Source organism: Clupea harengus, chromosome 10, assembly GCF_900700415.2.
Source record: "Clupea harengus chromosome 10, Ch_v2.0.2, whole genome shotgun sequence".
Taxonomy (NCBI): Eukaryota; Metazoa; Chordata; class Actinopteri; order Clupeiformes; family Clupeidae; genus Clupea; species Clupea harengus.
Window position 1 is genome coordinate 20,868,549 of NC_045161.1, and position 68,534 is coordinate 20,937,082.

At 43.5% G+C, this 68,534-nt stretch overlaps 7 protein-coding genes across 9 annotated transcripts in view; 4 read left to right on the forward strand and 3 right to left on the reverse strand.

Moving 5' to 3' along the window:
- Positions 1-2,276: 2,276 nt before the first annotated feature.
- On the forward strand, positions 2,277-5,196 carry magoh (mago homolog, exon junction complex subunit). The gene is made up of 5 exons (XM_012828269.3): positions 2,277-2,483; positions 3,090-3,148; positions 3,261-3,371; positions 4,721-4,803; positions 4,941-5,196. Exons 1-5 carry the CDS (start codon positions 2,393-2,395, stop codon positions 5,038-5,040), a joined length of 444 nt encoding a protein of 147 aa, XP_012683723.1. The 5' UTR covers positions 2,277-2,392; the 3' UTR covers positions 5,041-5,196.
- A 52-nt stretch (positions 5,197-5,248) lies between these two features.
- cpt2 (carnitine palmitoyltransferase 2) lies at positions 5,249-9,824 on the reverse strand. The gene is made up of 5 exons (XM_012828268.3): positions 9,246-9,824; positions 8,843-8,923; positions 8,648-8,754; positions 7,002-8,306; positions 5,249-6,713 (listed from the first exon to the last, which is right to left on the reverse strand). Exons 1-5 carry the CDS (start codon positions 9,422-9,424, stop codon positions 6,385-6,387), a joined length of 2,001 nt encoding a protein of 666 aa, XP_012683722.1. The 5' UTR covers positions 9,425-9,824; the 3' UTR covers positions 5,249-6,384.
- Positions 9,825-10,570: 746 nt separating this feature from the next.
- Positions 10,571-25,083, forward strand: pfas (phosphoribosylformylglycinamidine synthase). 2 transcript variants are annotated; one of them, XM_031574349.2, is made up of 29 exons: positions 10,571-10,740; positions 11,698-11,822; positions 12,002-12,134; positions 12,333-12,438; positions 12,657-12,849; positions 14,127-14,232; positions 14,489-14,629; positions 14,821-14,945; positions 15,221-15,349; positions 15,453-15,584; positions 15,787-15,915; positions 16,253-16,326; positions 16,616-16,772; positions 16,927-16,988; positions 17,161-17,322; positions 17,877-17,978; positions 18,357-18,488; positions 18,830-19,060; positions 19,405-19,585; positions 19,770-19,853; positions 20,597-20,752; positions 21,336-21,455; positions 21,793-21,938; positions 22,178-22,385; positions 22,678-22,769; positions 23,021-23,135; positions 23,509-23,655; positions 23,964-24,104; positions 24,447-25,083. In XM_031574349.2, the coding sequence occupies exons 2-29, from the start codon at positions 11,702-11,704 to the stop codon at positions 24,755-24,757; spliced, it is 3,936 nt and encodes a 1,311-aa protein (XP_031430209.1). In that variant the 5' UTR covers positions 10,571-10,740; positions 11,698-11,701; the 3' UTR covers positions 24,758-25,083. The 2 variants fall into 2 exon arrangements, with proteins under 2 accessions (XP_031430209.1, XP_012683728.2); XM_012828274.3 differs by having other exon boundaries at positions 10,572-10,740; positions 12,005-12,134.
- A 47-nt stretch (positions 25,084-25,130) lies between these two features.
- si:dkey-183n20.15 (RING-HC_RNF170 domain-containing protein) lies at positions 25,131-30,340 on the reverse strand. Its single transcript, XM_012828230.3, has 6 exons — positions 29,952-30,340; positions 29,235-29,337; positions 28,992-29,091; positions 27,121-27,194; positions 26,705-26,815; positions 25,131-26,160 (listed from the first exon to the last, which is right to left on the reverse strand). The coding sequence occupies exons 1-6, from the start codon at positions 30,077-30,079 to the stop codon at positions 25,852-25,854; spliced, it is 825 nt and encodes a 274-aa protein (XP_012683684.2). The 5' UTR covers positions 30,080-30,340; the 3' UTR covers positions 25,131-25,851.
- Positions 30,341-35,004: 4,664 nt separating this feature from the next.
- Positions 35,005-49,033, forward strand: hook1 (hook microtubule-tethering protein 1). The gene is made up of 22 exons (XM_031574350.2): positions 35,005-35,305; positions 37,198-37,283; positions 37,720-37,792; positions 38,310-38,360; positions 38,492-38,624; positions 39,291-39,358; positions 39,521-39,583; positions 40,381-40,464; positions 42,546-42,709; positions 43,346-43,486; positions 43,617-43,818; positions 44,030-44,140; positions 44,790-44,877; positions 45,055-45,121; positions 45,397-45,537; positions 45,831-45,918; positions 46,548-46,579; positions 46,707-46,789; positions 47,135-47,235; positions 47,619-47,720; positions 48,102-48,170; positions 48,636-49,033. Exons 1-22 carry the CDS (start codon positions 35,261-35,263, stop codon positions 48,789-48,791), a joined length of 2,148 nt encoding a protein of 715 aa, XP_031430210.1. The 5' UTR covers positions 35,005-35,260; the 3' UTR covers positions 48,792-49,033.
- Positions 49,034-57,573: 8,540 nt separating this feature from the next.
- Positions 57,574-65,888, reverse strand: LOC105900861 (cytochrome P450 2J4-like). 2 transcript variants are annotated; one of them, XM_031574351.2, is made up of 10 exons: positions 65,724-65,888; positions 64,898-65,413; positions 61,312-61,474; positions 60,931-61,080; positions 60,507-60,667; positions 60,223-60,399; positions 59,706-59,847; positions 59,388-59,575; positions 58,562-58,703; positions 57,574-58,320 (listed from the first exon to the last, which is right to left on the reverse strand). In XM_031574351.2, exons 2-10 carry the CDS (start codon positions 65,090-65,092, stop codon positions 58,145-58,147), a joined length of 1,494 nt encoding a protein of 497 aa, XP_031430211.1. In that variant the 5' UTR covers positions 65,093-65,413; positions 65,724-65,888; the 3' UTR covers positions 57,574-58,144. The 2 variants fall into 2 exon arrangements, with proteins under 2 accessions (XP_031430211.1, XP_042564842.1); XM_042708908.1 differs by lacking the exon at positions 65,724-65,888 and having other exon boundaries at positions 64,898-65,437.
- A 950-nt stretch (positions 65,889-66,838) lies between these two features.
- LOC105900877 (cytochrome P450 2J2-like) overlaps positions 66,839-68,534 on the forward strand; it is a 4,692-nt gene continuing 2,996 nt past the window's right edge. Inside the window, exons 1-3 of the mRNA XM_012828247.3 lie at positions 66,839-67,132; positions 67,553-67,715; positions 67,835-67,984. Coding sequence (XP_012683701.1) covers positions 66,950-67,132; positions 67,553-67,715; positions 67,835-67,984 — 496 coding nt within the window. The 5' untranslated portion in view covers positions 66,839-66,949. The remainder of the gene's footprint in view (positions 67,133-67,552; positions 67,716-67,834; positions 67,985-68,534) is intronic.

Consider the following 68,534-nt stretch of genomic DNA (forward strand, 5'->3'; position numbering starts at 1 on the left):
GATAAGGTCATCCCGAGAGTTAAATTGGCCACGTTGTTGTGCAGTGTCATTGGTTTACAGGATGTCCACCATGATTTCTACAGCTGTGGCTCTTTGCTTAACCAAACATGAACCGTATACAATGACAAAAACAAATATGTTGAATAAACTTTCCCAGCAAGGCAACAGAAGATAGAAGTCACCAAAGTAGTCTCTCAGTATTGTCTGTTATGTCTAGCAGGACACAGGGAAGCCAACTCCTTTTTTTCCCCTTACCTCTCTCAGGACCCCAGCTGTATTCTTGCTTTCTTCTCTCCACGTTCTTCGGTTGTGTGTGCTAAAGGAACTTTCTATTGAAACGTCCATGCCTCTCTGACGTTCAATACAAAGACCTCGAACACTGTTGCAATGTTCAAAAGGATGGCTATGAAACAGGGTAGTTAATTAGTGTACTCATTTAATCTGACTTCTCTGCACTTTCCTCAGAAAAGAGTTGATTATATTGATGTATAAATCTCATGAATATAGTGTTCACATGAGATGGACACCTGAAATCAGGGCCAGGTTTCCCTAAAGCTAAAAGCAATGATAAATAATGAGTTTGGAAAGTGATGTATGCTGACATTATGGTGCCAACCCGTGTTCTTGGAGCTGGACCGACATAAATGAAACAACTGTGGACATAATAGAGAAATGTGTTTGTATGACCTAATATCAAGTACTGTATGCCTTTCTTTTGGGCTTGAAATGGGTTGCACCACTGTTCTAGAAAGATCAATTGGGACAACATTTATAATGGCAGGCCTCTCTGGTATGTGAACTTTGTTCTTGCAAATAATTTGATCATATTCTGTCAACAAAACAGATATGCAACAGGTCTTTTTGAGCTTCATTTCAAACGGCTACTATAAACACAAACCCTGCAAATGTCATTGTTGTTGTTCCAGAGGGTCACGTCGGCACAAATAAACGAAAACACTTGTTTGGCTCCAAGTACATGGAGTTCAATGAAAGCAGATAGCAAAACTGATAGCAGCATTACTTAAAGCTAGTTCTGTTTTTTTTCTCCATAAACAGCACTACTCGTGTCCATTAACTGGGGCTGTGCAGCAATGATTCAAGCACCAGCTTGGGCACCAGATACAGTCTGCCTTATTGACGTAGGCCTTCACTACCTTCACTACAAGAAGCTCAGCCAAATCACAAAATGTACACATAGACAGGCCTGCTTTGCTATTCTTGTGGACATTACGTTCTCACTGGATTGCTATTGAAAGTGTTTATACATTGGCTGATGACTACTGCATTTTGAATTAATCTTCAATTACCAGTCAAGCCCATCAAAAATGACATTATTGTAAGTTCTATAGGCTTGCTGACACTCTGTATGTACATAATAATTGTGAGTATGTATCCAATCAACGTCTGTGATTATGTGTGTACATTTTCTTTTGTTTGAGGGCAAAGCTTAACTTGAACCTTGTTTGTATTGTTCCCACATAAAACGTAATCAAAATTGGTAAAGGTTCCTGGCCTCAAGTACTGTATTGAACACTGAAGAAATAACTGTTTGGAGGTGGTGCAGTGGCTAATGATACTAAAAAGCTTTGTCACAAGCGTAACTCTGTAATTCAATGGGGCCTTTAATATGGAGTTCGTTTGGACGATTTAATAAGAAGAGGATCGATCTTGCTAAGACAACTTAGAGTTCTACATCTATCCACTCTAGGGTAGCACCTGTAGACAGAACAGTGGGACAGATCCTCTACAACATGTAGGGCATTCAAAGATAGCCTGTGCTTGACCTCACTCAAGTTTATGTCACTAGCACTACTAAAGCAGTGCCACCTCAAAAATCTTTTTTTTCAGGATAGTACACACCCTTCATTGTATCATTTTGTAAATGTGTACATGAATGCAACATGTGTAATCAAATCCACAAAAAAAAGCTACTGAAAATGCAATGAATCTAATAAAAATTTTATACTATGCATTTGTGCATTTACTTGCCATTTATATGAAAGTATTCAAAAGCTGAACTATATAATAAGCATTATAGGTCTGAAAGACTAACAAGTTTACAACAGCCATGCATGGTCTTCATGCGCAATAAAATACTCCAAAGGAAAAGGAATTCATTCAAATGTTTTATCATCAGGACTACATATTGCCATAAACAGACACTCACGTTGGCAAAGTGTTGTCTTCTACATGCATAATGTATTTACACTCCACATCCATAGAGAGCAGTGTGTTGAATTCCTTGTATGACGTCAAAATCAAGCGCCAAAATACGCATGCGTGAAGCACAACAGGAACAGAGCGGACGATTCATTGAGCATAGCGCCTGACCACTAAGCTAACCAGCAAGTACACCGAAACTGTGAAAGTACTCAGTTTTGGATTATTCAGTATGTCCACAAGTGACTTTTACTTGCGATATTATGTCGGGCATAAAGGAAAATTCGGGCACGAATTTTTGGAATTTGAATTTCGACCGGATGGTGAGTGAAAAGCGCCAAGTATCAACGGCATTAGCAAATTAGCTAGCTCGCATGCTTTGGGCCTTTGAGGTAAACTGGCTAGCTAGCTAGTTAGTTAGTTCGGTAAAGCACGCGTGGGTTGATATTAATGTGCTTTCATTGGTTTCAATCAAATTTAAACTTAGCTTAAGAACAAAGTTAATAGTCCTAGCTAGTAGTGAATCATTCGACTAAGTCTCAGCTCATTTTAAATCGCTTGCCGTGAGACTGGCTAGGTGTAGCAACCCGTGTGAATCTAGCGCAAGTTCCCGAACGCAAGACAAACTTGGGTTCCACTCTTGACTAATAAAATTGTTGTTTCAGGAAGTGCTCTGCTCCAGGTTATGTAGAAATGTGTGCATCAATAAAATGTTTGCCGTTTCATTACTTTATGTGAATATTATACTCATATTATCTTTAAGATGCAGCTTGTAGGTCTTTTTTTTATGTTGAGTTGTTTTTTTGCTGTTAGGATGTATGTTGTTTGCGACCCAAGCTCCCGCCACAAACACCATTTAAAGGAGATGTAATGTTACTGTGTTGCACTGTACTGAAATTGTATTAAGTACTTTCTCTCCTGCTGCGCAGGGAAGCTGAGGTACGCCAACAACAGTAACTACAAAAATGATGTGATGATCAGGAAAGAGGTATGGTGCATGAAATGCAAATTCTTGTTGATTGGGCAGAGAGTTTATTACTCCGATCAAAACAATAATGTGTCTAGCATTAACCGTCATTTGTTCCCTTATTTACCTAAAGGCATACGTCCACAAGAGCGTCATGGAGGAACTCAAAAGAATCATTGATGACAGCGAGATCACCAAAGAAGACGATGCGCTATGGCCTCCTCCGGACAGAGTCGGCAGACAGGTATAGTGTTAACCTTTCTGTAGTGATCATAGTCATTAAATTGTTCTGTTTTTAATTGCACTTGCTGCTTTGGTAGGAGATGAAAACACTTCAGACCTGTAGGTGGCTCTGGGGGCATCCTTCCCCGTGAAAATTGTTTAAATTCTGGCAGATAAATGCACCATTTTCACAGTTTGAGACAGAAATGGTAAACCTAAATACAGCTCATGGCATGGAGACCCCATTGCTTCAGTCCTGGCCACTTTTGGCTTTTTTTGTGACGAAAATCTCTCACATACATACACACTCACACTGTTAAAGACTTAACTCCGGTAATTTTGATACAGGAGCTGTATGAAGGATGAGTAGCTTATGATCATCTCAGCGTTTTAGCGATGCAGTATAGAGAAAGTGCTGCTCGCTTTGTGGCTTCTACGCAAGTCTGTATTAAGTCTGTGTTGGTGGAGGGCTATGTGTGGGTGTGGATGGGGTGGAGCCTTGGCGGGGGTCCCTTATTTCTCCACATAGAAGGTGACAACCTACTTGGAGATTTCCAGTTGTAGGCTGACTATCAATCTAGACAAACACGTTGATAGTTTAGAATATTTGAGTCTTGTACTGTATCATATCCGTCATCCACATAATATTTTATTATTGCTGACAACACATAGGAATACCTTGTCTATGTGCCAAACAGCAATGATGCTGATCCATGTCTGTTACATTAGTGTCAGGCCACATTGTATTACATCTATCTGCTACATTTGCATCAAACATTTACATTAAGTCATTTAACAGACGCTTTTGTCCAAAGCAACGTACAAGGGAGAGAACAGTCAAGCTACGAGCAATAGAGACCTAGTGTAACAATAAATACTATTTTACATACGAAATAGAAAAAAAGTGCAGGAATGTAACGGCTGTAAGTGCAAGTTAAGTACTAGTAGAAGTGTAAGTTAGGAAGGGAGGTGCTCTCTGAAGAGTTGGGTCTTCAAGAGCACTAGCATTAACACATCTAACCACAAACGAGCCAAGTGAAAAGCAGTGTTTTCCTACAGCATGTCTGGCTCGGTCCATTCAAAAAGACAGTGCTTCAGTGCTTTTTTGTTATACTTATTGGAGAAAAAGTGAAAAAAATAAACTAGAGATCCGGGTCCATTCATAAAGCATTCAGGGCTGTAGCTCCTGTTGCCCAGGCCTAACTACGCCCATGAATTTACGCCGATTCAGTTAGATTTAATGAAACGCCAGAATACTCAACAAAATACTACTGTTCGTGTCTTGTTGAGGACTCCGTATAACGAAGTACAATGAAGAACTGTTCGATTTCTACAGAATCATATTAATCGTGGCTACTTTTCTTTCCAAAGGAGCTTGAGATCGTCATTGGGGATGAGCACATCTCGTTTACGACCTCCAAGATTGGGTCTTTGATTGATGTCAACCAGTCCAAGTAAGTAGGAATATGTTGGTAACACAATATACAGCATTCATAGCTCATTCATAGTGTAATTAGGAGACTTTCTTTTCTTACTGAATGTCATGGTTTTACTGAATGAGAACTAATTTTTCCCCCATTTTGTTCATCAGGGATCCAGAGGGGCTCAGGGTGTTCTACTACTTGGTTCAGGATCTGAAATGTCTGGTTTTCAGTTTAATTGGCCTTCACTTCAAAATCAAGCCCATTTAAATGCATCATATTTTCTTTTTTTCTTTTCATTTCGTTAATTACCTTGTTTTTACTTTAACTGAATATGCTGTTTTAGGGGGTTTGTCTGCTCAGAACATTTGTACATTTGCTTCTTGTGGATATGTTTTTCTCTTTTTAATAAATGATTGGAGATGATTTTTTGAATGCCTTTCTCAGCAAGTTGACAAACTTTATGCCAGTGACGATGTTTATTGAATATATTATAAATGTATTTTGTCAACACTTTCAATGATTGCAGAGTAATGACACAGAGGATGTTTGTATTTGTCAACATGCTGGATTAGTGAAACAGTCATGGCAAATGGAAAGATTTGACAAACAAAATTGATATGAAAACTTCTCAATCTGGGGAGTTTACAGTCAAAGTTAATGCAAGTATACGAGGCAAATGTGGTGATTTACCAAGGTACAGATTGTAAACCAACTAACCTTTTGAATTTAATTTGAGTTGTCAAATGTACATACTTCCATTTCAGATACTTCAAAATAAATGTTTGTTTACCAATTGGACACTGAAGCATGGAAATCAAAGCTGCACAAATATGGTTAAGGCTGACTGGCCTAGTCTAGAAAGTTTCCTGAACATCGAACAAGTACATTGTAGCTTTGTAATAGCAACAGCATTCCGTAAACATGGGGTGTGTGTGAAGCTGCAGAAAATGACTTGAGCTATGGTCAAATATTCCTCAGATCCAGGTTAAAACGTTTTTACTTATAGTTTTTCACAGAGGTCTCTTCCTGAGTCCTGCAGCTCATTTCTTAACTGCTAAGTGCTTATCATCCCAGTAGTACACTCACTATATTTCCCCTGTAGAACATAGATATCTATACAACAGGCCTTTTACTTTCTTTATTCAGTAAGTTCCCCCTTCAAAACCAATACCACAATTTGGTTGCCAGTGGCAGTGTGGGGTTCACATTGCATTAGTTCATAGTTCATGTAGTTAGTACTGCTTTACAAAGCACTGAGGGACCACTTCTGAGAGGTACTAAACTACATTTTTGCAACTGCAATACAATTTCAGACTTTGCCTCAAATATATAAACCATGTTTAATTATATCAATGCCCAAGAACCACATCCTGGTTTACAATGTGTGCTCAAACAAATTAAATACTACTATGCAGACTAGAGAAATGGAGGAAGTTGAACGCATCGCAGAAAGAGAAGGCACCTCAGATGTGAATGGAAGCACATTCATATCAAGAAGGCAATGTGATAGCATGAATTACTCAAGTCAGTCATAATAGTTGCATTCTTTCTATAAATCTTTTAAGTCCACTTAACAGCTGGTCATTCCTCTATGATTGCAATCTCAGGACTTTAACCAATAGGTTTGCCTTCAAGGACGGTAAAGATGTCCTCTAAGGACTTGTCGACGCACTGCAGGAACTCGTGCACATTTCTGGCAGGGTAGGAGGAAACATTGCACCCAATCCAGTCATCATGGACACCGTAGCCCACCCCAAAACCATCTGGCACAACCGGGGCAAACCCTCCAAGGTTCACAGCAGGACTGGTGAGGGTGCTGGTGGACAGGACGTTGTGGTTGATGGCAGCGTAGGCAGGGTCCTGGTAGAGGTCAGGCAAGGCCATGCCCTTGGTGTTACATAAGTAACGCATAGCAAACAGATGCCGATCAAATCCTTGGCCTGAGAAGGAATGGACAACACTGGTTAACCAAGATACTCTGCATTATAGAATGCATTAGAATGCATTAGAATGCTTCATAGGATGCACAAAATGTAACACTTGTGACAATTAAAGTCCCATCCTGAGTTAATATGCTGCAAGTGAAAACGTCTAACAATAACTGCCAACAAGTATACTGAACTGGGACTGAACCAAAGCATTTGATAAACACTGTAACTGGTAAAGTAAAGGTTATGATGAAAGGTTACTGTATACAGTCAGCCCAGGGAAATGCGACCTGTGCTCACCCATAGCTGCCTCTTTGGTGAGTTGCCCATGGTATTTGGAGCATTCACTCAGCATGCCCTGCAGCTGATCCACGCTGTGTTTGCCAGGCTGCTGGACGAACGCCTCTGCACACTGTTTGGTGTGAATGGTGGCCGGCCGGATGGTTTCCGTGCGCCCATGCTTGAAGGCAGCAGTGCTGCAGGATTCGTACGTGGCCACGGTCTGCCCGTACTGCCGCAGGAAACCCATCTGGAAGGAGAGCTGGGCGACGGCGTCCGGACTGATCTTCTTCTTCTTCAGTTGGTTCTTGCCTCCTTTCATGAACTGCAAGGCATCGATCTTGAGCTTGGACACAGCCTCATTGAAGTTCTCCTTGGCCTTGGCGATGCCATTCTCCAGAGCGGCGTCCAGTTTGAACTCCAGCCTTCGCACGGCGGATGCCGAGTCCACTGCTGCGGGCTGGGAGCCAGGCCCCACTATGGGCCTCTCTGTGCTGTCCTTGAACACCTCGTTCTGGAACCGCAGAACGGCCACCCCGTCACCCCAGGAGTGCTCGAAGTTGATGGCCGCCTGCCCGTCCTTGGCGAGGATGATGCTGAAGGACTTGTCATACCAGCGGTTGCAGCCGTCCCCGTGCAGCATGTTGTGGGAAATGTGGATGTGGTCGCGCATCACTTCCTCATCGAGACACAGGCAGAAGATGGCGCTGTCCACCAGGCCCAGGGCCTCTGCGTTCCCGGCGGCCTGCAGCTTCTCCCGCAGTCCCGCCCAGACATCTCTGTTCTCGCTGGTGAGTACGCCTAAGGGGAACGCCGGGGCCGGGGCTGTGTCCGACAGGATGTACTTCAGATGGGCCTGGATCTCTGCGGGCTTCACCAGATTGCCATCGCGGTCCACTGCGTCGAACACATACATGTTGCCGTTCTTCATCACTAGCAGGTGCCGCCCTTTGTCGTTTGTGTACAGCTCGTCGCGCTTCGCCTTAGGGATGCGCGTGGCGTTGAAGAGGCGGAAGTACTGGGACATGTCCAGCGGGTAGGCATTGACCATGTAGGCCCCGAACCAGGAGATGGAGGATGGCACCCAGCGGATCAGCTTTTTGAAGCTGTCTGTGTCGCTCTTGGCCGGGTTGAGGTGGAAAACCTCTGGTTCCAGCACACCAGCTCGCAGGGTCTTCATGAACCTCACAGCAGAGCACACCATGTTGGTGGCCCGGAGGAGCTGGTCATTGTACTCCGGTTTTGGGTCCGGGTTGAAGGACATGAACGGGTTAAAGTTCAGCACCACAGAATCCCGGGCTGAGAGGTACATGTCAAACCATGGTGCTGTAGGATAACACGGACATGTTAGTGGTGTGTGGGCAGGTACAGTACCAGTCAAAAGTTTGGACAAGTTAATTATTTTCTTTACTTTTATTATTTTCTACATTGTAGATTAATACTGAAGACATTTAAACTACAAAATAACACACAAAAGCGCGTGATGTACTAAACAAAAAAATTGTTATCTATCATGTAGAAAATAATAAAAGTAAAGAAAAAAACTTCTCAAAAAATGAAAGGTGTGTCTAAACTTTTGACTGGAACTGTATACTGATTAAAAGTTGATATGAAATGATGTATCTCATAACATTAAGTACACACTATATAAATGACTGAAATCTCACCAGAGATGTAACTGGTATGCTTGTTTTTCTTGTCTTGAGCTACAAGCTCCTCGTGCAGATGTTTTCCCACACCGTTCTGAAAGCTCTCAGTCAGTTTTGCTGTGGTGCTATTAGGTGGAACAGGACAGTCTTTGCTCATCATACTGAACTGACGGAAAACACAATAACGTTACATTGAAACGGAGTCTACATTACCTATACTGGTCGTCGTTTAGGAGGGGCCTCTGGGCTGCCAGGTATTTTCGTATGGTTTCCTCCAGCTTAGGGACAGGTAACCTGAAAGAGAGTAGTTCCTTCAGTACAACAATAAAACAAGCGCAGTACATAACAGTCAAACCAACACAGTAAAACTAAGGCAATACATGACAGCAACGTATGAAAAGCCAATAACTGCCCCCAGTGGCCGGACATCAAACATGTATGAACCTTTCACCTACATTCTTACCATGACTGTAAGGTAAGAGGTGAACAAGTCTGTAATTTTAATTTATGTTATGTTTAATTTAGACCATCATAACAAACAATGACCCGAATCAAGAAAATAATGTTTGTACTACTGATCATTTTTAAGTTGAGTTGAAGCGGAGTTGCTACTAACCTCGGCAAGCTCTTCTGATAGTGCATTGTAGGAACAATACTTTTCTGCAAGTACTCCGTCCCATCGTTAATGCTGTATTCACGTAAAGCAATCCTCAAGGCCGTTGAAGCAGTTGGATTTAATAAACTCCCTTGTTTACTAAGTGATATCCTTGTTTGCACTGCCAGCAAGTTTGCCATATCAAAACTGAGTTGGTCGTGAGGTAGCTAGATAGCGAGCTAATGTTAGCTAATGTTATGTTAACTTTCCAGTTAGTGAGTAACTCACTTTACAACAGCAAGTGTTAGCTGACGTTAGTTTAGGATCGTTTTACAAGCCTTATTGCCAGGAATTACCTAGCAAGCGCACACACTATCAGTACACAAAGTATCTCAACTGGCAAACATAGCCTCCAAACTAACTCCCAAATGACACTGATGGACCTGTCAAGTTAAACCGGCCGGATAACCAGCCGCCTGTTGTTCCTTTGAATCCCTGAATCTTCCGTGTGTCTACTGTAACCTCCCCCTTCAGTCATTTAGCTGGCAGCTAGATTAGCCCGTGTGAAATAGCCATCAAAACTCAAACAACGGATTGTGAAGCCAGCGACAGATTTTCTATATCCGGTCTTTCAACTTTAGCGAATTATTGCCTCCTAGTGGACTAATTGAACACCTCCATGCCATGTTGCCTCAACGATTTCAGTGAAGTCTACCTGATTAGAAAATCTCTGCTGTTCTGTCCACTCACATATATCCTTTTTTTACGACTATAATACAGTGACCATGGACAAACCATCCCATAGTACTGTCTTTTCAAGGAAGAAACCCCTAAGACAAAGCACGAACTTCTTACATTTTTCCTCTTCAGAATACAAAACGACATGGTGCATATGCTGGATAGCTAGTTGGAAAGACAGTTGTGTTTACCTGTCCTTCACGTGACCTTATACCATAATGAGGTGAAGATGGTACCTAGTTGCCCATAAAAAAACACCTATAGTGCTTTTAGGTAAAAGAAATCCTCTAGATCAATGGTAATGATGTCGCCTAATTCTGGTGGAACTCTGAAGGCAAAAATAACATTCCTCCTGTGCATTCTATGCATTTCTAACCTTAGTTTCAGGACTTCAAAAAATCTAGACAAATGCAATAAAACACATGAAAAAGGCACACAGATGCAGTGCAAGCACATAATTCACTAGGTTCGGGTCAACCAAGAAGAGAAGAGTTTGTATTTATTTATTAAGAATCAGTAACATTGGCTCAAACAAAAGTGTTTGTAATACATTACGTCTAACGCGGGGGGGGGGGGGGGGATGACTAAAAGAAAATCTTGCTTTGAGGATTTCTATTGGAATTGCGCAGGCGCAGAACTGGTGCTGCTGCGCGAAAGATTCGCGTACACGAAAGTGCACACGTGGGTTTGTGTGGCTGTGCAGTTTGTGGTCTACTCAACACATTCTGCAAGGGTCATCTGTCAGCAGACGGAGAGCTGTGGCCGGAGGATCGCAGAGGTAAAAACATGATAGATCAGACTGTCTTTGAAAAGCTTTGAAGTTCCCTGGTCTGTATTCTTCTCGATTTCTGTTCTGCTTGGATGTGCTAATTTAGCTAGCGAACTTTTTAAACCCATCACAAGTTATGTTCTTCCCCCCACTATCTCTTCTCTTGTATTACTGCGTTTAGTTCTGCTTTCTACGTGATGCTGGATATGTGTATCTATTTATTTTGTTAATGGGTTCGTTGTGTTTTGCTTGTGTCTCTGCTGTGTCACTTGTGTTGGAGTCCTCTGGCTGGACTCATTCATCCCTCCATCCAAGTCCAGTCCCTAGTCCTTAACTTCTCACTTTGCTGTAGCTGCACGCGATTTGTTATAGATTAAATCCTTGCACAGGACTTCAACAAAGGACTCCTTTGAACGTCAACATTTCCCGGTATCACTTAACTGGCTAGATAGCGCATTTCATTTGGGATAGACATCCCAGTGCATGCGGTATGTGCCTTGTGATGCAACAGGCAAATAATCAATTTGACCTTAGCCTTGAGTTTATCCTCGTGCACTCAGTAGCCTGCAATGTTTAGGTACTTTTCAAGACTTAAGTTTACGTTAACGTTTAGTTTTACTATCTGTTTGAATGTAGACTTTGAACAGATTGCTTACGCGTTGTCCTTTTGATTAGGTTTTGGTGAGGTGAGTGATCATTTGATTTTCCTCCTGATTCAACTCATTTCTACAGAGCGAGGTGGAGATGCTATCGATGTCTACCCCAATCGACTAATCGACTGTGCCCTGCATTGTGATTAATTATAGACAATAGGCAACTTTTCTCCTTTGCTCAGAAAAAAGATCACTTTTATCATCCAGATTTTTTTTGTGGGGAGTAAATAGGATAATTTTGATACAGCATGCAGCCAAGGGACTGGCACTCTGGCCTTTTATTTGACCGAATCTGACTTATCTTTCTCTCCAGGATCATGTCTGTGTTGAGGTTCTACAGGAGAGAGGCAGAGGTCGGGAGAACCCTTCAGAGGGTAGCAGTGTTGTACCCAGGGGTTTCCATAGAAACTGAACTCTGCTACAATGTGGAACTGAATGGTGAGTGAAGATAGCAGATAAATGATGGTATAGAAGTAGTTGGCCCACAAAAATGTTCAAATAACTTCTTTTGTTTGGAGTGCAGAAGTGTGGAGATGAAGAAGAGTGGATATGTGCAAGTCAGATATTGTAACTAGTTCATCATGTAACTTTGGACAATTGCCATCTGTTTCTCTGAGGAGCTGGATCACTCAGTGCTGAGCAGAAGGATGTCCTTCGCTGGCTGTTTAGTCCTCCCCAGCACGGTGGTTTGTCTGAGGAACCATCCCTTAAGGCTGGAGATGGAGAGAGGCTGGTGGAGATTGGACCCAGGTAACACAGACAGGAACTATCCTTTTATCCAACCAAATAACCCTCAGTCCGATTCTGAAGCTTACAGTGCATTGCTAAATTACTCAACTAACTGTATCTGTTAATCCCATCCGGGATTGTGTTTGAATTGCTATTGATCTATTCATTTTATGATTATGGAATGTATTATTATTTTTGTATGTCTTAACTCCATGGCAGACTGAACTTCTCCACCGCCTGGTCCACCAATGCTGTGTCCATCTGTCAGAGTGCAGGCCTCAGCCAAGTGTCCCGAGTCGAACTGTCCCGCAGACATCTCATCAAGGTTGGCAACGCATTTTACACCTCTGAAGAGGAAGTGTGGTTTGGTTTTCTCTAAGATTCCCTCCTCCAGGAGTGTGGGGCATCATGAGTGGGGTTGAACATGTGAAATCAGGGTCATGAAGGCTGGGGTGGGGGGTTATTATGCGTATCAGGTGCTCTATACAGACATACTTTGTCTACGAAAGCCACAGTTTGAAAATTATCCTCTTTTACTTTCAGCCCAAGGATGGACATAATGGAATGAAATCAGACATGGAGAAACTGATTGGATGCCTGTATGACAACATGACTGAATGTGTTTACTTGCACCCCATCAACTCCTTCACTGTGGAGACGCGTTCACAGGAAGTGTTTGAGGTGGATATTCTTGGCAAAGGCCGCGCAGCCTTGGAAGTGGCCAATGATGAGCTAGGTAGGAGACGGCTCTGGTAACAAAGTTTCTTCTCCCTATGAATGGACTCTCAAGAATGAAGTCTTTTTTTTTTTCCCTGTCCTGCTGTCCCTATCACTTGTTCCCACCAGTCTGTCTGTAAGTGCGGTGGTTTCATTTCTCTTCCATTGCACTTTTCTGGTCCCTTGTTGTCTCTGCACTCTCGGGGGAAGATGGGAATTGGGCAGCTTATCACGTGTTTGTGGCCAATGTGATTAGACTGATTGTGGAAGTCACCTGACTGGGGGTGTTTTTAATTTCATCCTCATTCTGCTGTGTGTGTGTGTGTGTGTGTGTGTGTGTGTGTGTGTGTGTGTGTGTGTGTGTGTGTGTGTGTGTGTGTGTGTGTGTGTGTGTGTGTGTGTGTGTGTGTGTGTGTGCGTGCGCGTCCATGTGTGTTAGTAGGTCAGTGGGTCATTTGTTGCCCCCTAAATGTCCCATCGCCTACGAATTCTGACATTAAAGAACCCTACTTGCTATGGGATAACTTTGCTAATCCTCTATAAATACAGCCACATTAATTTACCTTAATAACATTAATGTCATCCGTAAACGTCAGTCAAATGTTAGTCAGTTTTCACATTTACATTCCTAGTTCTTTATTCACCACAACACCCCTCATATTGTAGGTATGATCCCATTTCTAAAAGTTGCATTAGCTTCATTGGACTCATGACTCCAAAGCAGCCAGTGTGTGTTTTTCATGAGTAACCTATCGATTGGAGGCATCTGATACTGCTGTGCAGAGGATTGCATCCATGGGTCATTTTTATTGACATACGTAAACACATTCAACCATTTGAAGTTCTCAAAAGCACACAGCACTGCAAGCCAGTGCAGTGTAATGTAACTCGGGGCTATAGCATATCTAGACCGTGTGAACTGCATTGAATGCGTAACCTGTATTGCTATCTTCTTTTCACCCGGTAGCTTTATGGCTGTCCTTCACGTCTGAACCAGACTGTGCTCTCTTTTATGTTTATCTTACTAATAGCTGTCAGGTCTGGTCACATGTAAACAATCTGTTGTCATCAGATTATCTCGCTTTAAGTGGATTTGCAGTGGGGCAAAAACTTATTTAGTCAGCCACCAATTGTGCAAGTTCTCCCACTTAAAAAGATGAGAGATGCCTGTAATTTTCATCATAGGTACACTTCAACTATGAGAGACAGAATGGGGGGAAAGAATCCAGGAAATCACATTGTAGGATTTTTAATGAATTCATTGTCTTTGTGTGTGTGTGTGTGTGTGTGACACAGGTCTTGCATTTGACTCCTGGGATCTAGACTATTACACAGGACTATTTCAGAGGGTGAAGAGGAACCCCACCAGCGTGGAGTGCTTTGACTTGGCACAGTCTAACAGGTGTGTGTGTGTGTGTGTGTGTGTGTGTGTGTGTGTGTGTGTACGTGGCCTTGTTTGTGTGTCTCACCAATAGTCAGTCACCAATAGCCAGTCACTTTATTTATATAGGACATTTTAAAACAACAGGACTGCTCTCCAGTCGAGGTCAATACATTGACAATACATATGAACTAACTAACAAGTGAATGAAAGAAGTTCTCAACATTCCCATGCAGAGTTGTCCAACATGTACCATGCTCTTCTCGTGTGTCTCCAGTGAACACAGTCGCCACTGGTTCTTTCGTGGGCGTATGATCATTGATGGACAGGAGCAGAAGGAGACTCTGTTCAGTCTCATTATGGGCACCCAACGCCATAGCAACCAGAACAATGTCATCCAATTCTGTGACAACAGCAGGTACAATGCAGACTGGTTTTTTTTTTCTCACATATTATATGTGAGATCTTCTGTCAGTCTCTTCTGTCTATCTATCCGTTTTTTCTGTCTGTCTGTCTGTCTGTTCATTACATCTGACTTCAGTGTCATTTGTAAATTGTTACTTTGTTTGTGTGTGTGTGTGTGTGTGTGTGTGTGTGTGTGTTGTACAGTGGTATAACGGGGATGGAGCTGGAGTTCATGTATCCTCGGGACCCTGCTCAGGCCAGCGCCTATGACACGAGGCGCTCCACCCGACACGTCATCTTCACTGCAGAGACTCACAACTTCCCCACAGGTGAAACACAGCGCCGTGGCAAACACACCTGTTCAGAATTAGACCTGAATGAACCGTCAGAATTCACCATATTGCCTTGTGATCATAACGGCAGTGTGAGGTATGCTGTCCTAGTGGCAAACAAAAGTGAATCATTTTTTTAAGAAGTAGGCCTGTCTCTTCTCACCGTGTTTCATGAAGTAGGCCTGTCTCTTCTAACTCTGTTTCATGAAGTAGGCCTGTCTCTTCTCACCGTGTTTCATGAAGTAGGCCTGTCTTCTCTAACTGTGTTGCAGGTGTGGCTCCTTTCAGTGGTGCGACCACAGGCACAGGGGGGCGCATCAGAGACGTGCAGAGCGCCGGACAGGGAGGTCATGTGATCGCCGGCACCGCTGGATACTGTTTTGGTAATCTGCATATTCCAGGTGAGACAGACTGCCCATGAACAAAGACCGTTCCTGTTCCACGTTGAAGAGCTCTAAATGATCATTTTTAAAAATGATAATTGAATGACATTTCCCACTTCAGGGTTCTCTCTCCCCTGGGAGGAGGAAGGGTGGGAGTACCCCCCCAGTTTCGCCCCGCCGCTGCAGGTGGCTGTCGAGGCCAGCAACGGAGCCTCGGACTATGGCAACAAGTTTGGAGAGCCAGTTCTGGCAGGTGAGAAGCACGTGGTTTTACTCAACCTTACCTCTGAAAAAAGCGGCATCATAGTAAATACATTTGAAGTTCTTGCAGGTGAGGTGGTGTGACCTTTGAGTGATAAAAACAAACACAGATGGCCTCAGATACTTTCCATTCTGGCTATTAATTGCGTCCCACCTTTCCCTTCATCCTTCTAATCGTCACGCCTGAATTTAAGGATTTGCCCGTTCCTTTGGCATGCGACTGACCAATGGGGAGCGGCGAGAGTGGATCAAGCCAATCATGTTCAGCGCTGGTTTGGGCTCGATCGAGGATCAGCATGTGAAGAAGGCGGCGGCAGAGCCAGGTTGGGTGAATGTAAACATCATGCAAGCTTAATGTAAATGTCATTCAAGCTTAATGTAAACGTCATGCAAGCTTAATTTAAACATCATGCAAGCTTAATTTAAACGTCATGCAAGCTTAATGTAAACATCATGCAAGCTTAATGTAAACGTCATGCAAGCTTAATGTAAACGTCATGCAAGCTTAATGTAAACGTCATGCAAGCTTAATGTAAACATCATCCAAGCTTAATGTAAACGTCATGCAAGCTTAATGTAACCGTCATGCAAGCCTATATGTGATGTATCAGAAATGAGGCATAAAAGGGTGACCCCTCGTTGTTTCCCCGCTGTCATCAGGCATGGAGGTGGTGAAGATCGGGGGCCCCGTATACAGGATTGGAGTCGGGGGAGGTGCTGCCTCTTCTGTCCAGGTGTGATGCAGCACAGAGCTGGTGTCTGACTGTTTCATGTCTCGTGTGTGATTAGGAGATTTTCTAAACCTCTAAAGTAAAATGCTACTTTACTGGATGATTTTGTTTAATTACTTTTGTTTAATTGCAACAGCGTGACTAACATTAAAGTACACAGACAAGTTTAAAACCTGCAAGCATGCAACTACTGAAATCAAGTATATTCTTTGACCTTTGTGGTATAGAAGACGTTTACCCAACATGTCATTTTGTGTGTGTTTTTTGTGTGTGTGTCTGTGTGTATGTTTAGGTTCAGGGTGATAACTCGAGTGCCCGTGACCTGGATGCGGTGCAGAGAGGAGACGCTGAGATGGAGCAGAAGATGAACCGAGCGCTGAGAGCCTGTCTGGAGAGAGCGGCGGGAAACCCCATCTGCAGCATCCACGACCAGGGCGCCGGGGGCAACGGTACCCTAACACGAACACCACATAAATAAAAAAACAGGGCAGATGCACTGGACAGATTTATTTATTGATTGATTGATTGATTGATTGATTGATGATATTTGTGAATACAAGTAATATTTGCTTTTCCCATTTTCCCATTTGACATATTTGACAGGCAATGTTCTGAAGGAACTGAGTGAGCCAGCTGGAGCCGTGATCTACACCAGCAAGTTTAAGGTAAATATCAGTGAGGATATTCATTCAAAGAACCTCTGATATGTAGGTCTATATTTGTATTTGTAACAAATTTTCTTCTTTTTGTATAAAGTGTCAGAAAAGTCTTAATTTCTATAATGGTATGAGATGGGATTTTCGTAAAAGTTTTGAAGTCTCCCTTCTCTCATGTCAGACAGGTGACCCGACCCTGAGTGTTCTGGAACTCTGGGGGGCCGAGTATCAGGAGAGCAACGCCCTCCTGCTCCACCCTGCCGATCGGAACTTTCTGGAACAAGTGTGCCAGCGTGAAAAGTGCCCAGTTGACTTTGTGGGCAAAATCACAGGAGATGGCAAGGTGTGATTGAATGACATAGAGTGCTTTTGAATCCTTGATGCACATGAATGTATAGGCATGCTTTGCCAACCCATGGATACTCTACTCTACAGATACGTTCACTGGTTTTGGTCTCTTCTAGGGCTGAACGATTTGGGGAAATAATCGAATTGCGATTTTCCCCCCCCCCCCCCAATATTGCGATTGCGATTTAATATGCGATTTTTTTTATTTTATCTGAATTTTTTCCCCAACAAATCGTAATGAATGATTTTAATATGACCAACACAATATTAGATACATTTAGTGTAAAATATTATTTCCCACAATTTAAATTTGTATTTAACTGCTCATTACAGAATCAAGAACAACAAATCGGTGGCTTTGCCACTGTGCATTTAAGTAATTTAAACAAAGTGATTGTAAGAATAAACACAAGGCATGCACTTTTTAAATAACGTTTTTAATCGCGAACGTTGCGGTTAGAAAATCGCGTTCTATCATATCGCGATTGAATCGCAAATGCAAATAATCGTTCAGCCCTAGTCTCTTCCCTCGTGAACCTTTCTCTTTAGATTGTTCTGGTGGATGATTTGCGTAGCAGTGGTGACACCTCAAATGGGCGTCGGCCTGTGGATCTGGATCTGGAGTGGGTCCTGGGCAAGATGCCCCAGAAGGTGGGTGGAGCCGCTCAAAACTCTTCCCATTGGCTGGTTGTGCAACAGCAACCGTCAACTCAGAACATGACTCCACAAGCCACTTTCAACCAAAATGAGTCAGACCCTCATCCATGAGAACTTGTTGAAGAGTGCCCCCTTCTGGCATGTATGTGCATCGGTTTGAAACTCTATGAAGGAGCAGAAAAGATGAGTTCATTAGGATCTGTAGTTCTGTAGTTCTGTAGGATCACATGTAAATGAAGCTAGTATCTCCAGTGATTTGTGTTTTGTTTGCATATTGTTTCTTGTGTGATCTCCTCTCATCCTTCAATTTTCTCTCTCAACCTTGCTCTTTCTCTCTCTCCCTCTCTCTCTCTCTCTCCCTCCCCCATTCAGGAGTTTGTGATGGAGCGTATATCCCCCTCTCTCCAGCCTCTCTCTCTGCCCTCCCCCCTCTCTGTGCTCGCTGCCCTGGAGAGAGTCTTAAGACTGCCGTCGGTGGCAAGCAAGCGCTACCTCACCAACAAGGTCAGTCTGCACCATAAAACACCAGGGCAGGTTTTCTCTGATTACCTGTTCTAATCTGACACAGCCTTGATCACTGATCCCACCTTGAAAATGTCATAGCGTATACTAGATACATCAGATCAGTTTTGTTGGTTTCAGCTGTTTCAACACCACACTGTAAAAAGAATAGAGCCAGTTGAGCCAGCGTAATGCACCCGCTCATAAAATGACTTCCAGTATAGGAAAGAGAGTCAAAGCCCTACTCAAAAGTTCTAGTAAAATCCCAAATATTCTTGTGAGCTGTTGCATATAAACAGGGCGGTTGCGTGTGATGACTTAACTCGGCCCCTCGTCCCCCACAGGTGGATCGTTCTGTGACGGGCCTGGTGGCTCAGCAGCAGTGTGTCGGACCCCTCCACACCCCGCTGGCTGACGTCGCCGTGGTCGCGCTGTCGCCCTTCAGCCTCCAGGGTGCTGCCACGGCGATCGGAGAGCAGCCAATCAAAGGCCTGGTCTCTCCAGCGGCAGGGGCACGCATGGCTGTGGGCGAGGCCCTCACTAACCTGGTGTTTGCCAGGGTCACCGCTCTCAAAGTGAGAAGCTGCTAGAATGTTCTCTCCACCCACGTAACCTTTTGGCAGCCTTCGGATAACTGGAATGATTTACTGTCATCACATGGTTCTTATGTTTGATGATAATAATTATTTTTGTCTGCACCGTCACGCTTAATATGTGACTCATGTCTTTAAGTACTTTAAGCATCTTCATTTCTCTATCCTCCACTCCTCCATCCGTGGTACAGTCTGTCCTCGTTTCCTTCAGGTTTTTAATCAAAGGGAGGGGCTAGGACATAGCGAAAGGAAGGGAAAAGGTTAAAGGTTGCTGTGTAGGTCTTCATGCCTCATGTCTTCATGCCTCATGTTTGTGCCCTGCTCAGGATGTGAAGTGCAGCGGGAACTGGATGTGGGCGGCCAAGCTGCCCGGGGAGGGAGCCAGCCTGTGGGACGCCTGCCAGGCTATGTGCCAGGTCATGGGCCAGCTGGGCGTGGCCGTAGACGGGGGCAAGGACTCCCTCAGCATGGCCGCTCGCGTGAGCAAGGAAACTGTCAAAGCACCAGGTATAGTGTGCGTTTGTGTGTGTGATAGCTTGCATGTTTGAGAAACGCTGTGTCTCCTTGTCCGTAATCGTAAGCCCCCTTCCTCTCTGAGATATTACATCTTTTCCCCCATATGAATCTGTGATGTCCTGACCTAGTCAAAGCTGTGTGTGTTTCTCTAGTGTTGATTTGTTCTCTCCTGCAGGCTCTCTGGTGATCTCTGTATATGCCGTGTGCCCTGACATCACTGCAACTGTGACCCCTGACCTGGAGAATCCCGATGGCCAAGGTGAGTCTACTGGATAACCCGGCCTTGAACGACGGGCTACTGCTATGGACATAGACGCTCTCACTCATTTGAGCTCATGATCCTCAGCTCTCTCTCGCGTCTGCAGTAGCATGGCTGTTGAGTTAGCTCTCTCTTGCGTAGCATGGCTGTTGAGTTAGCTCTCTCTCTTGCGTCTGCGGTAGCATGGCTGTTGAGTTAGCTCTTGCTTCTGCGGTAGCATGGCTGTTGAGTTAGCTCTCTCTTGTGTCTGCGGTAGCATGGCTGTTAAGTTAGCCCTCTCTTGCGTAGCATGGCTGTTGAGTTAGCTCTCTCTCTTGTGTCTGCGGAAGCATGGCTGTTGAGTTAGCTCTCTCTTGCGTCTGCGGTAGCATGGCTGTTGAGTTAGCTCTCTCTTGCGTCTGCGGTAGCATGGCTGTTGAGTTAGCTCTCTCTTGCGTAGCATGGCTGTTGAGTTAGCTCTCTCTCTCTTGTGTCTGCGGTAGCATGGCTGTTGAGTTAGCGCTCTCTTGTGTCTGCGGTAGCATGACGCAGTTAGCTCTCTCTTGTGTCTGCGGTAGCATGGCTGTTGAGTTTGTCAGCATCGATATACACTGTAAATTGCTGCAGATTTCAGAAAGGTTTCAGAAGATTATAAGAATGTCCCATAGGCAGTCCGGAATATTCTTTATTCTGTTTAGATGTAGCTCTAAAGGCTTCTGTGTATTAATGACACATCTGTCCTGCTCCTCTGCCTGCTCCTGTAGGTGTCCTGCTGTATGTTCCTGTGAGCCCAGGGAAACACAGACTGGGCGGCTCGGCTCTGGCTCAGTGCTTCGGCCAGCTGGGAGACTGCAGCCCCGACCTGGACCACCCAGACAAGCTGTCAGCCTGTTTCAACACCACCCAGGCACTCATACAGGGTTCGTAACACCACCCAGGCACTCATACGGGGGTCGTAAAACCACATAGGCACTCATACAGGGTTCGTAACACCACCCAGGCACTCATACAGGGTTCGTAACACCACCCAGGCACTCATACAGGGTTCGTAACACAACCCAGGCACTCATACAGGGTTCGTAACGCAACCCAGGCACTCATACAGGGGTCGTAACACCACATAGGCACTCATACAGGGTTCGTAGCACCACATAGGCACTCATACAGGGGTCGTAACACCCATACCTAACTAATACAAAGCACCAGGACTACCTCAACATTCTGCATTAGGTCATCGTTAGCAACAACACACACTGCTTGAAGTCATCAGATAGAGGTCATCAGCATCAGTAGCACCTAGTGACTCATCATCCTAATACTCAATTGGAGTTACAGGAGCACCACACGGCCACCCATTTAGGGTTGTCTTTAATAAAAGACATTGATTGATTGGTATTCATATTGATTGATTGGTATTCATATTGATTGATATCTGTTATTTGTCCATGGAGACAGAAATGTGGCCAGAGTATTGAAAGTGAGAGTATTTTTGGTCGGTGTCAGATGGAGTGCTAAGTGCAGGACATGATGTCAGTGATGGAGGACTTGTGTCCTGCTTACTGGAGATGGCCTTTGCTGGCAATCGGGGGATTGAGGTGGACCTGCTCTCTCAAGGCTCCGGAGGTTCGTATGACTGCGATGTGTGTTTTTTCATCTCTCTGGTATGCAGGAGATTTTTTAACCCAAGTTTACGCACACTCACACTGACTGATACATTCTCTCTCTCTGTCTCCCTCTCCCTCTCCCTCTCCCTTTCCTTCTCTCTCCCTCTCTCTCTCTCTCTCCCTCCCCCTCTCCCTCTCTCTCTCTCTCCCTCTCTCTCTCTCTCCCTCTCCCTCTCTCTCGCTCTCCCTCTCTCTCTTTCCCTCTCTCTCTCCCTCTCTCTCTCTCTCTCTCTCTCTCTCTCTCTCTGTCTGTCGCTCTCCCTCTCTCTCTCTCTCTCTCTCTCTCTTCCTCTCAGTGCTGGAGGTGCTGTTCTCTGAGGAGCTGGGCCTGGTGCTGGAGGTGTCGGAGCGTGACGTGACGCGTGTGTGTCAGAGCTACACAGACGCAGGGCTGCTCTGTCACCTCGTGGGCAGAACCGCTGGCTTTGGACCCGAGTCCACGGTCAGTCAGCACCCATCCACTTCACATTTCACACACTCTTGAAGCATTAGGGCTAATGGATACTATTTTCACTCATATCTCCTCAGGTCTCATTCATTTACTCATTTATATTGTCTAGAATTCCACTCACTGTTTTGCTCCACTTCATGGCAATTTCATTCACATCTGTTAATTTGGCCTGGTTCATTTCTGGTTCATTGTATTTTTACAATAAACAATTGTATATTCCTGTCTCTTAGGTCCGGATGAGAGTGGATGGACAGGAGGTGTTGAACGAGCCTCTGCCCAAGCTCAGGGCATTGTGGGAAAGCACCAGCTTCCAGCTGGAGCGGCTGCAGGCCAACCCACTGTGTGTCCAGCAGGAAGAGGAGGGCCTCGCCCGTCGCACACAGCCCTATTTCAATCTGACCTTCGACCCCGCCACCACACCCAACATTGAGAACCTGAGTGAGTTTGAGTTTAGTTTCTACTGTAAGATCTGAGTAGATTTGAACTGTATTTGAATGATGGTTATTATAAAGATCTCGGGGGGAGGGGGGAGAAAAAAATGGAAAAACAAGAGGTTCCGCAATCGTCAGAAACAGATGAGGTATTGGTGTGGCACGAGCCTTAGTATTAAACAGCAGAATGAGAATACTGAGTCACGTTTCTCCTATCCCTACTTCTCTGTTGTCTTGCAGTGATCTGAACAGCTGAACGCTTGTGTGTATTTCAGTGATTGTATTTGTAATGCTTTCAGGTACTGGGAAGCCTCGAGTGGCTGTGGTTCGTGAAGAAGGCAGCAACGGAGATCGAGAGATGTCTGTATCTCTCTTCATGGCTGGATTCGAGGTACAATTCAAAAGCTTTCGTCAGTTCCCAGAAGAAGTCATGAACAACTTCTCAGTATTCCACAGTGGCCTTGACCGAAGCCTTATCTTCCAGGCCAAGCTGTAGAGGGTGAAGCTGTGTCATGGGTGAAGCTGTGTCATGGGTGAAGCTGTGTCATGGGTGAAGCTGTGTCATGGGTGAAGCTGTGTCATGGGTGAAGCCGTGTCGAGGGTGATGTGGAGAGGTGACCTTTCCTCTGTCCTTGTCTGTAGGTGTGGGATGTCACGATGCAGGACCTCTGCAGCGGCTCCGCCACCCTGGACCCTTTTAAGGCCGTGGTGTTTGTGGGTGGCTTCAGCTATGCAGACGTGCTGGGTTCAGCGAAAGGTAAAAAACAAAACAAAGGTCACCAACCTACAAACTGAAACCCGCAGGAGCTGACAAACGTTCACTGATTTGACCCGGTTTGTGAATTACGCAATAGTAAATTGCAATTCTTTCTTTCTTTCTTTAAATCCCCTTGGAAACTCAGGGCAGACGGTGGTATTTAGTGCTAAGATTGATTACGCCTGAGGGGAGGTTTTTATTCAAATGTTTCCTAGGATTTTCCAAGTCAAATGTTGCAAATTATATTTTCTTTCAGGATCTACCATGTTTACATTATCTCATTATTTTGTGTCTAGTGTCCCAGTCTCTGACTAAGAAACCGTGTTTAGTTCTTTGACGTAATGTAGAAACCTGTGCGTGTCCTCGCCCTCAGGGTGGGCGGCCACCGTGACCTATAACCGGCGCGCGCAGGAGGAGTTTGAGCGTTTCCGGCGGCGCAAGGACACACTCAGCCTGGGCGTGTGTAACGGCTGCCAGCTGCTGGCACTGCTGGGCTGGGTGGGCACCGGACCCAGCGCTGGTGAGGAGGGGACTGGTACAGGGGGCACATGGGCTCAGCTGAGGGAAATATGCTCATTAGGCATTATTATTATTATTATTATTATTATTATTATTATTATTATTATTATTTTATAGTATAAGTTACTTTTAAATATTATTTTACTGTTATTCATTTTGTATTATTGTTTGAAAGTAATGTCATATACATAAATATCGTATTAGCTATTATTATTTGATGCTAATGATATAATATATAAATAATATATTAATAAATAAAAAGTGTCTTATAGTAGATTCTTGCCTTTCTAATCTCATCTCTCTCTCCAGAGTCTGATGTGACTCTGACCCATAATAAATCGGGCCGCTTTGAGTCTCGTTTCGTGAGTGTGGGCATCCTGCCATCTCCAGCTATTATGCTGAAGGGGATGGAAGGATCTTCACTGGGTGTGTGGGTAGCTCACGGAGAAGGTAATGAACCTCTGCCACGCACACACATACACACACACACACTCGCATACATACACACACACACAGCAAAACAAGACTGATATCGTCATGTTGTGCTTCTAGGCATCACCATATACTTGATTGAGGCTACATATGGCTTCATGCAGTGAGAATACTTGTGATCTTGTTGCCATTATGCGTCTTCAATGAGATCAGTGCAGTAATATTGTTCTACAATTTGACACCTTCTTAAATGAATGGTTGTTGTTGTAGTATAATCGTCTACTCTAGTGTAAGTGCTCTATTCACTGTGTCTTTTTGGATGCTCTCGTGACGTGATCTGTGTTTTTCCGTCTCGCTCAGGGCTGATGCAGTTCCGCTCAGACGAGACGCAGAAGCAGGTGATTGACAGCTCCCTCGCTCCCCTGCGCTACGTGGACGACTCTGGCCACCCCACCGAGGAGTACCCCCTGAACCCCAACGGCTCCCCGCAGGGCGTGGCAGGGGTCTGCTCCGCCGACGGACGCCACCTGGCCATGATGCCCCACCCGGAGCGTGCCACGTTGGGCTGGCAGTGGGCATGGGTGTCCGGACCGCTCCGCACCTCCATGACACCGTCGCCCTGGCTCAGCATGTTCAAGAACGCCGTGGCCTGGTGCCAGACCTCACAGTGAGCCGCGCGCCAATCACGTTGATCAATCACGTTGATCAATCATGTTGCCTTAGTTCTCGATCTGTAGGTTTAAGAGGGTTTTTGTGAGTCATTCCTAATACTAAACACATTCCACTGAGGGCCAGCCTTTCCTCTTGATAGTAATACACTGTACTAACCAGTCTCACATGCAACTCTACAAGCTTTTGCTTCTTTATGTGTCAACTGTCATAAATAATTTCCACTAATACGTTTTTTCCATGAAGCGATGTATTTGTTTTGGTAGATCACTACAGCTGTAACGTCTTTTTGTACCGTCTTTTGAATTAAAGCTACCCTTGAACTTCAGTAAGCTTTGGCTGTGTGTTGTGACTGACAAAAACATTATACAGTAGGACAATAAATACTTTTATTACAACTATACATTTTCCCATAGATACATCGGTCAGTACCAGCTTATTTACAATATCAATACATTTACCGGTATTCTTATTAACATTCACCGGGCCGTCTCCAGTATCGGATTACCGCATGACCCTATTTAAAAATGCTTCTACGATGAAATAGGTACAATTAAACATTACACTCTGCATGTCATTAAATGGCATGAGTTGACTCCCAAAAGTGTCACGTGGGACTGGTTTAATCTAGTTTGTGGGCTGTGCTTTGGCCACGGATTTGAGCGGGTCCCTCTGTAGTCTGACTGTAAGCTCAGGGACATTCCACAGAGGGAGCACCAGGCACAGTTTCTGTAAACCGCCGGAGTTAAGCTCTCGGGGAGTAATGCCAGAAAGTTAGATTTTCAGTCCAGACACACTTTCCCTTGTTCTTCAAGTTCATTTTCTCTGCATCTAGCGCATCTCATTCAAGCTATGCACTTGCCAAACACAGTGGTTCTTGAGCTGTTGTGATGAAAATCAGCCAAGGAAATCTTACATGACAAGCTCCTCACATTATGTAAACACTCATTCTGTACTGATATAGACCCCTCAGGTCAATAAAGCACACTGTGCTATACTTCAATACACAACCCTGTTAGGACGCTGCATAGAGCTGTATCCAGCATTAGCTTATGGAAAGTAAACAATCTTGTTTGTGAGTCTTTCTTGTCTCAGGCTATAAGGTGCCAGTCAGCACACCATGTGTTGCTGTGCGATTCCTGACTGTAGCATCTGGCGCCATCTGCTGGTTGATGTTAATGACGCAGATGAGAAGCAGGAAGACCACCACCAGGTCATCCAGGAGCCCCAGCGCTCCACTGAAGGGTCCCGAGGTGCCCTCTAGAGGCGAGGCCAGGGACACGGCCGCCCCGAAACAGCAGACGGCCACCCTGAGCAGGAAGAGCCACACGAGGCCCCCCATGTTCCCCAAGCCTCGCAGCAGCAGGTGCAGGAACAAGGGCGTGTCACACAGGTAGTCTGTTACCTGAGACATTAAGAAAACAAAAGTACAGTTAGTATGACTATCATAGACTGATATCAAATGAGGCACAGCACCCCACCCTCTCTCTCCTTTCACTCACTCACTTTGTCTTGCTCTTAAAACAACTGGGTCAAATGAGATAACAAAATGGCGGAGATAGTCCCGGAAACATTGTGTGTGTGTGTTTGTATGTATGTGTGTGGATGTGTGCTAAATGCGACGCTTGCTATCATTTACAGAGGACACCTATCTTCCATTGTCCAGCAACAATAACACAGTTGTGTAATCGTGATAATCTTACCGTGCAAGTACTAAGATGTAGAGGATTACAAATGGCTTCAGTCACTGGTATTAAACTGTGTGTAAAAACCCGATCCAAGCCTTTACAGTGCTTTGCAAATGGAGGCCTGAAACCCGAGATTCTCACAGAGCGTGAGAAAGTGGGCAGTCAGACACAAAAAAAGGGGCGCTGGCGTTGTGGACTCAACCGCGCCTGTGTGAGTGTAGCGTGGCACTCAGGCCTGTGTGAGTGTAGCGTGGCACTCACCCGGCGAGGGGCCCCAGAGTAGCGCTTGTTGTAGTCTTTGATGTGGCTCAGAACCTCCCGCTGCTGGCAGTCCGAGCGGCTCTCAGCGAAGAGGTGACACAGGACACTAACCTGAAAGAAAGACAAATCAAATAAAAAAAACAGCTTTAAAAGTCTAAACTGACTCATTTGATTGTGTTTGGTACCCTTCAGTATGTTGATGAAAAATGTCCCTTGGGATTAATAAAGTATCCATCTATCTATCTATGAATGTGGTCATTTACTTTTTGCTAATAGCTCTTGTGCTGTGATTGTTTATAGGCAGTGCCCCTGTCCAAAGTGAGTTCAGGCAGACAGATAGACGGAGCGAAGGATAGAGAACACTGTCGTAGCCGTGTGTGTGTGTGTGTGTGTGTGTGTGTGTGTGAGCGCCGTACCTTCTGTCGACAGAGGGGGCAGCTGATGGCGTCTAACCAGGAGCCGTGCTTCCAGTAGGATATCAGACAGGGAGCTGCAGAGGGTCAAAGTTAAGACGTTAAGTTAAAACACAAAGTTAAGACGCAAGTGAGTCACACCGTAAACTTCCAGTAAAAACACAGCTTAGTTCCTGATTGGGGTTGGGTCTGGTTGTTCAGACGCTTCGCAAGGGTGGGATGGAAAACAAAACAACTTCTGTTCTAAAACACTTGTTTAGAAGATATGCTCCAAAAATATTCATTTTAAACCAATCTCTCATTGGTTATGTGTAGAGCAACACCATCGTGCCAAGCGTACCCTGTGCCAAGCGCTCAGTCATATTGGTGGTATTAATCTGTGTTTAGGGTTGAAGAGCAACGTTGTTCCCCAGACATTCATAATCATTTACTGGGAGTTGAAAGAGAGAAGTGGGTCATGAGTATCAGGATCAGCCATTCTAGACTCAGGCATTGAGCTGTGGGCTAGTCTGGGCAGCAACTGATATCAAAGATCTTTTGCTCTCCTGCTATTTACCTCTTAAAACAGTAGACCAGATGGTATAGGTAGTCACATCAGCAGTGTGTGTGTGTGTGCGTATGTGTGTGCGTGTGTGTGTGCGTATGTGTGTGTGTGTGTGTGTGTATAAGACGGCGGTGTTGTGAGTATAAGATGCCGGTGCTGTGGCCATGACTGTTGACCAAGTCATAATAACTATCTAGCTAGCTGGCTCTGAGAGCTGAAACCAAGGCATTAATCAGCTACTGATGTTTTCTTGCTGACAAACTGCCAATCTTCCTGTTTTAATCCCATGCTTAAGTCAAATCATCGACCAAACAAAGACCTTATACCTTTCATTGTTTTAAATAGATCATGTAAAACATGACTGTGACTGACTAAACTATGATGGGCAGCTGTCATCAGCTGTCCTGAAACAATGTAACGGAAAAATGTATTTGCACAGAAACGTTCCAATGCCCGTATAAAAAATCATGATGGCACAGAGACTTCACAGACTCTGTTGATAATGCATTTATGAGCCAGCACACCCTACCAATTACCCTTCGACACGGTTTTATGTCGCGTGGAAATGTTCCAGCTGTGTAGTCCAGCTTGATTTGCATGGGTATCTCTGCTCACAGGGCAGATAGCGAAAAGGAAACTTCCTCATGGAGAACGCGTTGCTCACGTCCGTTTGATTGCATCAACATTTCTGCAGGAAGATGAATCATCATACACATCTCTCTCTCTCTCTCTCTATCTCTCTCTATCTTTCTCTCTCTCTCTTTCTCTCTCTCTATCTCTCTCTCCCCCTCCCTCTCTCTCTCTCTCTCTCTCTCTCTATTGGCCCTGTCTCCTGTTCGTAGGGTGTACTAAGAGTGGCCAGGCGTGACAGCGGGCAGCTATGCACCGGGTCCTGTGATCCCTTCCAGGTGGAGGCACCTCACCCGGTCTCCATAGCAACAGTTACACATTAAACAGAGAGCGATCACATGACTCAACAGTGTGGTGCGGTCTCCCACCGTCTGCCCACCTGTTCCCTGTTTCAGCACCCATGTGGCTCCGCAGACGACCTTCTTTTACAAAGCATACTGTGTGTCCTCCCGCCAACTTTTCTACAAGGTTGTCCAACTTATAAATGAGAGAAGTCAACCAGAAAGTCTCCAGTGTCACTGTAAAATCACAGCTTCTGCACACAAAATGATATTCCAAAGTCAACATCCCTGCTTGTAATGTTAAAATAGAGGTGCTCGTCCATTTGAAAAACCCATGCCTTAACCTTAAACCTAGGTCTTGTGAAAAGATGCTCTAACCTTAAATCTAGGTCTTGTGAAAAGATGCTCTAGTTTCTTACCACAGAAGAGGTGTCCACAGTTGGTCTCCACAGGGAAGGTGGCCACTTGCAGACACACAGGACAGTGCAGGTCTCTGAGGGCACCAGAAACACATGGGTCCTGTCCGTGAAGAGGAGATAAAGTAAGGATCTTTACAGTTTCTCAACAGCATTTCTATGATAGTATAAATTTGTCCATTATAAATCCTGGAGTGTGTGTGTGTGTGTGTGTGTGTGTGTGTGTGTGTGTGTGTGTTTTCTCACCTTTCCACACCTCACGTGATGGTGGCCTCCATGCTCAGGGGTATTCTGGGAAGAGGGTCTGGGCTGACCCTGAACCGTTTTGGCCTCTGAGGTCTTGGACACCCTTTTGGATGAAAAAGGAAAGAAGGAAAGATGTAACATATCAGGGATGAATCAGCACAACAAAGTAAACAAAAACAGGAAGTATTTGACATGTAATCTGACAAACACGTGAATGAAATAAACGGTTTGCCTCACAGGAGTAGTAGCATTCTCTCATGGTGTCAAAAACAGTATCTTGAGATCAATAAAGATGAGTGAATGTAAGCTGATGCTGTTAATTGCCCTTACAAACCATAATATGCCACATATATGCCATATAGCACCCAAAATGAGAGAGAGGATATCAGGAGGATATCATTGATAGAGGATATCAGGCCCTAAAACTTTAAAAAAGTACATACAACACTAACTTTACAACTACACAATTACTTTTCATCAGCAGTTGTACTTCTCTCCACAGATGATACATTCAAGTTCAGCTTTTAGCGCTCTAACCCAGTCAGTCATTCTCAGTGTGCATCAGAGATTGTTTACCAGTTCAAAGAAGCGGTTGTGTTTTCCCTGCAGGGCCTGTCTACGTGCAGTATAATCTCAACAGCTGGTTATTAATAGAGTGTCATAATCTACAAACAATGCCTTGAGATCTGACTGTAATCTGGCCGTTAAACTCCTTACCTTGACTGAGAGCCGTGGCAGGTGAGCATGCTGTTGTGAATTGGGTCTGGCTCGGCCGGGCTGCTTGAGCTGGTCAGATACTGCAGGTACTCACGGAGAGCCGAGAGAGAAATGCTTCCTGGCATCATCACCGTACACGATAAATCCAACAGGCAGGTTAATGATCAACCCCACCCCAAGGCTGCCATTGCGCTTGATGGATTATCCAGTAAGACTAATTTACACACAGACAGAAGTCGATGTTAAATCAACTGCATGCTAGATGCATACATTTAGTGTACGTTAGTCTTCCGTACAGTTAAATGTCAGGATGTTGACAAACAAAATCCTTCCTCTTGCATTGCTTGTAATACTCTGTTTTGGTCATGTGACTGCTCGTGTAAGGTCAAAGAGACTGATGAACTCCACCCACATACTCAAAGTAGGTTAGGCACAATAAATGCAGACAAGCTAACCAATCATTTACCGTAAGTTTGCACAATCTGATGTTGTGCCCCACATACAGAAAATACACAAACAGGGTCATTATTTCCTGTGTCACTGATGTCATATGGAGAAAATGTGTGTTAAAGACCAACTCATTTTTTATGATCTTTTCCTGGGGGATAGGCAGGAAGGGATGCATTTTCTCAAATGCTGTTTGTAATTGGCCTACCATTTAAGCCCCCATCGATCAGCGCTACCACAATGCCAGGCACTTTTACGACCCCTCGCTTTATTAAAGATCTTGAGATTTTAATGGAGAGTATGCCAATTGAATTACAAAAGGCCAGAGCACTGGATTAGTCTAATGCATTCCTCAGTCCAGCCGAAGGTTCATGTGGCCATGATATACATTCACTCCTTCCCCTGTATGGGAGCATGTTTACTTTACAAAAGAATGCTGCAAATACTTGACTGACCCCTCTTGCCCGATCAGAGAAGGTCACACTGGCTAAAAATAGTTTCCATCGATCCGCCGGACTGTGATATGGCAAGGTTAGAGATCCAAGCTGAGCAAACAGCCGATCTTGTTCCTCTCTTTCATCTGAGCATGGAGGGTGTCCTGATTGGCTGGACAGACTGAGCATGAATGCTTTGAAGGTCCACTGTCATCATGTCACCTGGGGTCTACTCACTGAGTTTGATCTGTCATCATGTCACCTGGGGTCTACTCACTGAGTGATCTGTCATCATGTCACCTGGGGTCTACTCACTGAGTTTGATCTGACAGGGCTCTCAAGTGTCACGCATTGAGCGTGACAGTCACTCATTTCGGTCTTTAATCACGCACTCCCGCCACACATCGTATTTCTCACGCTGAAAAAAAACTCTAGGCTATTTAATGTGTCGCAGCGCGCAAACATGACCTGGCAGCGCTGCCCTCACCATGGAGGAATCAAGCACGTCTCCCCGAATCCCCTGGAGTTCTGCCGTGAGTTGCCAATTATCAGCCAATAAAAATAAAAAAAATAGCCAATCAGAAAAAAAAGTGTCTTTTGTATCTGTTGTATCTGGGTAAGATTTAATCCAGCAACCAATGAAAATAAAGCATCCTGGAATTGCGCGCGACTGATCTTCCGAATGTTTCGTTAACCTGAGGAAACCACTGGAGCTCCGAGCATCAGTCTTCTACAAAGAGCAAGTCGTCTCCTGTTTTAATGTTACAACAAATTCACAATGGTTTGACACAAGCAATGACAACTTGACTGCAGTTAGAGAATATTTCCCAGATAATTAGCATCAGTTTTTAATGAGTGTTTGTAGCCAACACAGTTTGCCTTTTCACTATAGCTTTGACTCCGAACTTCGTTAATAGGCTATAATAAATTCGAGTAGGCCTATTAAAAATATATAAAAGCCTATAACTCGAACGAATATTAGGCAGCCCTTAATATTCTATGATGTTATGGGCATTTTTTCTGTAAATGTGTTTGCTTGAACATTCTATTCAGATTCCGAGGCTTCTTCATGTGAAGTTGTGAATCGCGAGCTCATTAGGCATACTAGCATTTTATAAATATCCTGGCCATGGATGCATTAATCATTGCATCTGTCTTTCAAAGATGTCAGGTAAAAAACAAATAAGCATCCTGTCCTTCGCCCAAAGAGGAAAGCCCCCTAAAAAGGCCAGATTAGGCCCAGAGAACGTAAACACATTAGAGGAGGAGATGGTGGAAGAGGAAGAGACAGTACAGGTGGAAGAAGAAGAGACAGTACAGGTGGAAGAGGAAGAGACAGTACAGGTGGAGGAGGAAGAGACAGTACAGGTGGAGGAGGAGGAGGAGATGGTGCAGGTGGAAGAGGAGGAGACAGTGGAAGAGATGGTGGAAGAAACAGTGGAGGAGATGGCTAGAACAAAAGGGAGAATAGTCCCGGGAGCAGCCACCTACAAGACCTATTTTAATAGTGAATGGACCTCTAAATGGCCATTTATTACTGTAGGAAGCACCAGCTCATATTACTGGTGCTCTATCTGCCGCCAAGAGAACTCCTGTGCCCATCCGGGTGTGTGGGATGTGACAAGGCACATAGGCAGTAAGGGGCATCTGGCCAAACAGCAGGCACTGAAGTCAACCAGCGCAGTCAAAAACTTTGACTTGCCAGTGACTGCAGAGATGAGTGTGCAAGAGGTCAAGGTACATTTAAATGCATAAGGTTGACTACAATGTTCATGAATACAATTTTTCCTAATTAATACATCCAATTCTATGACTATGGCATATACGTATAATGGGAACCAACACCGAAAATGATAAGAGTCCAAAAAGGCAACAAACACCTACAATAAACAACACAAGTCATAATTCTCTCTCTCTCTCTCCCAAATTGAATAAATACTTAGTAATTGGTTGAATTGTCAGTGCCATGTGTCAAATCTTTTCTGCAAGTCTGATCAATTATTAACAACAACAAAACACTAATAATAATATGGGGGGGGAGGGGGGCAGGGCTGGTCTGTGGGCATACGGCAGGGGAGGGGCGGGCGGAATGGGGGCGTGGCCGGGAGGGGGGGGATATGTCACTCTTGCCTCACTTCAAAACTTGAGAGCCCTGGATCTGTCATCATGTCACCTGGGGTCTACTCACTGAGTGATCTGTCATCATGTCACCTGTGGTCTACTCACTGAGTTTGATCTGTCATCATGTCACCTGTGGTCTACTCACTGAGTTTTATCTGTCATACCACAAGGACAGGGGTCGATGTGTCCAGGTTAAACCTACACCAACTATATTTAGCTCTTCCTCTTGAACTCTCCTGCCCATAAACTCCCACAGGGTGATACAACAGACATTTCCAATGAGCCTGCAATTCCTGTACAACTCAAACGTAATCTTTGACAGACAGAACATCATGATCTATTCAGTGCAGTGGCCGTTTTTCACTGATGTGTTTTTATACACAGGAAACTAGATGCACTGCCAGTAATTACTGAGGACATTCATGTTTGTAGGACCAGTGGCAAATGAGTCACAAACAATGGATGAAGTGGCACACCGAGTTCTGGAATACTAAAAACAACATTAGGTGCCTTTGTTTCCTAGGTAGAGGTAGAACATCTGTCACAATACTCAACAAATGAATAATGTTTGTCCCGCTTCTCATGTTTCTTGCCCACAACAACAAGTCTATAGGCCTACAACACCTGTTCTGTTGAACAGAACCAATGAACAAATGCATGTGTCCTAACAAGAACTCTACTTTGGTTCAATTCAAATGCCTTTTGTCCACCATGAATACTTTTACTGAATCTGATTCTTTTAAAGTATAATATACGTATAAGACCTATATATACATTATTTATAATACCCTGTTGAATTGAATGGAAACCATGATTTCTGATTTGTTGTCAGACGTTATCAATTAGTATTTTGTAATCTCTTAAATTTCTCTCTCAAAAGGACTGCTCTTGAATGCCAAAAGAAAACATCATGGTAGCCCAATCAGTCTGTGCATGTGAGTCCACTGTAATCTTATCTCTTCCTTGTTTTTATGATTGAAAACATTGTGGACACACACCGACATGTGATTCTCAAGTGGTCACTGTCTCAGCAAGCGGCCTCTTGCACTTTTTTGTATGCACAGACCAATGCTAGCTAGCTAGCTAACCAGCTCCTGCTATACAGCAGCCTGGAATCAATCCATGTGGATGATGTAGTATGCAGGGAACAGTAGAATGGACTTAAAACATAGTTCTGACGTCCATTCTAATTTTCATTTAGCAAACAATTTTAAGTGATTTTCGGATATATGCACATTTTAATTAGTGTATATGCTCTCTAGGGAACCTACACTCACAGCGTTGGTAACACCTTGTTCTCAGTTGACTTACAGGAAGCACAACCTGAACAACTTCTGACATTGAGATTCACATTACTTCACACTGAAACAGCTCTCTTTTATTGCATTCTAAGTGTTTTGAAATGTAACCATACAATCTGCCATTTTCCCTGCAGAACATTTACAGTGTTGTGCATGGTACACTGGAATAATGCTGGAACAGGTTGATTTCTTAAATCAGCAGAAGCTTGTGAAATATGTCAAACAGAGTTTTCTCAGTCAGTCAAAAATGTCATCAATTGCATAATATAACCAGTTATTTCACTGGTTATACTGGTGACTAGCCTACCCCAGTGGAACTGATCCACTGTCTTTTCAAATTAAAAACAAATTAATTCATACATTTGATGTAAAATAAAAGATAAACAAAAGTTATTTTTTTCATTTCATTAGATTATCAATTGTTGCCTACATATGGCAAAAAATGTCTTTTAAATCAGTCTTCCCGAACTAATGGTATGGGGTCACAAATCTGTGATAATAATTTGGTGATGCCCTGAAAATAAACCGACACGAATAACAGCTTGCATGCAAGCTGATTGTAGGCTGTCTCTCCACTGAAATCAAAGATTATCTCATCTATGTAACCTATGCATAATTAGGGAGGAACAACCTGTCTCGTTCACAATGATTGGTCTCCTGGAATAAACAGCGCTGTCAATCCCAACTGATTAAGAATATGATTGGTTATTGTGATTCACGAGGCGCAAGGCACCATTGGTGTTGTATTGCTCGACAGTACGTGCTTTATCCCGTCAATCCCCCAATCATTCTCAAGAGTGTACGCCAAAGAATGTACGTCGGGTTGGTAATTCATGAACCAACTACGGTAATTTAACGGCGCTTGTGCTTCTGGAGACAGTTGTCTTACGCATCTGAAATAAAGTACAACCTCAGGTGAGGTCAAATGGTGTGGGAAAGCAAAACACATCGCTGACAGGTGAGCGCCTGAACGGAAATATCTGCCTGCCCTACTCGGAGGGAAGAGATGGATGTGAACAAGACGGTGCTATGCGAGAGCCTGATCGTATGGGTATGTTTATCTTCTCCATTTCTGATGTATTGTAGGCTGTGAGAATTACTCCTGTGTTCCGATCAAATGAGGTACCGTTCACCTGTCGCAGGTAGTAACCTACACCGACGTGTTTATCTTCCTTACTACTTCTAGACAATCAGGAAATGGAAGGCTACCGTCGTTAACTTGAGTAGCCTAGTATTTTTTACAATTTACGAACATAGCGCGATGGATAGGTATACGCATGTATAGAGGTTACAAGTGGTGCATTGCATTGACACCGTTCTTGGGGAATTATTTTCTCCAAGATCACATTATATTTTATTTAGCATGTTGCTATGTCTACGCTGGGCACTGGTAGATCAGAAGCCTAGCTCAAGACAGCGACTGCAACAACAGCAAACTTCATTTTATCCTTATCCGATTTACTCGTATAATCTGGTTAGCGTTGGGATATTTGTGGAATTCCTCCTTTCGATCTTTTTTTGTTCCCCTTACATAAGTGCACACTGTAGCCTACTACGAATAAGTATGGCGATCCGTAGAATAGGCTACCTATTGTGGTATTGCCATTCTTAAAATGACCGATATTATTTTGCGTGTTATGAAAAGCTAGTCCCCGACAGTCATTTCAGTCACGCATACCGCATGGCAGCCTGCATCGGACTCTGTCCTTACTATGGAGTGCTAAAGGGGAACCTCAACAAATCGTAGCTTTTCTATATATTGGACATATGCAGTGGTGCCGTTGACATTGCAGAATACCTGTGGGCAATTAAGTTGTCTCTAATTCATTGTTTTATTTACCATGGCAGCAATGAATCAAAGCTCACGCTGCTTATAGCCGTAGCTCATCTGCAGTGTGAAGATGAGGCTGCGGTGGGTAGGGTAGGCTACGCCAGAGTTTGTGATAAGGCTTTCCAGAACACGAGCAAGATGCTGATCCATCTTCGGTTCGCTTAACTTAACAAGTAAAGCGCACACGCGGTGTTTTTTTGTTTACAGTGTCTGCAGTGTGCACTCGTCCCTTCAGTTGAGAAAGCATTAAACCTCAGCACCTATCAACCTGCGATCAATTTGGAGAAGTCTGAAATGAGGCAGATATTCTCTTGGTCATCTTGACAGTCAGTGTATTTCAAGTTTAGTCAGTCTGCCTTACCCTTACCCTTACCCTGAGCATAGAGTACACTGGTTTTGCCATTTCAGTGTTTTGTGGTGGCTGCTTTAAAAAGTACAGCTGTTAAAAGTGACAGTCGCAAGCCCGTAACCAGCTAGACTGTCTCATCCAGCATGTAGGACCTGTTTAGTGGCGTGTGAGAGGGCGCCTTCCCAATACTTCGTATCGTCCGAACTTAACTGACAGCTGATACAATTTTGGAGGCACGGAGGTAGCAGGTGGAGTGTTCGTAAGCTGGCAGCGTAGTGCATTCGCTAAGACAAAAGCAATGATCAATATAACTTGATCTGAGAGAAACGTTAAAAAATAGTAGCTTGGTAGGCTACTGCATCTGGTGCCTACATGTTAAATATGATCAGTTAATCGACTCGACTCATACTAGACAGTCAGTCATTTAGCAAACCAGAGCTGTTATTAATGGGAGGCTTATACCATGCTGCTGTGTTAAAGAATTGCGTTTAGGCTGCATTTTCTGCAGAGATCTTTACAATCCACAGCAGGCTATGGGATCTTAAGACATCGAACTTCTCAGGCCACTTCACCTTCTGAAATCATTATCATCAGTAAAATACTTACTGCTGTCCTCAAACATAACGTTTACTGTTCCCCTCCATAAAGTCTGTGTTTCTTTGTTAGATATACTTTGACATGCTTGCTGGTGTCAGAGATGTGTTTTCATTCAAGCACATTCTTCTATTAATGACATGAAGGTTGCCTTTTACTGTGCTCTCAGCTGCAAACCTTTAACACCTCAGCGCCATGCAAGACCTTGGAGGACCTGACCACTGGAGCAGCCATGTCTCAGGCTCTGCATCAAATGTGAGCCCGTCTCTCTACCTCTGCTACTACTGCTAGTGCCCAACCCCCCCCCCCCCCCTATAAATCATACTCACTCTGACCAGGCCTCAGCAACATTATTCATTTACACAGGACCTGGCCCCAACCCTGAATATTTCATAACCCCACCCGTTGCATTGTGGGAAGCCTGTGGTGTCCCATTACTGTGGATTGTCAGTGTGTGTGTGTGTGTTTTATCTGTGGTTTACACACATTGTTTGGGTTTATTTATCACTGTTGATAGGGATCATATTGTGTATATAGAGTGTTTGACACCGAGTGTCCATGATTAGGGTTGAACGGATCAGGGTGCTGGGATTCAAATACACCACCCCTAGAAAGAGGAGAGATGGCATGCACAGCAGTGTGTGCTGGGTAATGGAGTTGAATTGATTTGAAGTGACGTTTGCTTTTGCAGAGAGCCCACATGGTTCAACGAGGGCTGGCTGAGCCGCATCAAGGAGGACGTCGGGGAGAACTGGAGGCTGAAGGTACGCACTAGTAGCAGACAGGCGGGCAGATGAACGGACGGGCAAGCAAGCAAGCAAGCAGACAGGCAGACAGCGTATGACACTGGAACAGATTCCAGTCAGCTGTTCTTTGGGTCTGAGCTTTCCTCAGATCAGCACATCAGCACAGAGACCACTAGGGCCTCATTACCCAGAGACCACTGGGGCCTCATTACCCCTGACACTCCCTGCTGCTTGCTTTAAGAATGGCTGTCATCACCCTTCATTCACTGCTAGCAAATATGCACAGAGGTTTATAGGAGATTCCTTTTAGTGGATGAATGGATGAAAGAATTCTGTGAATGAATGTCCCATGCACATGGAATTATGATTGATCAATATGACTGAATAAGTTGAAGTTTAACTTGCTTAAAATGAAATTACCTTTACGCAAAGTGAATTACAGTCAGCCAAGGATTACGATTTAGGTGCGGTTTGCACTTTGCATTGCCATATGAGCTATTTGAGCAAAGCCATTTCATATATATTTTTTTTACAGATGAACAACTTGAAAAAGATCCTTCAGATGATGGTTGATTACTATAATGAGGTAAGTGATGAGTCTACACAAGGTTTGTGTGCTGGAGACATGCTATGTGTTTTATCTGTGCTCAGTGTTAAGTTTTGTTAAGCCAGTGTTTGCTCATCCATTTCCTCTGTCTCTCTCTCTTTCTCTTTCAGATCCTGTCCCAACAGATCTCGGACTTCCCGCTCCCTGATCTGGTCCGGGTGGCCGAGCACTCCGACCCGGAGGAATTGGGCCGCCTTCTGCAGCTCATCCTGGGATGTGCTGTAAAATGTGACCGCAAACAGGGTATGCTCAATCAGTCAGTATGTCCTTATATATTAGTTCATTGATTGCTCCTAATTGTAATAATATTATATACGTATAGATAGTTCATGAGTTCAATTTGGGGACCCTGTCCTCATTCAAGTTCTTCCCTCTTGTTGATTTGATGTAACCCTAGAAAAAAACACATTTTCTGCAAATCAAATCATGTGAGTGTCTGTAGCTAGGTTAAGATTACCCAGTATTACTGCAGGGACAACAACAACAACTAGACTACAACAACAACAAGACCTCTTCACCTTCTTAGTAATACATTTAGTTGAGTTTTGATAGCCTGAGGAGCGACTAATATGAAAGCTGATCTCACCACCCTTCTCTCTTTCACTCACTTTCTCTTGCTCTCTTACTCTTTATTCCTCCTAAAACAACTGGGTCAAATTAGATGACAAGATAGTAGAGAGAGTCCCAGCAACGAGTGTGTGTGTGTGTGTGTGTGTGTGTGTGTGTGTGTGTGTGTGTGTGTGTGTGTGTGTGTGTGTGTGTGTGTGTGTGTGTGTGTGTGTGTGTGTGTGTGTGTGTGTGTGTGTGTGTGTGTGTGTGTGTGTGTGTGTGTGTGTGTGTGTGTGTGTGTGTGAAATCTTTAACTATGACTGAAAATCAATTCTCGTGTATGTGACTGTGTTTCCTCAGAGTACATCCAAGTCATCATGACCCTGGAGGAGTCTGTGCAGCATGTGGTGATGACGGCCATTCAGGAGGTCTGTGTGTGACACCGCCGACAACTCCCCCTGCATGCTAATCTCTCTCCACATATGCATTAGCGATTTGTAGCTAACATTATGCTTTCTCATAGCCCTGGATTCATGCATCGTGCCGCTAAAAGCTTCTGGTCTAATGAACATGTCGACATCATTTTTCAGCTCATGAGCAGAGAGAGCATGACCCACTTCGGAGCGGAGCCCCTGGGGGACACGGAGCAACAGGTACGTGCTCAGGAGGTATTCCTTTAAGCGCCAGAACCAGTAGATATAGAGAACCACATTGGGTCTGTCAGTTCATGCACAGTGAGTGAACTCATGGGTGTGTTGAAATGGAGAGATATACAGTACATGCACTATGGGGGCTAAGTCAAGTTTGGAGGGATTTAATATTGTAGTGGCATGGTTCAAAGAATTAGCGACGGTTTTTTCCCCCTACTCACACAACCACACACTCACTCTCTTCCTCTGTCTCTCTCTCACTCACCAACACACACTCCCTCTCCCTCTCTCTACTTCTCTTTCTGTTTCTCCCTCTCCCTCTCTCTACTTCTCTTTCTGTCTCTCCCTCTCTCTACTTCTCTTTCTGTTTCTCCCTCTCCCTCTCTCTACTTCTCTTTCTGTCTCTCCCTCTCTCTACTTCTCTTTCTGTCTCTCCCTCTCTCTACTTCTTTTTGTCTCTCCCTCTCTCTACTTCTCCCTCTCCCTCTCTCTACTTCTCTTTCTGTTTCTCCCTCTCCCTCTCTCTACTTCTCTTTCTGTCTCTCCCCTCTCTCTACTTCTCTTTCTGTCTCTCCCTCTCTCTACTTCTTTTTGTCTCTCCCTCTCTCTACTTCTCCCTCTCCCTCTCTACTTCTCTTTCTGTCTCTCCCCTCTCCCTCTCTCTACTTCTCCCTCTCCCTACTTCTCTTTCTGTCTCTCCCCTCTCCCTCTCTCTAATTCTCTGTCTCTCCCTCTCCCTCTCTCTACTTCTCTTTCTCCCTCTCCCTTCCTCTCTGTCTATGTGCATGTCTGGGCTCCAGCTGAAGAAGGCCATGGAGGACCTTGCAGAGGTGATGGCTGAGAAGGAGGAGCTTGCGCAGCGCTGTCAGGAGCTGGACGTTCAGGTGAGTCCAGTTCACCTCCCCTCCACAACACTAGTGCAGATAGACACATTACGAGGCCTCCCCTCCACAACACTAGTGCAGATAGACTCATTACGCATTACGAGGCGCAGCCTGCTAGACAGTCGGAGAGTGTTTCATGCTTTGGTTGTCGCACCAATCAGCACCGTCCCTTCAGTTACTCTCAGAGGTAATTGTAAGAACACATTTTTTCAGTAGTGAACTCCTGTTGAGTTGTAGGCACAGAATTGCGCTGCGTTTCAGAAGCAAGCATGGGTTAGCTTACCTGTCAGTGTTTTTGTCCCGAGTAAGAGGAAGAGCTGAGCTGTTCTGTAATGAGGTGTGTTCTGGATGGGGAGGGTTAGCGAGCTGACTGGGCTCATTATTCTCATGGTTCTGCTGGCCATTCTGAGGTCATGGACGCTTGCCACTGGTTCTGGAGCCTCCGGCTGGAAGATGGCTATTGTGGTGTTTTCTGGGGCACAGCGGGCCCAGTGTGCATTGTTCTGTCATTTCCAATCAAGACATTATTATTTTTAAAGCGCTATTTTAGGTTCCAGTTTCTGTTGACGACATCAGTTTATAACGCTAGCCTGAAGCGCTGCTGTAATGAGGTGATATAGTTGGCTATCTAACATCATTTCATTTTGAAGGCAAGCTTCTGTATTATCTTTTTCTCGCGGTGACTCTTTTTCCCAAGAGTCCTCACCTTGTGGGAGAAGCTGCTTTGTAAGCTTACAGCGAATACTGTGTATAGGCCTTACTGTGAAGTACCACAGGACATTTTAATGGACAATGCTGCTCTATTGGCTGAATATTGACACTTCATCAAAACTGACTTTTGACAGAGTTGTAAAGTACACAAACGCTGCGGTCCCACGGCGGCTCTGAGGTAAGTCTAGATGACGGCACTTGCCTGGAACCTTACTAAAAACACTGCAGTGTGTTCTGGGTGGTAACCCCCAGTCTGAGAGCTGCGCTCGTGACATTAATACGGCTGCATCTGCACCAGGGGCGAGGTCCCCACCTTTATCACACACACTGCCTCTAACATCTAACTGTGGTGGGGGATTTCTGCTGCTGACATCACCAAACTTAACAGAGCTGGTTGTATCAGCCTTGGCCATGTTTTGTTTGTGTGTGTGTGTGTGTGTGTGTGTGTGTGTGTGTGTGTGTGTGTGTGTGTGTGTGTGTGTGTGTGTGTGTGTGTGTGTGTGTGTGTGTGTGTGTATTAATGCCTAATTTATGCTTGATGCTTAATTCGTCTCATCGATTTGTTGGTCATGTAATATCTGGGGGTTTCTCACTTGTCGTCTTTTGCCTGAATAAATGTTAACATTGTTATTTTTGCAAATATTGTTTCATATGTATTTGACCGTGTCTTTGATGGGCTCCCCTTAGATGTGGTACATCACACTCAGTCCACATCATCTATTATCTTCTCCTGTGCTGATTAGTGAAAGCAAACACATGGCTGTTACCACAATTTCCTCGTATTGCCACCATGTACACTGTGGGTGGTTTGCCTTAACTTGGAGCAAATTAATTAAACCAACTATTAAATTAAAATGTAATTAAACAGCAGCACCATAGACAATACATGTGCATACGACCCAGAAGATGTACAAGTAATGTTCACAGTTTACAGTCACTATATATTTGTTACTTTCAGTGCTTTTTCTTTTTTCAGAGATATATGATTGTGTTCAGTTGACATTGGTTTGTATTTAGAGTAGATTCTTTATATGCAAAACAAGTAGTGGGTCGTTTAAATTAAATTAAATTAAATTAAATTAAATTAAATTCAATTAAATTCAATTAAATTCAATTAAATTCAATTAAAGCTGCTCCTACAAAGGCTGGATGGCCTTTGGCACTGATCTGGGCACAGTGTTTGAGGTTTGTCTAATCCCACAGTAAAGCCCATCAGATCCAATACAGCATGTCATGACCTCTGTAATTGTGCTAAACTAAACAGTGGCTTGCTAACACACGTTTTGAATATATTTGAAATGGGGGGAAAGAGAATAAAAATGTGTGTTGTGTTTTTTTTTTTTTTTTTTTTTTTTTTGGGCCACAAACAGGTTACGATGCTGCAGGACGAGAGGAACAGCCTGCTAGCGGAGAACGACGTCCTGACGGACCGCGCCAGTCAGCTGGACACGTTTGATGACCCCAGCACGCCGTCGGGCAAGAAGCACAGCCAGCTGTCGCTCCAGCTGGAGCAGATGCAGGAGGAGAACTTCAGGTGGGACAAACCCCCAGCCTCCTCTTTATTAGAAGACTGTTTGGACAGTATTATACCAAACGTGTCTAATCTTATGGTGATTTGGAGTCCATGGTGTTAGGTGAAAATTCACACTCAAGTTTACCCACGGACTTCAGAGTTGTGTATAAGTATAATTGTATTCAACAACAACAACAACAACAACAACAACAAGCCTGTCGGCTCACTCATGTCTTGGCAGACAAGAGAGAGCCCGGGCTCACTCCCAGACTGCAGCAGACAAGCGAGAAGCAAAGTTAAACACATCACACAAGGTTTATATAGAATGAAGTTAGCGGTCTCTGACGCCAACGCACTCCAGATAACCACGTGGTGGGTCTCCCACATCCGAGGTCATCTTGCTATGCTTTTTGCAACATAATGCATCAGCAAGGCAGAAAAGAAGGACAACTAGTTTTTCTAATCAGCCCTTTCTTACACACACACACACTAAAGGTACACTTTTAAGCACACACACCGAGAAAGAAACGTCATGTTTCAAACGTCAGCTCACAAAGGCATATGATTAACACACATACATACATACTTGTTTAAAGTCATTTAGTTTCACATTTCTCTATCACAAGGCTTATACTAGACTCGTGTGCGTGTGTTTAGACTAGAGGCTGCTAAAGATGACTACCGCATCCACTGTGAGGACCTGGAGAAGCAGCTGATAGAAATCCAGCACCGCAACGATAACCTGACCAGCTTGGCTGAGGAGGCTCGTACTCTCCGAGACGAACTGGACATTCTCAGGTAGGCTCTGTGTTTCTGGTTGATTGAGACCTTGATTTTACCGTTGATTTAGGGAAGGTAGGCCTTACCTCACATTTCCATGTTTCTGATTGCTCAATGTATGTGTGTTTGTGTGTGTGTGTGTGTGTAGGAGCTGCTCTGACAGGGCAGTGAAGCTGGAGGCATCTGTGGAGACCTATCGTAAGAAGATGGAGGACCTGAGTGACCTGCGGCGGCAGATGAAGATCCTGGAGGAGAAGAACATGACCTACATGCAGAACACAGTCAGCCTGGAGGAGGAGCTGAAGAAGGCCAACGCCGCCCGTGCCCAGCTGGAGACCTACAAGAGACAGGTACTCAGGCTTAAACACCTACACACACACACACTTACACACACACACACACTTACACTTACTACTCACATGCACACACACACACACACACACACACACACACACACACACACACTCCCACTTAGTCAACATCGAGGTCACCTGCGCGCAACATTGGTTTACACTGAGTGTCTGGATGTGATGGTGAAGCATTTAGACTATGTACCTTCAGGTCCAAGAGCTGCACAAGAAGGTGTCTGAGGAGTCTCGCCGGGCAGACAACCTGGCCTTTGAGATGAAGAAGCTGGAGGAGAAGCATGAGACCGTGCTGAAGGAGAAAGAGGTAGACGAGGGCTGAACAGATATGCAAAACAGACGCATACACACACACACACACACACACACACACACACACACACACAGACTTAAGGGACACATTTTAGTTTGTTCAGGGTCCTGTTCTGTTTGTTCAGTCTCCATGTCTTCATACCTGTTGCTAAGAGGAGTCGGGATGGAAATCTTTTAAAGGAGAAGGTTTTGTCAAAACATATTCACAACATTAATATTCATAACATGCAAATAACAAATTTAACACGCAGTGTTGCATTTATTGGCATGCATGTATGTCAGATCATCAGATGTTGAATTTTTAAAAGGTTGTCACCGTGAATTTTTAAAACCGTTTTCTCCTAGTCTCAACGTCTTCTCTCTATAGTCAGTAAAAGTTGCGCGTGCTCTTCAACACGCACTACGTCCTGTAGAGGGCGCTCCAACATTACATTTCATTTCATTCATTACAATTCATTCATTAAAAAGCTATGCTAAATTGTACTAATAAATACATAACTAATCAATGTTTAATGTTTATTATTAGACTATTTATTAATTACTATGTATACATATTTACAGAATCTTAAAGATAACTTTGTTAACCATGGTTACAATAGTCAAATGGGTTTTCATGCTTTCTGATGATGCTATGTCCTGAACAGAGGATCATAATCGAGCGCGACTCTTTGAAGGAGACCAATGAGGAGCTTCGATGCACACAGGCCCAGCAAGACCAGTTCCTACAAGCAGGTCTGCCATTGGACTTATTATAGAGGGATTGTCTTTAAGATTTGATAATGGAGGACCTCAGAGAAAGACATTCATTTGCATATTGGTTTAGATTATTATTTGGAGTTATTAGAAGCGATCAGTTTTCCATGGTGTAATTGGCTTGGGAAGATGCTTATAAAAGGTTTCTTTCCATAGAAATGTTCCAGTCTGACAGTCCAAGCCATGACAACCTTGCAGCTGAGCTGCTGCCTATTGAGTACAGGTACAACAGTACACACACACACACACACACACACACACACAATCATACACACACACAGGTATTTTTAGAAATGTTTTGTCATTTACACGCACGTGTACACATACAGACACACACACAAATAGCTGAGCACACACCTCCCCCGGGTATCTGTGTATACGCACACAACCGCTGATTCTTCTCCCCTGACCCCCCTGTCTTGCCCCCTCCCACCCCATTGCCCCCCTGGTCTACCCCATTGCCCCCCTGGTCTACCCCATTGCCCCCCTGGTCTACAGGGAGAAGTTCATCCGGCTGCAGCACGAGAACAAGATGCTGCGCCTGGAGCAGGAAGGCTCAGAGAACGAGCGCATCGTGGAGCTGCAGCAGCAGCTGGAGGTGGCGCACCGCGAGCGCAGCGAGCGCGAGACTGACACCAGGTACAGCCAATCACAACCAACAACCTTAAGTCCATCTCCAATTTTCCTCAAATAAGCATTAATAACCTATACGTGTATTCCGAGCATATCTTACTTAAAAGTAAGACATTAATACAGTGACCTACTTTGTGTGGGCTGTGTAGATTGAGCTTTGTGTTGTATGACCCGGCTTCGACTGAGAAGGGCCTTTAAGGCCATTAAATAAATACGGTTAAGCAGTGAAGACCGCAGAAGCATTCAGGTTGTGTCCGTTTCACTATTTCACCTCTGACCTCATCCTCTCACACCACCAGGTTAAACAGGGAGAGGATGAGTGAGCTCCAGCAGCAGGTGGAGGATCTCCAGAAATCCCTGCAGGGCCAGGAGACCAAGCCTGAGGACGTGAGTGCATTTTGTGTGTGTGTGTGTGTGTGTGTGTGTGTGTGTGTGTGTGTGTGTGTGTGTGTGTGTGTGATACCATCTGTTTTGCTGCACAGCTGAGGGCTGCACATCAGGAGCCATTTATAGGCCTAATGACGAGCTTGCATTTTCCTGCCACCCGTTTTGATGTCGATTTTAAAGTTTGTGAACGAGAACCTGAAATGGAGTCGTAGCATCACAGCATTTTAGTTTTGTCTTCCTCATGGAATATGGTAACTCCTTAGTTTCATGTATTACATCCAGATTAGGTTCTTTTCCAAACAGTTTTATCCAGATTAGATCAGAAGAGGTAGTACACACATTTATTAAAACCTTTTCCTTTGTGAGAATTAGAGAATCTCTTAAAGATTGTAAAACAGTTTCCTGAGAGCCTCCACCACTCCGGTGACTGGTGTGCTGTTCAGTGTTCCTCTTTGGAAATGAAACGTGGTATTCCACTCCGCTCACCGCCTCTTCTCTTTCATATCTCTTTGGAAATGAGACGTGGTATTCCCCTCCGCTCACCGCCTCTTCTCTTTCATATCTCTTTGGAAATGAGACGTGGTATTCCCCTCCGCTCACCGCCTCTTCTCTGGCATATCTCTTTGCAGTCTCACCTCAAGAGGAAGCTGGATGCCCACATGTGAGTAACCTCTATGGACACCGGGCTTCTCTTACATATGAGTGTCAATAGGCATGTGTCAATGGGCGTTTCATTTCTTTCTACACTTCACACCTGATTTTTGACAGAAAGTTGTTTTTGGTCGCAGGGTGCAGCTGAATCAGGCCCAGGATGAGATCATGAAGAAGAAAGAGCTTCTGGAGGACCTTCAGCCAGACACCACTCAGAATGGTAAGACCTGCAGGGCTGGAGTCTCTTTAACCACAACACTACAGTCACACACTAACAGTCCAGCTGATGAGATGCAGACGTAGTTATCGCCATGTTGGTTCTTGTCTTTGGCCTTGTCATCTAACAACGCACAGAAATATGTCATCTATGGCTGGACACCATTTCTACAGAGGTTTACTCTAACCATGTAACTGGGGTGTGGACAAATCACAAATGGCCCTGTGTGCTGTTTGTCCTTGTTGTTTTTATTCCTCAATTTGGGTTGCTTTGTTAGGTGTTTTTCACTCCAGCTGCGGAGTGCATAGTGGTCCAATGTATGTCTGAGAGCGTCTCTCTCTCTCTCAGCTCTGAAACTAGAGGAGCTGAGTGCTGCCCTTAAGAAGAAGGATGAGGACATGAAGGCCATGGAGGAGAGATATAAGATGTACCTGGAGAAGGCTCGCAACGTAAGGCCCTCATAGCCAATCATTATCCATTTCAGAAGCCTTGAAATAAATTGTTGGGCTCTTAATTCACTTTCTGCAGTGCAGAATGTCTCTTTAAAGTGGGGTATAATTTGGTTGTCTTTTAACTTGAAAGATTTGGTATGAGTCATTAACAGACGTATGAGAGTTGATGGTCATATTCATTTCTCATTTTCACAATAATTGAATTTGCTTCTGACCTTCATTATTTCACTTGTCCTCACTTGAATATATGCATGCCTTTTGTGGGCACCTCTCCTGAGGGTTTTGGGGGGTAGTGAGATTCATACGCCGTCTAACTCACTGGCCTCCTTTCCATCGGAGTAGAGGAGAGGCTAATTGCGCGCTCTCTCTCTCTCTCCCAGGTGATCCGCGCTCTGGACCCAAAGATGAACCCAGCCTCAGCGGAGATCCAGTCTCTGAAAACCCAGCTCTCCGAGAAGGAGAAGAGGATCGCCTCTCTGGAGGTGAGATCACGACCGCTCGCGCTCTGCGAGGCTCACGAGCCTCTCCCTCTCATGTTGTCAAGCATTTCAGTGAGACGAGAGGGCCATTCGAAATGGCAAAGGCAAACGTTCACGGTTTTTAGGTTGCTTTGAGTTTTACATTTGGTTTGAGTTTGAGTTACGTTTGCAAACACTCGCAAACGGTCTGAGGAGGTAGTTCTTCGGCGAACAAACGCCAACACTGGACTAATGGTTACCGTTTAAATTCGAACAATGTAGAATGTTAACACAAAAAGCTTCAAGTCTACAAGGTCTAAGAAAACGCGTCAGTTTACCAAATGTTAACGCATCTGAGAGGTAGAGTGTGTTGTTTAATGTTGTGTGTTTGTGTGACTACTTCAGAGGGAGTGTGAGCAAGCCAAACTGAAGGAGTACGAAGAGAAGTTGATTGTTACGGCGTGGTACAATAAGGTGAGCCTTAAACCATCATTCTCAGCTCTTTAAATATCCAGTAGAACTAGTAGGCATTTTTCTCTCTGGTCAGAATTCTACACCTAAAACAAAAAAAGATTAGCATGGGATGCATTGTAATTAAAAGGAATGTAATCAATTTTAATACAGCTTTAGGATATAACCATCAAACCATTTTCATTCCTCTGCATTTATACCGCCCTCCCTCCCCTCTCTCACACACTCACTCACACACTCACACACTCACACACTCACACACTCACTCACTCACTCACACACACTCACACACTCACACACTCACACACTCACACACTCACACACTCACACACTCACACACTCACACACTCACACACACTCACACACTCACACACTCTCTCACACTCACTCTCTCTCTCTCACACACACACACACACACACACACACACACACACACACACACACACACACACACACACACACACACAGAGCCTAAACTTGCAGAAGATGGCGATCGAGTCCCGCCTGAGTGGTCGCTCCAACTCTCTGATCCCCCCCGGCCAGTCCTTCCTGGCCCAGCAACGGCAGGTGACCAACGCCCGGCGGCCAGTCTCGGTCAACGTGCCTGCCTCCTCCTCCAAGTGAAGGAATCTTCCAGCCCTTTTTTTTTTTTCTGCTCTTCTTCCTCCCTCTGTTTCCCTCTCTCTCTCTGTCTCTCTGTCTCTCTGTCCACACTCCCTCTAATGTGCACTTAAGTGACCTTAAGGAAACTGGTGGTTACCCCACTGCAGGCACTGAGGTCAACCCCCCCCTCACACTGGAAAACAGCCCAGACACACACACACACACACACACACACACTCACCCTCTCATATACACACACACACACACACACACACACACACACACACACACACACACACACACTCTCAACCTCTCATACACACACACACACACACACACTCTCACCCTCTCATACACACTCACACACACTCACACACACTCACACACACACACACTCTCACCCTCTCACACGCACTCACACGCACAATCACCACCACCACAGTCACACACACACACACACACACACACACACACACACACAAACACACACACACATAAACACACATCTCCACCTCACTATCTTTTAATACACTTAATTGAGCAAATGTAGTCTTGCTCACACCAGCACACTTCTGTATGTCCGTAGCAACACACTCCTGCCCTGTGATGACTTGTAAAATCCCAGGGCACACCTCTTCGCCTTTGTAAGTCAGCTTTCGTCCCGGCGATTTCATCAAAGTCACTAAATCAGGACGATTTGAAGTGTGACCTCAGTGCAAACAGGGATAGAGAAAGCATGATTATGTAGTGCTGGATACTAGTAACTAAGGTGTTTTTTTTTTTGTTTTTTTTTTTTACAATGGCTAGCATGTCTGCTTTTAAGCTCAAATTATTCTACAACCATACTATGCAGTAAAATATAAGGAGAAGGGGTCATCTGTGCACAATTTCACCAGTGTCATTCATAAGATACAGGAAGTACTTAGCATACTGCAGCTTGGCACTGCGCTCATAGGACACTAGCTAGATCCGATCTGCTGTAGTGGCATGGGGTATAACCTAAATCTGGTGCTGGACACCATTAGAGCTGTTTTTTTGCTGTACAATATTGAAGAACTACACGTCTCAGTCTTTTCAATGAAAGATGAACTACTATTATTGGGATTTCAAATAATCAGATTCTAGGTGCTGCAAAAATTCAACTTAAATCTTTAAATCAACTGGGATTTACTATTCATAGTATTTATTTTATATGATGCAATCAACTGTGACCAGATTCTAGCATGATCTTTTTTTCTGCGGTATTCAGAGGCCTACTTGCCCTCCAGCATCGAATGTTTTTCTTCTTTTTGAGGACTCTTTTTTTTTTTTTTTTTTCCCTAACACCAGCTCCTAGATCTCAGCTGCATATCCAGTCCCAATGTCAAACTCCTCTGGGTATTTCTGAATGTGTGCTGCTCACCCTCTGCTGGCCTCAGTCGGGTGTCTGCCGGGTAAGCAGCGATGTGACATCTCACAACGTCTCTACCCAGAGTAGTACCCGGGGAAAAGTTCTGGTACTGTGTAGTGTGCTTTGAGTGTTCCCACAGACGGGCTGTGGACGTCTTTTGTGGCTTGGTTCTTCTGTGTCGGGTCCAGGCTGTGTTTAATGGGTGTCTTCAAATGCTGGGGTTAAAGATGATGCTGTTTTTTTTGGTTTGTTTACTTGTTTTGTTTTATTCCTATGACTTAACGTGATCGGAAAACTTCATTAGAACAGTTTGTGGTTGTTTATGTTTGGGTGGGCTTTTGCAAATTACTAATGATGGAATTATGTGAATTTGAGGTGTTGAAGAACACAGCCTTTTCGTTATCATGAAGGAAATTAAACACTTGTTTTACAACAAATTTTTGTATTTCATTTTGTGAATTGTCCTTGTCTGATGTAAGATTTTCTGGAGGTGGAGAGCTGTGTTTTGATTTTGGCCACTAGGTGGTACCCTTATCAAGTTTTATATATATATTTTTTTTATTCCATTCAATTTCACTCAGTTAAAGTAACACTATGCAATAATTGAGGTATGGTTTTATAGGCAGATAGTTTTGGTACCATACTCAAATTCATTTTGATAGCATATGGTCATGTGAAGGACAGATAAACACCTGTGTCTTCCCCACTAGCCATCCAGGATATGCCCTATGTAGTTCTGGGCTGGAACACCCTGCAAAAATGGATGAAAAGCTGTCACAGCATGACATTGCCAGCTATACTGCCAGAAGACACCAGTTACTGTGTTGGCAAGCTTCTATCAGTGTCAAACTGGGCTGTTGGTGGTGTTTGCAAGGTTTTTGCATGCCTTTTAGGTAGTTAGCTTGCTAGTTTTGGAACAGAACTCCTTATTGCTGCTTTAAAATCTAATTGCACTGCCCCTAAAAGATGCATGGTGAAGGTGAAGAATAAATACAAATGACTGCTTAAAAACAAACAAACAAAAAAGGAGACTGACTTCAGTCTGTAGTCAACATCTACACATCATGAAAGAAAATAAAAACTTGTTTTACAACAAATTCAGTATTTCATTTTGTCAATTGTCCTCGTCTGATGTAAGTTTTTCTGAAATTGGAGAGCTGTGTTTGAATTTGGCCACTAGGTGGTACCACAAATCAAGTTTTGTTTTTTTAATTACATTCAATTTCACTCCGTTAAAATCTAATTTCATTGCTCCTAAAAGATGCATGGTGTAGAGAATGAATAAATACAAACAATTTGCTTAAAAGCAAACAAACAAACAAACAAAATCCCAACTCTGACTTCAGTCTGTGGTCACCATCTACATAATACTGATGAAGATCTAGCAGACATACCCTGCCCTTCATTTCATGTCTCAAGTCAATGGGAGTTCAGTTGTTCAACAACAAAGGATGCTCTCAATCAAGTTTTTCCAGCCAGTGTCCTGAAATGACCTCTTTCAACAAGGGCTTAGCCTTTTGTGTTGCCTCTGGAGTTCAATAACTTTTTTGTACTGATAGGGTGGCTGTTCTCAAACAGAAATTGCCGTTAAAAATGCAGCATGCAATGCAAATCCAGTCTTAACACTGGCCAGAGACGCTCACGAGTCCTGAAAAGCAGAACGGCGTGGGCTGAGTACGGGGGAGGGGGTTGGGGGGTCTGTTTGAGTTCTGCTGGCCTGTGTTCACTGTCTCAGGCACTGGTGGAACCACATGACTCCATAGATTCCAAAACAATGTGTTGCTATGGGAATAAATGGTGTGTTAAATCGAAGCATGATTTCATTGGCTTAAATTTGAATGAAGAGGCTTAAACAAGAAGGCTTTCAAGCACTTGCTGAGAACATCAGCAACATGGTCCTATATGGTGTATATGAACTATACACAGCTAAACGTTTCAGGGTAGAGTCCACGATTCAGGACACGGAAGGGAGGGGTGTAAATTGAACAGCATGTATGGGACATGTTTGTCCAGCTCAAAAAAAATGCAAATTCCACATTCCTGAGGTAAGTCAGTGTTTCTCTTGAGATCATCCACATTTTCTCTGACACCTGGAGACTGCCGGGTCAGTCAGTATGGGACATGTTTGTGAGCCACTGTTTCTCTTGAGATCATCCACATGGGACCAGCACAGGCATGTGGCTCTACATTAGAAAAAATGTGGAATGTCTTGGAGTGCTCTAAATTTTATTACCAATATACTGTAATCATGTATGACAGTCAGAAATTCAGATCACACCTCCAAACTGCATTTATTGTGTGGATATTAGTTTGAATCAAACAGACATCAGCTAGAAAACATTTCCTATGACTCTTCATCTGATCATGTCCTTTGCTAATCAGACTCTTATAATGGTGCAGAGACAAACATCGTCAATCATGATTAAATACATAAATATGCAAAAAGCTGAGAGAAATGTCCAGGGAGGATCACCTGAGCCCATGCTCCTCCCTCCAGGAGGATGACCTCATCGATGTCCTTCAGGAGAGCCTGGAAGCCATTGTTGGAGTACTCAAAGCGCTCCCCAAATACCAGCACACAAATGATGTTGGACACAGCATTGTTAACAAGCCACAGGGGATTGAATGGTTTACCTGGGAGTACCAAAAGTCAACATGCTTTGATAGGCCACACGCAACTTCGATAGGGACACACGCATCCTAAACTAAGCAGAGTTCAGGTCAGGACCAAACAAATACAGACAGTGTATATATTATCAGCACAGGTCCAGCCCTAGCCTGGTTTAGCTCACCAGATAAGAGACAGGTCGGTACCAGAGACAACTATACGCAACTATACGGGACCCCTCCTCTGGTGCATACTTGTTTTGCATGAAATGTCCCTGATGTCTTTGATATGATGGCGCACTTGTGTTCATTGCTAATCTGTTTCTCAAGCTCTATCCTCTCAACAACAGGGTGCCCCAATACAGTCCAATTTAATTCTTATTTTATGCAATTGTCTAAATGATACTCTTCATCTGTCTTTTAATTGGTGGAAAATCACGTTTGTCTCCTCCTATAATATCAGCAAAGAGTGGTAAGGATGGGCGATCAGAAAAGCTCTCTCCTTGCTTGATATATGCGTATAATAACTATAAATAAATAAATAACTCTCACTAGTTTGTGTCCATTGAGGACAACCATCCGTGGTCCAAACAATCGAATAATGGCATGGAAGAAACCACAATTTAAAACCACATTGACTCTGGAAACATTCTAAAAAGTAATAACGAAAAAAAGACACAGGTTTGTTTGTAGCAAGGTTTAATGCTGCTTAAATTGAAGGCCCACTCAACCTTTTGTTGGAGCAACTCATGTTTTGTTTAACCAGGCTGCAGTTACCACAGTGAACTCTAGGCAAACCCTTAGCCTATTTATTTAAAAAACCTATTCTTGATAATGATACAGATAATGTGTGTTATGTAATTCTGGATACATTTCCACACACTCAATAAAAGAACATAATCTAGTCCTATCTTTGATTAAAGGTCTAGTGGCTCATAAAATCACTTCATAGGTATCGTCTATAAGCCTTCATGGCAATAATTAATCAGCTGTCAATAATATGCTGTGTTTCTACGGTTTCTAGGTAACACGTTTGATTAGTCCGTCTACAGAGACGTTACAGGTGGTTTATTGAAATTATAGTTGTCTTTCTAATTGTTCACTGAACATCACCTTCACCAAATCCAACCCATAACCCTAACCGTAACCATAAATTGTATTTAACAGAGTTTCAACAGATAGTTTGATTATAATCTGAGCATCTGTAGATAGTCAAGGGACCATCCAAATAAGAGTGTGGTCAGTTTCGACACAACGTTACCATACCTGTTTATAGTTTGAATTTTTTTGTTAGAATTAACAGAAACCGATAACTGATCGATCGCCGCATGATCTTAAAGTAACATTATGAAACAGTTTTACCTTCACACGTGGCCTATTTATCCCCGGCTTGGTTTCATAATAATATGCACATGTGCTGCCCCTGCATGACCTACCTTGAAGCACTGTAGATGGATTCTGTTAAAATCAATGTGATGCAGGTCGCCTATGAAAGGCAATGACCACGGTCTAGGAGGAAAAGTCTTTGCTGGTTTGGTTTGGATGTAGTAATATATCAGAAGAAAAATGGAAATAAACACCAAAACGCTCTTGAAATCAAACACTTCCGAGATATGTAGGAGAGCAGTCATTTCGCTAACCTCACACCAGGTAAACCTTGTCCTCTTAGTCTAGACCAGGGCTCTTCAATAGGCGGCCCGAGGGCCAGATCCGGCCCGCGAGCTGCTTTGGACTGGCCCCCGGAGTGTGCTCCGGTAGCATCATTCAGTTCGTGACTATGGCTAATTGTACACTCTCACGTGCAGTAGGTGCCTACAGAGTGCTTGCTGGTTCTGCTCCCACCTACCTAAATGCTCTTGTAAGGGCAAATGTTACACCCAGGACGCTGCGCTCGTCTAGTGAGCGTCGTTTGGCACTGCCGTCTGTGCAAGCACGGCAATCCAGACTATTCTCATTTGTAGTTCCACGTTGGTGGAACGAACTGCCTAGTACTACCAGAGCAGGGGCGTCCCTCTCTACCTTCAAGAAGCTTTTGAAGACCCAACTCTTCAGAGAGCACCTCCCTTCCTAACTGGCACCTGACTAGCGCTTAACTTGCACTTCAGCAGTTACATTCCTGCACTTCTTTTTCCTTTTTTCTAGGTCGTTGTTTTCTAATTCTCATGTAAAGTAGTATTTATTGTTACACCATGCTTTTTATTGCTCTTAGCTTCACTGTTCTCTCCCTTGTACGTCGCTTTGGACAAAAGCGTCTGCTAAATGACTAAAGCAGACATCCCAAGTCTCCCAGAAGTTCCGGGAGTCTCCCGCATATTGATAGCGACTCCCTGATGCCCGCAAATTACTTAAAATCTCCCGGAATCTAGAGGGAGCGAGTAAGACCGCGCACGCGAGACAGACGTGCTCCAAACCGCTTTAAGCATCTGTGTAGCGCGCACGACAGAGAGGGACCTAGAGCAGTGCGAGTGTGTGCCTCATGAAGCATCCCGAATTAATCAGTTCAGTGTATCTAGGAACAGGAGCACCATGGCAGAGGGAGAGTACCCCAAAAAACGAAAATATAAGACACATTTTACAACAGACTATACAAAAGTGTACCCCTGTCTTAGAAAAGTAAATCACAATGACAGTCTTGCTCGCTGTACAATCTGTAACAGTGATTTCAGCATTGCTCATGGCAGGTTAAATGACTGTAAAAGACATGTTGAGGTGAGTTCAACAAGTTTCATTTCATGTGCATATTATTCAGGCCGGCTAGTTGCCAGGGCTACATGAAAACAACAAACTCCTTAGACCTGTTTAAAGTGGCAATGGAATAAAAAAAAAGCAGTTAACATAAATAGTATAAGCAGCATATAAATAGTAAAAGTAATCTACATATTTAAACATAATTAACAAAGAATTGCATAGGGCTATAGCCTATAGAATGATATAATTCTTTTATATCTTTTAGGGACCACAACTTGTTGGGGAGCGCAGGGAAATAGGCCTAGGCCTACATGAAGGCGTGCATGTAAATAGTTTTTGTTTTTTTTTCGGGGGCGGGGGGGGGGGAAATACCTCCCTGAAATGACTTTTTGCAGGTTGGGATGTCTGCTAAATGTAAATGTAAATGTAAATGTAGGTGGCGGTATATTTTTTCCTACTCTAATATATATGGCCAGAAAAAGTTTGCCTGTAAGTATTTTCTTAAACAGTTGATCAGTTATTACTTAGAAACATTACTTCTTGTGGAAACCACTTGTAATGAACAGAAGTTTGTTCGAAATTGATAAATATATGCTAATCGCTAGCTCGATGGAATTTCCCCTATAAGTTAGCATTAAGCTAATGTAGTTTCTATCACAGTTAAACATGCAATGCTAAGTGATTGTTTTTAGAAACGAATGTTACGAGATGATATTACTAAGATGTATTCTGTATGTCTGCTCAGTTTTACAGTGCTTCCTAAGTAAAGGTTTGAAAAGAACTTCAGACTTTCTCTTGGGGAAACTGTTATCTATCTGCCAAGCCAATGTAGCAGGCTAGAGTGACCACGCCACACACACAGAAGCGGGGGGAAGAATAGTAAAAAAAATAATTGGTGCATTTGGAAGTTGTTTGCCAGTTAAATGAATGAAATTCTAAACAACTGATACAGTTCACCTGAACTGAGTGATTAATTTGATGAACTAAATTTGAAACACATTTCCTTGATAGTGACCAAGCACTTTTAAGTTGTTGCAATTCTATTCAGTTCCATGCAGTGCACTTTGTTGGTGGAGATACATTTGATTCTGCCTGTCACTCAAATCAGTTTAATCTTAAATATTGAGGATAATGACCAGTATTTGTGTTGGTACAGCTATGTACAATGAAGTGTATGTTTTTGTTAGTTAATTGCATTTATCCAATTGTCTGTTAATATGGCTTGGTTATTGCTCACCTGGTTTGATTTTTGAATCCTTGGGCCTATGCAGCCTCTTGGGCATATGTTGTTAAGCACTTACAAAATAGAATATATTGACTCCTTCAGTATGTTGTTGTAATTTCTTTATTTGTTACCGTGATTACTCATATCCTCCGGCCCCTGACTTTGCCTCAGTTTCAAGAACCGGCCCCAGCTCCAAACTAATTGAAGAGCCCTGGTCTAGACTCTAGAGCCCACTTTATGTGGACTTCGAGTGACGTCACAGCAAGTGGAAGAGCAAACCTCCATCGAATATCAGAGTAAAAAATCAAAGCTCTGAATTGTTGCATATTGTAAGGCATGTTTTTGGTTGTAAAATAAACCTCAAGGTGTTTTGCATTAATACCCAGCACTGCTTGTGGACATATTGGTATTTAAAAAAATTGCAGGAGTGGAGAAAACGTTTTGTAGTTCTTTCCCCCATCCATTTGGGAATGTTGTTGTTGATAAATGAGCTCAACAGCCGATCAAATTACACTTCCCTTCCGTGCTTCTGAAGCAACATGTTGATTGGCTGGAATTGTTTAATGCTTGGTCCAAGCCACTGTATTTGTTTCCCGTATACAAAGCCAGGGCTGTTTTTTGTAGTTTTTTGAGGGGGCACAAACAGAACAGACAGCTAAAGGACCTTGAGGAGCAATTCACTGAATCTTATAAAAAAAGGTATTAAAATCACAGACTGGACCTTTAGAAGCATACTATGGGGCATTTGTCCCTAAAGTACAGTATAAGGTGTCCTAACATGTAAAGATCACGCTGTGTGTGCTTGTGCTGTGAAGGGAGAGAGACAATGGAAGGGGAAGAAGGGCAGTGCAAGGAGCAGAGCAAGGAGTACAAAACAAAAGAAACTAGTCAAGTTATTGCATACAGTTTATGTATTAAGATGAACTGCCATTGTCTGAGCACCCATTGAGGTAGCCACTAAGCTTGGTCTTATACTGTCCCATACTGTATAAATGCACTACAAAACCCTTGTAAATCCTGTAATATATACAAGAAAGAAATGGTTGTTGTGTGAATACCCACTTCAAGTATGTATGCCTCATAGCATGTGATACAGTAGAACACTTTAAGGTTATGCCTGATTGTGTCTCTTGTTTCGCTGTGTATTACATAGCAATACCTATACTAAATATTACAATCTGGATTAAAAAAAAAATACAGTTCAGATTTAAAGAGCAGCACAGCATATAAAGAAAGTTATATGCATCTCAGGATCAGCACAGAGTTGAAAGGGTTGATTGTCTCACAGCGCTTTACAGAGCCCAGGGCCTGAACCCCCTTAGAACAAGCACAATATAACCCATTCCCATTCTGACATACACAAGAACAGCATGTGGAGCAGAAGAACAATTAAGACTGAACACTGCTTACCTCATACATTTAAAGTATACAAAGCAGTATAAAGAAAGTGCTCAGCTAAGCGTCTCAGCGAGGAACAGCACAGAGTTGATAGGGTTGGGGGCTGTGAGTTGCTCCGAGTTTGTACTCCAATTTGGGTTCTACTCCCTGTGGTGCTGAGAAGGAGAACCGCTGGAGCAGTGAGGTGAAGAACAGGAACAGCTCCATTCTGGCCAGCTGCTCTCCCAAGCACACTCTCTTCCCTGAGAAACAGCACACAGAACATCACACGGTCAAGAAATATCAAAGTCACGTGTTGGGGAACACGACAGTCTGTAGCTTAAAAGGTATATGTTAAAGTAATGTCTATAATTTTCTTCAGGTTACCAATTCTACATTATACATCTGACTAAATGACAAAATCATATCATAAGCTCATGTGTGTCATTATTACAGTGACAGGTTTAAGACTCATTGGTGACATGTTCAATACTAAATTCGCACCAATAGAGAAAGGCAGGAAGCCCTCCCTCCTCCTGAACTTCCCCTCTGTATCCAGGAAGTGTTCCGGGTTGAAGGTGTGAGGGGTCTCCCATTCCGTCTCATCGAACAAAACAGATGTCAGGCTGGCCACCACCATTGTGCCCTGAAGAACAAACGCAAAAGTTCATAAATACATAAAAACAATGCTAGGCTTTACACTCCAGCATTTGGGGAATTATTCTAGCCATAAGCCGCTTTTCCACTGCATGGTACCGGCTGGATTCTAACCGCTTTTGGTACCAGCTACTTCATTTTCCTCTGCAGTTTAGTAACCCCTCAATGTAGCTGGTAGTCATAACAACACCGCATGAAACTGCCATGATGTCAGTATGTGGCTGTGGTTTGTCATAGCAAGGAGACAAATTCAGTTTCAGGAGAGGCTGAAGGCAGTAAGACAAAAGACTGCTAAAAAAAAAAGAGGAGAGTTTGGGACAATTCTGGTTGCTCAAAGGCGATGCAAGAGGGTAAGCTTATCTGGTAGCTAACGTTAGCATAAGTGTGATGATGATTCTAGTGACGATCCTCTCTGACCAATCAGTAGTCTGTAATGCTCTCACATCACCTTTTGGTATCGCCTCAGCTTACTTGGAACCTTGACGGAAGTGGTACCAAAAAATGTACCAGGTACTAGGTACCAGATTTGCTCAATGGAAAACCGGTCGGGTTGTGCCGATACCATGCAGTGGAAAAGCAGCTACAGTTTTCGAGAAAACGCTGATTTATTGGAAGTTATTTGGCAAGATACCCCATTTCAAATGCCGTAGGGCCTACAGTGAGCCAAGGTCACCTTGGGAATGATGTAACCGCCGACTTGGGTGTCTTTGGTGGCACTTCTGCCCACATTCAAGGGAAGAATGTTTCCGATTCTCTGGGTCTCATGGATAACAGCATCAGTGTAAGGCATGTTCTCCCTGTCAGTTAAGGAGGGCGGGCGTGAGGATCCAACCACACGGTCAATCTCCTCTTGCACCTTTCCTAAACATGAAGCCACAGAAAAAGTTCTAAATGTATAAAATGTATGGTAGAATACCTTAAATATGGTGAAGGATTATGTCTCCTCTTTCATTAGTGGTTAGATCTTGCATGACACTGTGTAAACACTCACGCTGTATCTCAGGATATTTGATCATGTAGAGCAGCCCCCAGTTCAGGGTGGTAGATGTGGTCTCAGTTCCTGCTACAAACAGGTCCAGAGTGCAGAAGCACAAGTTTTCCACATTGAAGCCTGATGCTTCATCATCCTTGTACTAGAGAGAGAGAGAAAGAGAAAGGTAGAGAAAGAAAGGTAGAGAGAGAAAAAGAAAGATGGAATGTGAGAGGAGAGAATATTTTGTTAATACTCAGTGTTAAGTGTGTTAATACCCAGATAAATAGGGAGAGGAAGAAGATGTATGTGAAGAAGAGATGGATTACTATTCTGGGTTGAGGGAGAAAGATCCTGTATTAGACATGTTATGTATGATTGTACAGTATATCTCCAAAGTGATTGTGGTGATGATTCTATTCGTATACTAAATCTAATAGTATATAATTCAGCTTTTGGTTGGGATAGCTCATTTCAAGTCTTCAATTTACATATAACTGTATACAACCCAAGCATTTGTTGGAATGATTCAACTCACCTTTTCCATTTCTCCAATGAAACAATCAATGTAGTCCTGAGGGTTTGAAGGATCATAGTCTACTTGATGGTCTTCAATTTTTTTCTTTACAAAGGTAATCTGTTTTTCCCAAAGAGCAAATATTTTCTGGTGTGGGCCAGGGACTCTGCGCATTAACCACGGGAACATGTTGTACAACTAAGAAGACAAAAAGGAAAAAGCTTATTTGAAGACAGTGGGGTATCGACTGTCGATGTTTCATTTTCTGGATATACAAAGAGCAAAGAGTGTGAGGAGAGGATCACCTGAGCCCATGCTGATCCTTCTAGAAAGATGACCTCATTGATGTCCTTCAGGAGAGCCTGGAAGTCATTGTTGGAGTACTCAAAGCGCTCCCCAAACACCAGCACACAGATGATGTTGGACACAGCATTGTTAACTAGCCACATTGGATTGAATGGTTTACCTGGGAGAAGCAAAGGCCAACATGCTTTGATAGGCCACACACAACGTTTATAGGGATGGACACAGCATTGTTAACAAGCCACTGCGGGTCGAAGGATTTAACAGGGAGCGCCAAAGTAAAAAGAGTGTATGGACACACACATCCAAAACTTACGAGAATTTACTGAATGAAACAAATACAGAGATAACACACACTAACTTGAGGCTCCTCAGCTGTGAACTTTATTGGGTTTTACCTTTTTATTGTATGCCTTATTCACTTACCTTGCTCATTAACTAATGCTTCGTTTAGATATCTGCACTCTTGAAGGATGAAGGGCTCAAGGCTTCTTTTGCCCAACCCAAAATTCCTCAGGGTGTGAAGAGCAAACCTTCTCTGATGTTTCCAAGTATATCCATTAGACACAACAATTCCTAAGCAGAGACCAACCAGATAACGATTAAAACAACAGAATTGTACTTTACGATGGTGTTGAGTATGTTACAGTTATTACACAGCACATTTACATTACATTTAGTCATTTAGCAGACGCTTTTATCCAAAGCTCCTTAAAAGGTAGAAAGGGTCGCCCCTGCTCTGGTAGTGCTAACAGTATCAAAACAATTAACTTGATCTGTCTCCTCTTTTGTGTGGAGGAAAATCACCTTTGTCTCCCACAATATCAGCAAATATAGGTAAGGAAGGACGATCAGCAAAGTTTTCTCCTTGGTGGACATATGCTTCTCTCACTAGCTTGAGTCCGTTGAGAACAACAATCCTTGGTCCAAAAAATCGAATACTGAAAATTTGCCCATATTTTTCAGCAAACTGGAAGAGACACAATAAACCAAATACAAAAAATCCACACAATATTGCATTAAAGGCACGTGCAGCCATCAAGCAAGTAGAACAAGTGAGGTCATTGGGGTTATCATTTAAAATTAAGCTCACACTGAGTAATAGCATCATGGAAGGGTTTACATAGAAATCAAATAGTGTCACTGAATTATTTATGTTTTCGTGTTGTTACAAAGGGGTTGTGGAGATGTACATTTTGTTTCCTTTCTATTGATGATTCTGAACACACCATACTAAGCAAGGACGTGCGGTCAGAGGAGGCAGAGCCTCACCTGTCATCTTGAAAAGTAAAAAAAAAATAATTATAAAATAAAATAAATATTCATATTTCTCTAGTAATCTGTGGTATAGGTGTAATTTCTGCAGGATTCCAATCATTTCGAGCATTTTTATAATCAAAATCGCTGAATTTGCGCATGTGCTGTTCAAATAGGGAGAAAACAACGGACGTGCGCTCAGGGGAGGCACCGTATATTGTCCCTGGGAGACAGGGTAGCAGTCAGCAGTGCTTCACCTAGGATTGCGCAATCGCTCCAAACTGGGTTTTGCGCATGCGTGCGCATGCGTAGAACCTTTGAGCTGAGCTCAAAACGCATTGAAAAATCATGTAGGTGAGGCACACAGTACCTCTGCCTCAATGAAGGGAGCGTGCGAGAGCGCACCTGTCGGGGTTATGCTGGGGGAACGTTGCTCTTCTTCTACACTTCTACTTGACGGCGAAAATGGAAGATTTTATTGCTAAGCTGAAGCAGTTCTCAAAACTGGACTTTCAGTCCAAACGTGAAATGATTAATAATGGGAGACCAATGCCGAAGCTAAAGGTATGCTTCAAGCGACGGGACAGAAGATAACTAGATCGACTTCTCACATTCAAAGCCAAATTGCTTTGAACATGTTTGGAACCTCAGGAATAAATTTGGTTTTGAACTTACAGCGGCAGCTCCGTTGATTTCCCATTATTTATCTTGGGATTGTCTTATGTCTATGTGAAGCCATTTAACATCACACAAGTGGTTGTGATCACTTTGAACCCAAGACGGCTTTTTATTGGTGAGCTGATTTTGAGAAATTAAACTTAAATTGTAAATAAGTTGTGTTTCCTGGTTGCAATGGTTATCCTGTTGCTACGTTAGCTAATTAGCTAGCTAAGGACACTTAATAACCTTACGAGTTAATCGGAAGAGTTCAATTTGCATGAAATGATAGCTGGTTATCTAGCTGATGTTATAGTCTCCTCGATTTAACTCTTAAAATTATAATGGGAAAAGGTAGAAACCCTCAGGGTGCTTGTGCAACTTCGTAAGAAAGAGTTAATATTCACGAGTTCATATTCATGAGTGCATAATATTTACACATGAGTTCATCACAAGCTTGCAGCTGCCTACTGTATGCACCTTACCTATGAGTGTTTAAATAATGCTGATATGAAAAACAACCAGTAGTCAATGTGAAAGCTGCCAATTGAATGGTGATCTTAGATACCCTATTGGGTTTATGTATTTGTAAATTTGACTCTGAAAGAGTCAGTGCCTCACCAGCCACGAACCTCACCGCACGTCACTGATACTAAGGCAATACGGAAACAAGGTAAGTGCAAAATGTTATCTAGGCCTACCGGCAGCACAGAACGAGTCACACTTTGGGTAAACAACCTGTTTCGTGTTGCCAGCCTATAGCTTATTTGCCAACCCAAGAGTCCAATAACTTTGGCTAAACTATGATTGTTAGCTATAAGCCCATTTATTTCACGAGTACGTACTATATTATTTACGCTATGAAATGCTGTATGTATTTCAATCGCGTATAAAAGCATATCATGTAGACCTGTCAGTGACAATGGTCTTGTGGTTAAGTGCAGCGTAACATCTCTAAATAAGACGTCAATAAAAGGCAGCGTCTCTAATGTTACCAAAAGTAAACTTCCTGTAGATGGAAGTGCAATCACTAGCTCAAACATCATCATCATCATCATCATCTTTACAGCTTCGTTTAGTCCGCATAGCCGGAGTGGTCTCACATATGCACAGTGGCGGCGCCAGACATTTTTTTCTGCAGGTGCTATGGGGGAGCTCGGCGTTTTAGTGAGGGTGCTATGAAATGAGGATGATAGCCTATGTGTCACATGGTTCTCTACTACAACAACTTTACATGTTTGCTCTCTGAAGCGTCTTTGGGGTCCATGAAAAGCGCTAAACAAACCGATTGTATTATTATTATCATTATCTAGGCTTCTTCCGACAGACGCGCACATCTGCGACAGTCACTGACAAAAGGCATTCAGCATGTTATAGAGTCCGCAATCCCAAATACCTAACTTACTTTAAAACACTTGTGGTAGTGAGGATTAAAGTTGGGCGACAGGTGACCACTACCATGTCAGATAGAGTGAAATGAATCTTGGAATAGTAGATAGAATTAACTAAAACAGTCAAAGAGTCAGAAATGCGTTAAAAAGGTATATATTATTTCAGTTCACAATCATCAGTAAATCACATAGAACCTTGTGTATACCTAGCACACAGACAGACTGCTTGTCTTAGGCTAAAGAGTCTGATTTTTTTTAAGGCGGCTCCAAAAAAAATCAAAAAAAGAGGAAAAAGACAAAAAGTTAAAATCTTCGGCAAAAAAGGGCATCTTCGTTGCTTATCAACCGAAACGAGTCTTCAGCGACACAGGGCAATCAATGCATGCAACAAATCAGACAGCTTTCATTAATGTTACACAGCTAACAATACCTTAGTTGCATTGTACTCCAACCACGCAAACTGTCCCAAACAGCTTTTACAAAAACTCCTTTGTTGGACTCCAAACATGCAAGGTGGAAATTTCTGGAGTTTTGGTCTTCTCGGACCATCCTGAGCGTTCATGCTAATGTCACTGATGCTGCTAGCACCATGGTTAGCACCCTCAGTAGTGGTGGTGGGTTGACCTCTTTGACCACAACGTTCCTCTCCTTAAAAATCCACACCAGATACCCCTGGCATTTCTTCTTCTTCTATGTCACTCTTGTTTCTTAATCATTCTTCCAAACATGGACATTTACGGAGCAAAAACCGATGCATTGTTGATATTCACTTGAAACTACCACGCACTAGCTCGCTTTCTCCTTCAACCGTCCGGTAACGTCAACATTCAAGCGTGCGACGTGAAAGTTGGGTCAAAGGTTATGACAGAATGATTGCTCTGTGTCTAAAATAATCTGTTCATTTCAATCTGTTATTATTTTCTTTTGTGATTTAAATATTATTATCACACAATAAATAACGCAGAATGAAATTAAACAACAATTATAAATAAACCATTATTTTCTTGGGGGTGCTATGGCTAATCCAGGGGGAGCTAGAGCACCCCCTAGCCTCCCCCTGGCGCCGCCCCTGCATATGCATGACTTACCTTGACAAACTGTAGATGGACTTTGGTGAAGTCAATGTGATGCAAATCGCCTATAAAAGGCAATGACCACGGTCCAGGAGGAAAATTCTTTGGTGGTTTGGTTTTGATGTAGTCAAATACCAGAAGGAAAATGAAGACAAAAAGCAAAAAGCTTTTGATGTCTAACAGTTCCAAAATATGGAAAATCGCCGTCATTTTGCACAGCTGACAACTCCGTGTTGAACCTTGCTCCGCAGTCAAACAGTTGACTATTGCGTCTGGGTAAGGAAAACTTCCTGTTTTGTGGACCCTCAAGCAATTAAAGAGGGAGTGGAAGTGGCTTCTGCACCTGCTCAGCACTGAGGTTCTTATGCAACAGAGAGCAATCGGACAGGAAAATCTCCGTGTTACTTTGGTTCCAAATTCGTTTTCTCTTCTTCCCCACCTGCTAACCTAACTGGGCAGTACATCTCTTGGTCTGTCTGTGTCTTGTTTGATTGCCAGCCACGTCCAGGGCTGTGTTCTGTGACTTTGTGCCTGACAAAAGTGAGAGTGAAAAACTATTTACTACATTCGATAAACGCCAACGGGCAATTTCAGCTCAGAAAAGATAACTGCGTTGCACGTGAACAGCCAAAGTTAATCACTCAGCTTCATAGTTTTTATTTGACTATTTTCAGCCTTAGAGATGTATCATGCCAAAGCAGTGTTATATTTTATTATTTTCTACAATTTCTTATTTATGTTAAATGTTAATATTCACTTATCTTAAGGTTCTATAGAAAATATTGAATTAAATAAATAATGTATGTTTGTACCTCATTCTGCTCTGTATAGGCTTACTTACTCTTAGACGGACAGAAGGAGCGAGGAGGGAGTTTTAAAGGTGGGAGGATTGTAGCGAGAGCCCTGGGTTGTCAGGTGTGACTGTGTGGCAACAGCAAGTTGTTTACCTGGCTCACAGGTCAGGTTGGCCCCTTAGCAGAATTTTGCTTAGGGCCCCAGGGAGGTCAGGACCGGCTCTGCTTCAACGAACTTTACACAGCTAAACGTTTCAGGGTAGAGTCCACGATTCAGGACACGGAAGGGAGGGGTGTAAATTGAACAGACTGTATGGGACATGTTTGTCCAGCTCAAAAAAATGCAAATTCCACATTCCTGAGGTAAGTCACTGTTTCTCTTGAGATCATCCACATTTTCTCTCACACCTGGAGACTGCCGGGTCAGTCTGTATGGGACATGTTTGTGAGCCACTGTTTCTCTTTTTTTTTTCAAACATTGTATTTATTGATTTTTGGTTTACAACATACAGGTAGTAAAGACATCACAAATGAAAATACACAGTTGTAAACACCCCGCTGCTCCACCCTATTTCTTTGAGGAGATCATAGATTTGTAGGGATATATATTAAAAAATTATAATAATAATTAAAAGGGTGACCTCCTTCCTCCCTCCCTTCCTCCCTCCCTTCCTTCCTCCCTCCCTGCCACTGTTTCTCCTGATAACATCCACATGGGACCAGCACAGGCATGTGGCTCTACATTAGAAAAATTGTGGAATGTCTTGGAGTGCCCTAAATTTTATTACCAATATACTGTAATCATGTATGACAGTCAGAAATTCAGATCACACCTCCAAACTGCATTTATTGTGTGGATATTAGTTTGAATCAAACAGACATCAGCTAGAATACATTTCCTATGACTCTTTTCATCTGATCATGTCCTTTGCTAATCAGACTCTGCCTGGTCCTAATGGTGCAGAGACAAACATCGGATGCCTGTCTTCTCAGAGATTAATTCGGGACAAGGAGACCTTTTGGCACGACTCCAAGTTTTATTCAGGCAGTTTACTTTGAGTGAACTTCACTCCCATTACAGAGAGTTATCAAGCATAAATAGGCCGTCACATATTTCTATAAACAAAGGAACTAAGTTCCACCCACTACAGCCCCTCACTCTCAGGAAGAATGTGGAATGGGTTACATAATGCTGCACAGCGCAACTTAAATAGTCACTCACAGCAGAGAAGCATTCACATAGCAAGACTCTCCCTGTGAAACACACCGAGCCATGATTGTGCACTTGGTGCTAGATTTGCTTGATTTAAAAGGATGGTTAGTTGTTATCTGTATTCTCTTGATTGTGGCGGATGTGATCAGGAACAAAGACCCTCCAAGTTTCCCACCTGGACCATGGCCTCTTCCGGTCTTTGGGAATGTCTTCACAGGAGTAGATTTCAAAACTATGGAAAAGGTAAGAAATGAAAACATCAAAGAATATGCTGTTTCACATTCATGCATTTGCACTGAGCATTCGTGAAAACAAATATCACCAGAGTCCTTAGTTTTAGATTGTGCACTCAAAAAAACTGCTGGCTGTGCACAATTTTGGCTCTGTAAATGGGAAACAAACAAAGTGGCTTAGCCCGAGCTATACACTATTCCAGCCAATCAACATGTTGCTTTTGGACCACAGAGGGTAGGAGTATAATTTAATTGGCTCAACTAAAAATTAGCTCAAAGATTAGTTCAAACATCAACAACCTTTAGCCAGAATCGAGGACTGTGAAAAACAATGTGAACAAAATAAAAGAAAGAAGTGTGTCCATTTATTTAGAATTATGTGTAAGGATATCTCTGACCTCCTGTTACACTGTCTGTTTCCTTTGTAAAGCTCACTGAGGTGTATGGAGATGTCTTCAGCCTGAGGTGGGGCAATGAGAAGACAGTGTTTATATCAGGATACAAGATGGTGAAGGAGGCCCTGGTGAGTCAGTTGGACAGTTTTGCTGACCGGCCTGTCGTTCCTCTGTTCCATAAAGTCTTTAAAGGAATCGGTGAGTAAGGAAACCAATATTATGCTGCATGATTGAAATGATGACATGCATGTTTCGCATGGCCATATGCTGTATCTAAAACATTTTGATTTTAACTGTATTAATCTGCATGAATTAAGGAATTGCCTTGAGTAACGGGTATATGTGGAAGATACAGAAGAAATTTGCCAACGCCCATCTAAGACACTTTGGGGAAGGCAGGAAAACTCTGGAGCTTCACATCCAGCAAGAGTGCCACTACCTGTGTGAAGCCTTCAAGGAGGAACGAGGTGAGAGTCACATACAAACAACAACAACAACACAAACAACACTGGACCGTCAAAGACAGATCAATCCCATGCTTAGACATTAATACATACTCAGAGTAAGACCCGAGACCCGTATACCACTAAAGCAATGTCAGTAGAAATCAATGAGGCTACACCCAGGTGAATGGATGGCTGGTAAAGCTGGTGATTATTAATGGGAGACTGTGGACCAAAGGTCCAACTTCAAAGAGTGGTCGGGTCGGGTATGTAATTCGTAATTTGTCATTCTTGACATGTATTATCTCTGTCATAGGTGAGGGGACAAAGTCAGTGGAAGCTCCCTTTGGCAGTCAACACTCATTTTTAGCAGTACCTTATTTTTATACACAATGGCTACATGTGTTGCATATGCAAGCCATACCCTAATCGTTGTTGTTGTTGTTGAAGCATGAGGGATTTGTTAGCAAAGGTGCAAAATTGAAACTGCTGAACAAAAAAAAAACTCTGTAGAAGTGGTGGTGTAGTCATTCTATTAGCATCAGCAGAATATTTACAAGAAGTCTTGATGATT

Excerpts from the sequence above, each read along its gene's own strand:
- magoh (XM_012828269.3), top strand. The coding sequence starts at position 2,393 with ATGTCCACAAGTGACTTTTACTTGCGATATTATGTCGGGCATAAAGGA. Across the intron at positions 2,484-3,089 it reads ATTTGAATTTCGACCGGATG|GGAAGCTGAGGTACGCCAAC; the intron begins GTGAGTGAAAAG and ends CCTGCTGCGCAG. Across the intron at positions 3,372-4,720 it reads CGGACAGAGTCGGCAGACAG|GAGCTTGAGATCGTCATTGG; the intron begins GTATAGTGTTAA and ends TTCTTTCCAAAG.
- cpt2 (XM_012828268.3), bottom strand. The coding sequence starts at position 9,424 with ATGGCAAACTTGCTGGCAGTGCAAACAAGGATATCACTTAGTAAACAA. Across the intron at positions 8,755-8,842 it reads CTAAACGACGACCAGTATAG|CACCACAGCAAAACTGACTG; the intron begins GTAATGTAGACT and ends TCCACCTAATAG. Across the intron at positions 8,307-8,647 it reads GCATACCAGTTACATCTCTG|CACCATGGTTTGACATGTAC; the intron begins GTGAGATTTCAG and ends GTTATCCTACAG.
- pfas (XM_031574349.2), top strand. The coding sequence starts at position 11,702 with ATGTCTGTGTTGAGGTTCTACAGGAGAGAGGCAGAGGTCGGGAGAACC. Across the intron at positions 15,585-15,786 it reads TGGAGAGCCAGTTCTGGCAG|GATTTGCCCGTTCCTTTGGC; the intron begins GTGAGAAGCACG and ends CCTGAATTTAAG. Across the intron at positions 17,323-17,876 it reads AAATCACAGGAGATGGCAAG|ATTGTTCTGGTGGATGATTT; the intron begins GTGTGATTGAAT and ends CTTTCTCTTTAG.
- si:dkey-183n20.15 (XM_012828230.3), bottom strand. The coding sequence starts at position 30,079 with ATGATGCCAGGAAGCATTTCTCTCTCGGCTCTCCGTGAGTACCTGCAG. Across the intron at positions 29,338-29,951 it reads TGCCACGGCTCTCAGTCAAG|GGTGTCCAAGACCTCAGAGG; the intron begins GTAAGGAGTTTA and ends TTCATCCAAAAG. Across the intron at positions 26,161-26,704 it reads ACTCTGGGGCCCCTCGCCGG|GTAACAGACTACCTGTGTGA; the intron begins GTGAGTGCCACG and ends TTAATGTCTCAG.
- hook1 (XM_031574350.2), top strand. The coding sequence starts at position 35,261 with ATGGATGTGAACAAGACGGTGCTATGCGAGAGCCTGATCGTATGG. Across the intron at positions 37,284-37,719 it reads TCTCAGGCTCTGCATCAAAT|AGAGCCCACATGGTTCAACG; the intron begins GTGAGCCCGTCT and ends TTGCTTTTGCAG. Across the intron at positions 47,236-47,618 it reads ACCTGGAGAAGGCTCGCAAC|GTGATCCGCGCTCTGGACCC; the intron begins GTAAGGCCCTCA and ends TCTCTCTCCCAG.
- LOC105900861 (XM_031574351.2), bottom strand. The coding sequence starts at position 65,092 with ATGACGGCGATTTTCCATATTTTGGAACTGTTAGACATCAAAAGCTTT. Across the intron at positions 60,668-60,930 it reads AGCATTAGTTAATGAGCAAG|GTAAACCATTCAATCCAATG; the intron begins GTAAGTGAATAA and ends TGCTTCTCCCAG. Across the intron at positions 60,400-60,506 it reads AAGGATCAGCATGGGCTCAG|TTGTACAACATGTTCCCGTG; the intron begins GTGATCCTCTCC and ends TTGTCTTCTTAG.